This window comes from Lipophrys pholis (assembly GCF_963383615.2).
Source record: "Lipophrys pholis genome assembly, chromosome: 12".
NCBI classification, from domain to species: domain Eukaryota; kingdom Metazoa; phylum Chordata; class Actinopteri; order Blenniiformes; family Blenniidae; genus Lipophrys; species Lipophrys pholis.
Window position 1 is genome coordinate 22,749,096 of NC_137641.1, and position 65,308 is coordinate 22,814,403.

Here is a 65,308-nt window from a genome sequence, read left to right on the forward strand (position 1 = left end):
TTGAAACTGGATGTTATTGTTGTGAAAACCCACAGATTGAAATTACTTCTGTAAATGTTAACGAGCAGATTATCTGACAGTGATTATGAGACATCAGGTAAGAATTTGGTAAATGGTAAATAAATTTTACACATATAGCCTTTTCCTTTTCCCCAAATGCTTTACATCGTTAATCACACACACACACACACACACACACACACACACACACACACACACACACACACACACACACACACACACACACACACACACACACACACACACCAGTGAAGGCGGCTGCCACTTTTTGTATACTTGCGTTCATGGTCAGGAAAACTAATAACTTCCCATCCGTGGCATTTTGCGTTGCATTGGGATATCTCTGCACGTGTATAGGAGTATTCTACGTAAAGGTGGGCGACTGTTTTCAATACAGATTATAAGTTTTGCCTTCAGTCATAGTTGCAGCAGCATATTCCTGTGTGAATGATCTGATGTCTGCACGTAATAAAATGTAACTGCTCTTCTTTATGGAGGTTGAGTGAATCACGTAAAGTATATTCCTAGCAGCAATGTGCAAGAAAGTATTTAATTTAATATATTCATTGCAATTTAGAGAAATTGAGTGGCTGTTGCTCTGCGTGAGTTTCTGAAACACTGAGCTGAAACACTTCTTATTGTGCATCGACCAGAATAGTGTGCAGTGAAGCTGACAGTCACATGTCGAAGATGCAGCAAAACATTGTGGGATAAAAGAACTCCACAAGTTACAAAATAACTCCAACAATGAGTTGGGGACATGAATAACTGGAAGAAGCAGTAGAGAGTAGAAAAAAATAGTGTGAGAGCAACAGAAACACAAAGAAAAAGAGGAAAACTGAAACTGAAAGCCGCCTATAAGCTATATATAGAGCAGATGTGGTGTTGGTGAAGCTCCTGTTAAAAGAGGTGGTGGTTGGTGTTAGGTTACACTTTTTTTTTTTTTCCTGCTCTCTTTCTGGCTACTTTTGGTCCTGGTTTGGAAACACTTTATTGCCCCCCCCCCAATCTCACATTTACAACAAAATTACCCCTGAGCACGTCAGCAGCTCGCTCTCCACTCCGCAGCTGTCAGCGGTGGCGTCCAAAGAGGAGAGGCATGCCTTCTCCAGATCCACCACTTCACGACTGTCAGCGTTTCATTGAAACTGTTTGTGTCCTCACCACAGCGAGGTAAACAACAGGTGTTACACGAGAGACGCCTTGAGGGGGACAATGCAAGGACGGTTTTACTGAAATAGCTTACAGTAGATTGGATGACACCACGAGAAACTTGAGGCAATGTTTGAGATACACCAATGCCTTGCTGGCCCTCTGGCACACGCACGCATGTAGGCTTCTGAATATATTGTCTATTTATTGCTACATGTAGGTGAAACTGGTTCAGTGAGTGACCGATACAGTAGTTTAAGAGTTTTTTTGTTGTTTTTTTCACATCAGGAAATCCTCTACACTGCAGTGACCCCTGCAGATGTTGAAGTTATTTAGTATGTTCAAGCCCTTTGCATGTTTTCCGTTAAAGGGGTTTGTACTTGATGTCATATTTAGATATACGTTTGAAGTAAAGGTTTATTTCCAATAAACCAGAGACTTCCTGTCCCTTATATTTGTAAAGCAGTATAAAAGCTTTGCAATAGAAAATAATCGAGTTGTGCATGGGAAGCTTTGATGGGGCGCCTAAACTTGCATGGAAGGGAATACAAATGTAAATATTTGACTGATTGTGTCTGCCCCGCAAGAAATCAGCATGTGTTATATCGCAGGCCTTATCTAAAAGTTTGCATATATAAAAACAGGCCGAACTTGATTTCGTGCACACACACACACACACACACACACACACACACACACACACACACACACACACACACACACACACACACACACACACACACACACACACACACACACACACACGGAAGCTGATCTACTAACGGGATGCACCGTCGGATGTTTGCCTTTATGGCACAGTTATATCAGACGTGTTTTGTAGATCGCACAAAATACTGGGAAGGGTTAATACCAATAGATTAGTGTATAACATGCAATGGGATTTATATCGTCTGAAAACATCTGCATTGTTTATGACAGTTTGGTTCTAACACGTCTGAAACGGAGGTGCAAATCGGCTCAGCCTTTTGCAGATATGGTGCAGTTGCGGCAGTGAAATGCATTTCCTCATCTGGCTCACCAACACTTTTAGTTGCAGACTCCCTTATAACTTATTTCCTGTGCTGTAATCCTTCCCAGGTGTCATCATCTTTTCTGTTGCTCTTTGTTTGTCTCACAGTAGAAACCACAACGGATGCAAAACCGTCATTTCAAAAAAAATTCCTGTTCGCGTGATTTCACTCGCGTTATTAATCTTAGTTGATCGTCTGCAAAACGCACTCAAGCTGAAAGCGCAATCAATCTGCATGAGCACGTCATTTATACAGAATCCTAGTGAAAGTGCCATAGAGATGCTTTTGTTGTCTGACGTGAGGCAATAGGCACAACTTAAGCTTCTGAAGTTTTGGTGAAAACTTTGTTTGTAAAGGTCCGAATGTATAGACACAGTGAGAGTAATCAGTACACCTCTGGCCTACTTCCAGTTTCTTTGGTCGTCAATCGTGGTACTGTTTATATTGTCTCATTACAACATTGCAACACCAATACTGATCCTGTCTTGATCTATGGACCGGCCTGTTGGCCTCTTTGAGCCGTTGGACACTATTACAGAACTTTACAAGCTCCTCATTGTTCATGCACTTAAAGGTTGAGGCCAAAACTCCTGTGGGTGCATTAAGAGCTTCAAGTATATGTGGTGTTAAAACAGCGTGCGCACCAATAACTGTCAGTCTGAAACTATAGGAAGACACTTACACTGTGTATTGCTCCACTTTGTGGCGGGCGTAAAACAGAACCTGCAGTGTTTTAATGGTGGATAATCGTCACTAACAGTCACCACTGGGCTGTTGTGCATAATAAAAGTTTTCCATGTCTTCACCATACTGACATTCTTAAAACAGCTCACAACACTATCTGGTTAATACTTCCATGTTAATTTTTTCACATAGGCTTTAGGCTTAGGGCTCCTTCAGCTGAACACTTCACCCCGAGGTGGGCATTCCTGTAAAAATAGATGAGCTGATAGCCGAAGACAAAGTTTGTGGTGATAAGTATGACAGCACACTTTTCTTTCTCAAACCACAGCCAACAAAAACTGCCGCTATAAATCTTTGATTGGCTGTAAGGCATTGTAAAAAAAAAAAAAAAAAAGTTCTTCATGAGAAAATAATGTCTTTAGAGTCACTCAGAAGTGCATGTTATCATGCTTTTATCTTCCACAATGTGATTAATTTCCAAGTTAAACAGAATATGTGGGAGTGGCTTCATCACTAGAGATTTATAAAGCTTTTTGTCTCTATCTCTTTTCAACAAAGAAAGTTAACCTTTTAAAAAAGAAATCTGTAAAACACTGCAGTTTGATGCCGAACACCAGTGGAAACACTGTTCGTAGAAATTCCCTTTTTTTTTTTTTTTTTATAGTAGTTGCATTGATGGATTCAACCTGGACTTGGCTGAATGAGCAAAAGTGAAACTTTTCAGCAGGGACATCACATGTGAGGTTTTAACTCAGTCTAGTTACAGAGACATTATAATTATAAATGTCCATCATTTGCTCTTGTGAAGACATTTTTGGAAGGAATCCATCTTTTCTTCTTTGTGGACATTTCTCTTGCATGTGTCTCTTTCTTTGCACACACAGGAAACGAAAGCAGGCTTGAATGCATGCATGCATGGACGCAGGCATGCGACTCACCATGCCAACAAATAATCTGATGGGCCGTGGTGTGCCCACATAGTTGGATTCATATCCCTGCTGTTAGTCGCTGATGTTTAACAGGTGCTACCTGACTTTCATTCACCACTGCTCTGCCTTCATTCCTGCACATATTTTCTCTGGCTAAACTCACGGCGTATCGCGTTCTCTTCCCAGCAGGCCTATTCTAAACTCGCAGTGGTGTCAGCAATTAATTTCTGTAATTATTGTACGGCCAATTGACTTTTAGTGACATGCTGATGTACATTTTTTTTTTTTTTCTTTATGCCAATATTTTAATCAAAAGCCAATCACAGCTTTATGTAAGCTCAGCTCAAAGCCGTAGTCTCCCAGACTGCATTCTGGTGCCTGCAGTTATTATGTTCTGTTAATGAGATCTTCTTTCCACTGTGGTAAAACAAAGTGTTTTGTTCTTACGAGTGTAGACTTGTTAATGTTGATCAAAACACAACTATACAACATTTAACTGGCTTTCTGGGCACAGGACAGGCAAACTGAGGCGTGTGCCTGTTTTACCAAATGGCCCGTGGTGTGATGATTGTCTGCCTGCTCCTCTCAGGAAAACGATTGATTGGGCAAATATTTTTATTGGAACGGAATCTGATTATAAATCAAAGAGCAACTATTTCAGCCACGTACATTTTCCAAGCTGCCTGAGCTCTGTATCAAGATGTGGCCTCATCCAAACCATGCTGATATGTTTCAAAGCTGCTCTTAAAAACAAGTCTCCTCATTTAATTAGTGGTCTTGCGGGAAAGCCGATACTGGGGATTTATTTGGCCGAGCTTTGCAGTTCCGGTTCAGAAAGATGAAACGCACTCCTGCCATCGGTCGTTTCTTTGGAGATGGTCTGTAAAGTTTTTAATTATGTCAGAAATTTATGTTCTGAGAAAGTGGATCATTCAGATTAAACTGGTTTCCCAGGCCTGAGTAAATATTTATGCACAGCTTCTTCTTATTAACACTCACGCATGCAAAGTAGTTTTCTTGATGTGATTTTTTTATTTTTATTTTTTCAGGCATTAAAGTAAATAACGTGGGAATGAACTGCCAACACGCCTCATAAAGTATTCTTGTGACTGTATTTTTCAAATGGTCAAATCGACAATTAAGGGTTTAGGCTTCTTCCTGTTTAATTCATAGTTAGGATTATAACAAGCCCACTTTGGTGTGAAAAAGACGCTAATCCCACCTCAGGGCCTAAAATAGCTCTGGTTCTCTTTACCCTCGCTGAATGGGGAGATGCACAAAGACAAAATGGGGAGGAGGTAACTCAAGCTTTGTGCCTGTGTGGCTGGTGAGCATGTTGACCGTGTGAGAGGCCTGGATTGCATCCTGAGTTTCCCGTGGCTTGTAGGAAAGAGTTGGTTCTTCTTTGGGGGTGTCCAATGTCACTGGATCCACTCACTGCTCAGGTTACCTGTGTAACTTTGGAGGGAGGGATTTTTACATGCGAGCAAAACACTTAGTATCCTGACATAAAAAAACAACAAAGCAACAACACTCGTTTTGTGAGGCATATGTATTTTTGAAGCATTTAGCGATCACCCAACTAATTATCCTGTATTTGTTTAAGGGAACACTGGGATAAGGTGACCAGAGAGGATACTCGCGGATAAAATGACACAAAGCAGCAGGTGTGGGAAGAAATGGCTCCGTCTATTCTGCCCGAGCTCTGACATTTCCCAAGGTAACCATCAGTAGCTTGGATTTCCAACCGTCTAGTTGACCTGAGTGTGCATTGACAGTGAATGTGTGAGAAAAGAAGTGGGGGGTGGAGAGGTAAGGAAAAGTTTGCATAATATGGGCAGGGGGTTTCAAAGCATGCTGAATAGGAACAACACTGGAACTGCCACTGTCTTAATATTTTAGTGTGGAAATCCAGCTCTTTAACAGGCTTCCTTTGGTAACAGGTTTACAAACACGTGCTGTAAAGTTCTTTTGAAGATTTAATGTTGAATATTCCACTGGACATTTTGCATGTAGCCAGCAGAATTCTTGAAAATGGTGATCAAGGACAATGGTGCTGAGCTGGTTATTGGAAAATACACTTTTGGCCCTAATGGGACAAAATGAGATCACTATTGGTATGTACCATCAGCAAGCAGATGGTTAGCATAGCGTAACATTGAGTCTGAAAACAGTAGGAAACAGCCCGCATTGTGCAAGATTCGAGGGATATTTGCCAAATCGCACCTCCGCAGCTCACCACTTCACACACTTTACCTCATTTGTAAAAGATGTATTTAATAAAAGGGCTTATGTACAAGATTATTTCTTGGCTGAAGCCGAAGTCAGGCCTCGGGACTCAAGGCCTGGATCGAGAAGTCCCCAATGCTTCCAATCGTGTTCATCCAGCTAACCAAATCCAGGTTGTTGTTTCACATTCAATAGACAGAACTGAGAGCAATACAAGGGGAAGAAAAATCAAATCAGCAAATCCCCCCATGGCAAAATAAAAGCATTCTTTGCTGTGCTTTCTCACAATTACTCTTTCCTAGTTTTATGAAGAGTGACACATATACGAAGATGCAAATGCAAGATGAACATGCAGAAGCTTGCGTTTGAGTCATTATTTAAGCTTATTTCTGACTTAATATAGGTCTTTTTAGCTGGTGCAGCATATTAGCAGCTTGTGGTTTGAGGATACGTTCCCCAGGCTTTGAAGGACAGAAACCCTTATTTCTCTGATGTGTGTTAAGCTGTTTGGTTCATCTTGTACCCCCTCTGGCCTGTAATTAGCCTGGTAGAAATCTGGTACAGTTCTCAGAACAAAACACTGGGTTGTTCATTCTCCGTGAGAAATGCGCTCTCACTTTTAATGCTGCACCTTTTATCTGTGCAACAACAACAACAACAAAAAAAAAGATCTCCTCCTAAATCACATAGATGACTTGTCATACACCAGATTTAAAGTCAAGCCTTGATGATGGGCTGCCTCATCTTTGGTTTAGCTCAATACATACTGACAGCACTCAAGAGAGAAAGGCAAATATGCTTACTCAGTTTCTCTGGATTCCAACTGAAATTGTTCCTCGGTGTTTTCTGCCAAATGGACAGCATGATTTTGTCATTACTCTTTCTCCTTGTTTTTCCCCTTCTCCTTTTGTTTCTCACAATAAGACAGACTCGAGCCACGGTTGCTGTGATATGCTGCTTTGTTTGCGCATCATCTGATTTTGGTTAAGTGAAAGCATCTCCGCCATGCTTTCAGAGGGAAATCTTTGTTAAATGTCCCAAAAGGTGAATTTTAACAGCAAGCATGGAGTTTAAACGAGGCTAAAACGCACTAGGAGCGTTACAGAGAAACCGAGAGACCCAAACGCATGAGGCGGAGATAGTTTGGAAAAATGCCACAAACATCTGTTTCTTGATGATGCAATCGGATCAGGGTTGTAGCTCGATGCTGCAGAAATCCTCCGGCAAAATATAACATGGACAAGACTTTTCACCTTGCACACGGTCAGGTCATGAATGACCAGAGGTGTCAAACATACGACCCTTGGGCCAAAACGAGTCCACCAGAGGCTCTAATTCAGTCCACTTGATGACCTTGCGAAGTGTGAAAATAACAATTTGACTGGATTTTAGAGGTTTTTTTTTAGTAAGAGCAGTGGACATAAGACAACACTGAGACAAATTTATAAAAACATGCAAGGTTAAGGTTGAAAAATGCTGCAAATGGCAGTACAAATGGCTTTTTACTTTACATTGCATCAGGCGGTTTGGTTTAAATTGGGATAGCATCAAAACTACACCTCTTTTTTATGAAATGTTATTGAATGTCTGCTTTTTTGGGGGGAATATTTTCAGACTTTTCTGCACTAAAACAATAAGAAACATGTGGAATTGTTCACAACATTATTTCATTAAGGCTATTAATGCTACTATTATGCTGGTCCGGCTCACTGGAGATCAGATTGGTCCGTACATGGGCCCCTAAACTTGGGAGATTTCGGCACCGGTGCTGCAGGCAAACCTGAACCGGAAGTCATGCCTTTATAAGTACGCATCAATCACCAACAAGCCTTTATACACCCTTTCCTACGCATCCAGGAAAGCTCTTTGTGTGGACTTATTGATTTAAAACACGCTGCTCTATGCATTTACACGCAGGAAACAAGTGTGACGCCACTGTGACATGGCGTGATGCCCGGTAGTTCCAGATCTGCACTCCTGCCCTGATGCCAAAAAGAAGACTCCCCACGCCTTGATCTGCTCTGAGTCAGCAGTGTGGCGATGGTGCCCTGCAGATTTAGCTCATGTTTGTGTGAGTGGAGCAGGGCAGAGCAGACACGGTGGAGAGGTTGGAGACATAATTTTATACACAAGAAATGCAAGAGCTGAGCTGTATTTTAAGCAACTTTAATGACACAGTCAGCACGACAAAAGGGGGTAAAAAGGCAGTTAAGAGGTAATTACATAATCGTAGAAAAGTACAGGGTTTAGTGCTATTGTACGAGAATACAATAGAAGACACTTTAACGTTCTTCCATATTATTAAGAGTGAAAATAGTCAGGTTTTTCAAGGTTGGCAGAAGCATAAGATTAGTTGTCTCTTAAAGGTAGAAATACTGCTACATCCTCTTACTGAGGTTTGTTTGAAAAAATGGTGGGATTTCAATCGTAACCCAGATTTTAAAGGAGATACATCTGAGAATAAATCTCATTTGAACGTCCTATGTAACAGGACCCGTTCAAATTAAAAAAAATAAATAAATAAAAATGTCCTTGTCCCGGTTGTATGCGTTCCTGCATCTCGCTGTGCTGCTTTCCCCTTCATGGAAGTTGGAAACATTGACACCACCATAATTTTATTACAGTTTTTAACGCCCTCTGCTGAGACGTACATTTTGTGTCGCTGAATTCGTAACTCGTAGCTGGTTACAAACAGCTGCTCGACCTCTCACGGGCAACTCGGGGCTGATGTATTGCACGGGTCGTTTCGAAGTATTGTTTGGAGATATGAAATTTTATATCAGTCGCATTCTGGAATAGCTCATGGAAAATCACTGCTCAGGGCGTGTTACCGGGTTCATTGGCAGTTTATGGACGTCATATGTGCATAACACTTCAGCTGCTTTTTGTTTATTGATAGATAACTGGAAATTGTTGAGGTGATCAGTAAAGATTTGTGTTTTGTGAAAGTAGGATCACGTGAAGTGATCATGAAACGAATAGCAAAAAGATGTTTTTTAATTCATTGAGCAGCTTTGAGGTCCTGTTTGTATTTTATAATGTCTGATTCTGTCAAATAAATTGTTATCTTGTTATTAAAGTATGATTAGCTTTTATAGTTCGTAAAAACATAACAAAACAATGAACTACAGATGTATACCTCTACTAAATATAACAATATTTGCTTAAAAAAAACAAAAAACATTTTAGAATAACACCTTTAACAAGTCATGACAAAATGATCAGCTTCTATATGAAGCTGTAGCAATGAGCTCAGGAGCATAAAGGCTGGAACTGGAGTTCATGTGCAAATTTCTTGACTCTCCATTGTGAGTGCTGAGCTCCTACCTCACATCCTTTTTTTTCACTTGGATGGAGGTTAGAAAACTGCTAACACGTAGGACTATATCTGTTCATTTGAGCCAAAGATGCTACGTACATTGAAAGATTGTCTATGATATGAAATTGACTGACACAACAAATTCATGTCTCACTTTAACCAAAGACTAACATTCAAATATACTTGCCAGAGGTTTAGGATCACCTAAAAGAATCTGTCTTCCATAATCAATGGTACAAAAATAAATTAAATCTCTTTAGAATTAAATCTTAATAGAATTAATCCCTCTTATGTATAGAAACTCCAGATACAATGAGTCTTACAAAGAAAAAATATTCTTAATTACTTCAGTTTTACAATATCCATTTTTTTCTTCTCTCTCTTAGTGTAATAGAAACAAAAACCAGACCCAGAAAGTTATAATATGACCAATATTATTTTGGCAATGCTGCTCTGATGTCTGCTTCCTCTGTTTCTGAACAGGACAAATTACCAAAGTGGTCTGTATTCTGGACGTGGTTGAGAAAACCCAAAACATTTATGTCTTTATGACACAGCTGTAAAAAGAGACAAAATAAACCAGAATCAGTCTGAAGGTGATATATTCTCCTTACAGTTCCCCACATTTAATGGGATTATCTTTGCAGTTCCCACAACTTGCAAGTCATGACATTATTTGCTCTGACGCTGAGCTACTGACAAACTTCCTGGATTTAAAAAAAACAGGTTACTGCAATTAAAATGCTTTGTAATTACATTACTTTGTACCTTCATTGTGACCTTCATGGGGGAAAAAAGCATGAAAAAAAGAAAATCCATTTCACAGTATCAAATATTTGCTCATCAAGTACTACCAAGTAACAGAAAGATTATGTTCAAAGATGAAAAATTCTACAAAATGGTTTACGATTGTACATATTAAACCATATAACAAACAATTCTGCTCACAAGTGCTTAATATTTGGTACTAATGCCATAACATAACCAACATAACAGGCTTCATTACAAAACCGTTCACTTGTTTTCGATATTTGAAGTAATGTGCTTCATGCTGCTAGCGGGTTAAAATGTGGTTTGAGAAACCTTCGTCGCTGACAGCATGACTCAGATGTTTCTCTTATCTGCTATAAAGCAATAATATAAATAACATAGCGGCTGAACTCAAAACTTTTTGCACACTGTTATGAGGAGCACCTGGAGGGGATTGACCTTTAATTCTACCCAAATGTTCGCGAACACAATATGCCAGAGTATCAGAGGTGAAAAGGTGTTTTTTGTCAGATTACAGAACATATGAGGGGGAATAGTTCTTTCAATTATCTGCGAATGTTTGTGATCTACTGGAGCTCTGTCACGTCGCTAACCTGATTTGTCATTTGGCCACATATTTCTTGTTTTATATCATGTTGCTCCTCAGTAACGTATCCAACTGTCTGAGGTCAGAGCTGTTTGTTAGTTATGGAGAAAGAGAAAGAAAGGAGGATTGTGAACAAGAGGAAGGAGAGAAGCAGATGCTCCCTCAGGAGGAGGGTTGGTCTGCCCCCCCCCTACCCCCCACCCCCCCACCACCAATTTAATTCTAAGAGCATATGGACACTGAGAAAAGACCACAGGATGCACTGTGGAGGATCAACAAAGGAAAAGTGAGTGTAAATAAACAGAGAAACAGAAGCGAGAACGACACAAGAAAGGTAGCAGAAGCGGATAAAAAAGAGAAAGTTGGAGGTGTGAGGAGAATGTTTTAAATAAACATGGCTTTTTTTTTTTCTTTTTTTTTTCAGGGATTACAGCTGGAATGGGAATGAATGATGGAAAATAGCGAGCATAGCACGGCGCGTGAGGCAGCAGGCAGCCTGCCTGCTGAGGCAGGGTGCGGTGAGGATATCCTTGACTTAGTTTGCACCCCTTTCTGGCCTGAATCTAATCACTGTCAGAGGCTCGGAGGCTTATTGGTTTCATGAAACCATATGATTGGACACTTACTTTGCAGTGACAGTTTAGCTTCACGGAGGGATTTAGGAGCGCAGATATCTGGACAAGCTTTCCCCACGGTATTTTAAGTCCTTGCTGAAAAGTTAAAGACAAGTCAAAGAAATTGAGAGTGGCGGCCCGACTGAAATTTATGTCCCGTGACATGAAGAAGTGGATTTCACTTCAGATAGATTATCGGCACCGGCGCTTTCTGTCCACCCAACATGTGTTCAGCTGCAGGTTCTGGGATCTGGAAGTTTGGAAACAATATTTGTGTGCATGTAACATACTTATAACGCTTTTATTGATCAACTGCTTTGTACAAACTAAAGATAATTTATTGTTAGCCGTCACGGCGCAGAACAAAAAGTGAACTATTGGTGCTATAAAATGGGAACCGTGTTGCTCTTGGATTATTTGGAAATGTATGTACTTGTGAGTTCTGCTTCACACTTTTGGTAATAACATATATACTGTTATATTTTATCACCTGGGCTTCAACAAAGTTAGTCCAAGTCGACACACCACAGCGCCTCAAAAACTACATAAACACTGTACACATAAACCCTAATGCCAGTCACTGTCTGTAATATTGAAGGTATCCCACTTTTTTCAAACTACTCAATTTATGAGGCAACCATATCGAGAAGTGTAACGAAGTATTTTTATATGACGAAACATGTGGTTTTGTCCTGTTTCACAAACAAGTTCTTAATGAGATACATTTACTTTGAAATTACGAGGAGCCTCAAATATATTATGGCCAACATGAAGTAAACAAAGACGTGAACGGTTTTAAGCTTCAATCCCACCGGCTGCAAAATCTCATCAAAAGAAATGCAAAAAAAGGAACAATTCCTTTCTTTGCACACGTCCAAGATATTTTAATGTCCCACTGTTGCCACATTCTTTTTTTTTTTCTTTTTTCAATAATTGTAACAGATTTACAATTGTTGGTCATATAAATAGAGACTCCTTCCCTTGTCTAATGATCATTGTTGTCATGAGATGGCAAGCAAAACAAGAGCTCATAAGTGAAACGCCAAAGCTGCTGGATGACGACCATGCCGAAGGTTCTTTTCTCGTTTATTGGACTTCACAATTTGCGGAAAAATGATCAATAATTAAGCTTATTTTTCAAATGAGGCCACATCAGTTAAAAGTCAAAACATTAACTGGAGAAACTGAATGGTGCCGGTGATGAGCCAAAATGTACAAAAGGAAGAACGACGCTAAGCCATCTCCTAAATAAACCACCACCCCAGCAGTTACTCCTAAAAAGAAAATAAACATGGAAGAGACAAAAGACAAATCGCTAAATGACCAGTAATCTCCTTCCCAAAACTAACAAAACAAAGTAAAACAACAAGACACCTTCACCTAAATACACATGGAATTAAAACCTGCTTAGGGAAAAAGAAACTGCAAGCCCTCCTCCTGTTTGTGTCCCGCTCTCCGATTGGTAGCGTGAACACAGTTCTACAAGTTTCCTTGGGGGTCATTCCTTGTTTTTTTATCTGTCACACATGAAAGATATTGAAGAGTTGTGGAGCTGCTGTCTCTCCCTCGCCGACCCACCAAGCCAACTGTTACCATTAATGTTAAAATAAGAATAAAATGTGTCGCCACTCGAGAGATCCTCTAATCATTTGTAACTTCAGTGCAACTTTATAAGTGAATCGGTCATTAGGCTGGCCCACTCTGTGCTTGACAGCTCATTATTCCAATTCAGGCCTAATTGAGGGAGACTATTAAAAGTAAAATAAAATATTTTTTTGCAATTAACTAGGTACTTTTTTTTTTTATTAGGGCTGTCAAAACTGCCACGTTAACGCAGATTTAGTCATCATCATGATTAATCTGATAAAAAAAAATTATATTAATCTTAATTAACCCATTTCAATGCAACACATTTCAGAGAGTTTGTTTAAGTAGACTTGCCACCGCGCATGCGCAAATGACCGGTTGATCCGGTAGTGACCGAACCAACTCGATATAGAAGATGCAAAACAACACGTTGGCCTTCCCGGTTGGGAAATTTGAGTGCAAAAAAAAAAAAAAAAAGATCCAAGACGGAACAGTATCACCCAGACTCTGCAGGAAGGAGTTTTGTTTTCATCGAAACTCTTTCATCTTAAAATCCCACATTGACGTGAGGCAAATATTTTAGATAAGAAGCCGGTCGGCTCTCCTCTCGGACACTGTCAGCAAGTTAGTTTGTCTTTGTCGCTGAAAAAGGAGCAACAGGAACACATTCATGTGAATAAATGTTTGTTTTTAATAAAGAGAGATATTTTTTGTTAACATGAACTGTTGAAGAGCATGTACTGTATATTCCCTTCTTTCTTGAGTCTGTGCGTCCATGCATAATATATAGAAAAAACGACACAACCATGTGATTAATCTGATTAAAAATCCGAATGGTTTGACTCCACTACTTTTTAAAATAATTTAACTAGTTTCTGCACGAGGTGCTTTTACACTGCTTGCTTCTAAACCCACCTACATGATTGACTCATAAAATGATGAACTTATAAGTAAACACATCATTTACACCGCTGGAGTCACTTATTTTTCTCTTATAAGTAAAGTTATTGCAGCCTGCTCTTTGCATTGTAGCTTATAATGAATCCAATTACAACCTGAAGGTTTCACTCTGCAGGACCTGCATGAATCTGTTCTGCCCTCGAAAACCATTAAACACTCGTATAAATGTTCATTTTCTAAATATCTCGTCAGAATGCTTAACAAAATCGCCATGGTCATAAAAGAAATATGACATAAAAGTCCAGCGCTGTATTCTGTTGGATGAGTTCTCATTCCTGGTGGATACTACAGCGCATTACCCCTAATGACACCTTCAGTTTGGTCTCAAACTCTGCAGGAAGTATGGAGTCATAAAATGCAGCTCAAGGTTTATTTCATTGTATCACAATAATTAATTAGGCCTTTATGACATGGCGGGGGAATAAAAGAGAACGCATATTATTTTATCACCAGGATGTAATGAAAAGCATATTACAAATTAAAGTCCAATGCCATGTTTGTTTTCTTCTCTTCATTGCACACGAGAAAAATAAAACAGGATGCTACATTATTGACTCTTTTTTTTTTTTGTGTTTCTCTCAAACAGATGCCCTGACCACTTTTGCCTTGGTTTTTTAAATTTGTTTTAGGCAAGACAAGCTCTTTGTTCTCTAATGCGTCTTGAAAACATTCTATTTTTTAATTGGGATATAAATGCAATTCAATTAAAAAGAAATGAAATGACTTGAGTATACAGTACATTCTCTAAAATGTTTGCAGGATACTGGTTGATCACTCTTATTGAAACATCCCATTGTTAAATTACAAGCTGGAAAAGTACACCCGACTTTAGTTATACTTGGAAACTTATGAAGATATGATTTGATGGTGAGTAACTGTCGTGATTATCCGAGTCAGCGCCAGAGGTTTCCATTCCAACCGGAGAGATGACCCTGCAGTGTGAAATTGACAAAGAAAACGTCAAGTAGTTTTTCATAAAATTAATTGCTGTTTACAATCTAACTGGCGGAGACCACACTCTCCATGGTTATAGAAATAAAGTCAACATTGAGACAGTAAAAACAAGCAAACTTATTCTCTGCAAAGCCAGGTTGAATTTGTAAAAACATGCACGCCGCAGACTTTCACCAGCATTAGCCTGAAGGGATACAGGCAGATATAGTCTCAGGTCTTATTGTGGAATCAGAAAACCAAGAAAGTGTCACCTTTTTAGTTGCATTTTCGTAACATTGTTAAAATGGCACCTATTTTTAATTAAAAAAAAAAAAAATCTATGTGCGTTCAGGACGTAATTGAACCTCTTGGAACTTGGCATTAAAAGTTGTTAGTTAAAAGATATTGTGTTTTCATTTTACAAGCCTAAACCACTCAATATCAAATTGGGCTGAATGTGGCTCCAGACTGAAAATCACCTCGGATTACGTTTTACCAATGTTGGTAAATTTGGCTACCAAGGACCCTCGTTGGTTTGTATAAGATGCTGCTTTATGAAGGGAAAGGCATCATCATCATCATCATCATGATCAGCACCTTAAAAGCCCCGACAGAACAGATGTTCTACTTAAGATGTTCTTCTCCTGTAAAGTAACATCTCAATGTATTTCTAATTCAAAATGTTAACTGTTGCCATTGAATATCATGGAGAAATACTTTGATCCAACTCTTAATTTCCTGGAGCTTTAAGCCATGACTGTAACTTAGGTGACAGGGCTTTTCTGGCTTCTTCTTGCTTCTCAATCAGAGCTTTTCGCAGTTGCTCATTACACCCCAGATGTTGCCTCATGTGGTACTGATGAGCTCATTTCACTGGCCAAATGACAAATCAAGCCGGCTTTCACTCACAACAAAACACTGTCTCAAGTGATTGCCTCGGGTCGGCGGAAGTCTTATTGGTCAGACGAGAGTTTTTAACCTTTGACCTTTGGCGGGGATATTATACGGGCAGCACACGTTCATTTCTCGAGAGGTAGCGATGCCTCAAGGTGACGCGCGGAGCCAAGTATGTGCTGATTTCCAATGTGGCGAATGGCAACCATGATGGCTGTCAAACCGTCTCTGTGTTGTTCTTAAAACGGTTCCACGTTTCACTCGGCGGGTCGAGAAAGACTCCATCTTTTTGGTAAAAAAGATGAAATGAAATCGATCAAAAGTAACAATGGATAATTAGCTGATCTGCGAACTGATTTGAGTGTTTGTGTGGAGTCCTGATCAACACTTGGATCAAGCAGCAGTGGCCGATCAGAGTGATTGATTTCTCCGATGGCTGCCTGGAACTTTCAATCAGTGTAAGGAGGGAGATGCCAGAATTTCACACTGCAAGCCATTCTCCGTTCAAATGCAGCTTCTCGTTTCACATGCCAGTGTTTACACAACTCTTGAGAGAAAGGTAGTGTATGCAACACAACAAAATCCGCACAACTTAATTGTGGTCGGGAGCAGCTGGAGCCGATCCCAGCTTACGTCGTACGAGAGGCAGAGTTCAACCTCGCTACAAACCCCAGATCGGACTTTACATTGGCTTACAGTGATATTTGTGCTGTCTGACGTTTGGTGTTTCACCAGGATTAATAGCAGAGTTTCACCAAATTCTTGTGGCTGAAGCCCTCAGAGAAAAATCATTGTTTGCAAATACTAATTTATTCAGTCAGAGACGTTTTGTCTAGTGTACTGCGGCCTTTTCAGATGGAGCGCCATGCTCTGAAATTACTGCAGTTTATTACGAATTAGGAATGTTTTCCTTGAAATGCAATAAATCATTTTCACAATCCTATTGGACAACTTATTATATAAAAGTCATAATGAATCTTTGTTGTATCAACATTGTTGCAGAGTTTCAAAGGATTCCTTTGGGAACAGTCTGACTGGCCACCATCAATCTTTCTGTGTCAAGGGGGGAAAAAAATTGGAGGCAGTTATAACATTATGTCATTATAGTAATCATACCTTTACTTAGGCAGCGTGTTTGTGGGTTACTCGCTGATCCTATGAAAGTGTGAATAAAAAGTCCTGAATACAATAGGAGACGCAGTGTTGCTTAAGAGATGATTTTTTTGACAAAGCAACTAATATCTGGTTTTGCGCCGTATGTATGTGTACCTTATATCGTACTACACATGCGTATGATTTAATTGTGCAACTATAATCTGAATCCATTTTTTTTTTTTTTAAATATTACTAACTTGTTATTGACATAGATGGGTGCATTGTTGTAGTGACAAGTACGTAAGTTCAGCTGTCAGTCGAAGGCGTAGGTGGGTACTGCTGGTATTGTTGCTTTACTGCATTGCATGTTTCTAGATATTGTTCTGCTATGACTCACCGTGCTGCTAAAGGTGGACCTGCAGAGCTTCATAATGACACTTTCTTAAAATCTGGGTGTGTTGGAGCAGGTAGACATTGAAAACACGCAGGACTGTGGTCCTCCAGGACCAGACGTGCCCTCCAAAGGTCCAATGACTCGTTCACTCGTTCATTTCTGTTGAAGTTACACCAGTAACTGAAGTTAAATGCTTTTTGGATGTTTTTGAGTTAATCAGTCATCATTAGGGTCAGGTTGCCGTCACAGCAGGGTCTCCTGTGGCGGGTCACAGTTAGGCTGTCGTGCAGACCTCGGCACAACACCTGTTTTTAAAGACGTGTCAACAAAACGGCTGAGATAAACGAAGGTAAGCTGATGTTTCTAATGCAAATACATAATATCAGTACTGTGGAAAGACGCGTGATAATATTCAAAGTCGGACATCTTTCATGTTGCCGTCATGAGTAATGAGGCGCTTCTTCAGTAAACAGGAGGTTTGAAGAGAGAGAGAGAGAGAGAGAGAGAGAGAGAGAGAGAGAGAGAGAGAGAGAGAGAGAGAGAGAGAGATCAAAAGTAATGATTTTTTCAACCAGCTGATAAAACGCTGATGCACTTATAAAGGTATTTCCCTTAATCTATCTTCTCTTCCTCTTTATCCAACTTGAATGTGAAGGCCGGGTTCACTGTGGGCAAGACTGGTCACCGGTCCATCTCAAGGCAAACAGAGTGACAAACATCCAGATTCACTCCGCGGAGGCAATTTAGAAAATTTGCCTCAAAAGGAATGTTTTGTGGACTCTGGCAGGAAAACAGAGGATCCAGATCCAATCCACGCACGCCTAGAGAAAACATGCAAACTCTGCACGGAAACTACTCCGAGTCTGGAATCGAACCGGTGAGTTCTTTCTGTGAGGCAAGACTGTTAACCCGTTTGGGCGTGCCCAAAAAACAAGGAGATATGAATCATAATATTAAGAATTAAATGGAAAATGTTATGAACCAATGACATCAGATGTCAGAATTGAGACATTTATTTATTTGAAAATCTTACCCAGTGTTAAGTCGTAACACATTTTCAAAAAGTTGGAAGGACATCATCGGTTCACTTTTTAAATGTTTGTTTGGCTCACGGAATAAAGAAAATCTCTCACCGATCAACAAATTGAAAGTTTCTTTTTGAATTTCATATTTATTTTTTTAGAGAGACGTTTACAAACCATTAGTCCAAATGAAGACGAAAAGCAACATTTTGCATTTATTTACTTGTGACTATTTGCAAAACTTTACCGTTTCCAGTGTGTATTTCTGCAGATCAAACAGCAATTTATTGGACACTGGTTTCTAAATATTGGTTTCACATAAATAGCTTCACATGCCGTTCAGCTCAAAAGGCAAAAGGAAAACAAAACGGCATCGCTCCAAACATTATGGAGTTAAAAACAACTTGGAGAGAACATTTTGAACTGTCAGCTCCACTCCAGCTAGCGGATATTACAGTACTAATGATGTCCACATGATACACTCAGAAGTTCTTATGATTGCGTGTTGATGTAAATCATGTAAAATATCTTCCCTGCGGTAAATATCTCGGCTCAAGGGTTAAAAGAGGGGATTTCTAGTTAGACAAATGAAACAATTGGGTTTGGATTATATTTGTGGTTGGGCCACTCTATCCCTGAGAAAAAAAAAAACTGAGGTTAAGATAATGGATAAACGAATAAATAAGTTTACAAAAAGCTCAAACGTCCCTCACAACAGAAAGACTTCGTGGCATGAGTTAAACCCAGGTCGGCAGCATTTTGGGACATTTCCAGCCATTCGCCAGCCCGACCACGGCACCCTCGCTTTCCACCACGTCGCTTCGACGTGAAAAACGACTGGCTCGCTTCCTTCTCATGATCCCGGAGTGGTGGGAAATGTACAGCTGTCACTTCTCATGAACACGAGCGTAATTGCGCGGCAGCGCTTTTCCTGCTCGCGTCACGGGCATTTGAGGAGAGCGCTGACGAACACGAGAGGGTTCGTCTGAGAGCGCAATCGAAGAGACAAGTGAAAAGTTTTACTTAACAATGAGAAAGGCGCTGCACATCTCGGATTGCAGTATTTCCCCGCTTACCCACACACACACCCCCCTCCCCCGTTATCCTCCTCCCCTCCAAACGTTTCCCTGTGCCTCACTGTTCGCAACAGTACTGACTCCTAATTAGAGCCAGATATGAGCTGCCAAATTCTTCTCGATGGTTTACTGAGCGCTGATGTCAGAGATGCAGCGGAGGTGAAAGTTGAAGCCAATGATTCAGTTCGTCTGATGGATTGTGAAGAAGTTAATAGGAAGTACGGCTTTAAGTCATGTTCCGTATTTGCTTTTTTAAGGCTGCTACACTTTGAACAGAGTTTAAAAAGTCACTGTACGTCTACACAGCTTTTCTCTCGTTTGGATTTATTGTTTTGATCCGGAAAAAAAAGAAAAACCTAATAAAGAAACAATTGACTTATTGCCTTTTGGTGTTTAAACACTTTTAGAGCGACTGGAATCAATCGGCTTGAAAAAACAACAACAAAAAAACTACCTTTTCTCACTGGATTTACATTGTGGTCCCAATGAGTTGAAACATATTGGCTTTTACAATGTGTTTCTTCCACTTAAATGCAGTATTTTCACACTGCCATTTTTATCAGCACAGTAAATATGGTTTCATGGCTTATTTATGATAAAACCTCACACTTATTAGAGAAACTTATGAAAAAATAAGCCTGACAGCCAAAGCTTTTTATACTGTTTTAACTGATTAGACTGGCATGGAGACTAATAACGGCAGTTTTATTAGTGTTTTCTTTTGGCCACAAGTGGTTTGGATTTTGACAAAGGTCAAGGTCACCGTACGTCTTAATCTGCTAATGATAAGTATCAGCATGAACCACAACACCTCTACCATTATGGCCTCGACTCGGGTTTGAACCTCACTGAAAGAGTGTATCTCTTACATTTTGAATCCCAAACTCATCCCTTAAACAGCTCTTTATTTCATGCATAAAAGTTTTATGCATGAAGCTGAAGAAATATAGAAAGAGACACATTTTCTGCTGAAGCAGCACTCTGATGTGACAGCTTGTCTTAAACAGTGGGACACAATTGCACAAGATAAATTACAGAGACCAAATGGGGGCATAAGCGTGAAATGAAGTTGCAGAACATTCAAATACATCTGGCGGAGTAATTCTTTTATTTAAATTTTTGGGGGGTGAAGATAACAAAGCAACAGAGCCAGTTTTTTTTTTAGCGTGCCATATACATTCAGAGAAAATGGAGTTTAAAGAAACAGTATAGTGCATTAATGATAAGTGAATTATATCTGTATAAGACAGAAAGCACAGAGCAAACATGACACCGTCAGGAGACACAAGCCGGACGGACCCCCCAGACATCTGTGTGTTCAGCAAATGTGATTAAGGGTCAATTAGGAGAGGAACATTTTGACACATGTCTTATATTTGGAGTGAGAAGAATCAGATATCAGCTGTGGAGGAAGGTTGTGACTGTATGGATGATATTCAATACATTGCTGATGTTAAATCCATAAAGTTTGTGGTAAGCTTAACCTGAGCGTCCACGTAAAGTACATCTCCATGTCAACTGTATTATCTTTATAAATGGCACACGTGCTCTTGCGGGAGTTAAAGTGCCTTAAAGCAAGTTTCCAGTCGCCAGCATTTCACACTCTTATTGTTTGGAGCCGAGCTATCTTAAAAGAAAAAGGAAAAAAAAAAAATATCTGTGGTTTTGATACATTGCAGGACCAGGCTTGAATTTTCTTTGGGAAAGCGTCCACAGCATAACACACTCTGGTGAGAAAGTACACTTACAAGGCTGCTATGACCTCACATTTCTGCATACGTACATAAAGTCAGTAATATGTCCAGGTTTCCTACGTCACTGGATAGCTCTGTGAAACCGCTAAAGCGGAGCTGTAAGTCTTGTTTTGGTAAACACTCCTCTAGAAACCACCCCGATCAGAATGTGGCTCAGCGGCTGCTGCCAGAATTAATATGCGGTTAATGACATGGTTTGGCTGCCTGCCCTGCTCTATTGATCCAATGTGGGTTCTTCCAGCACACTTTATTGCTCTAATGTAAAACATTCATCGCTGGTGATTCCGGCCGTCCACATTGGCTGAGTGCTGTACAGTACATGCAGAATTTTCCTTCTGGCACTAATGTGGTTCTCAGGCAGAAAGTGAATATTTCAGATCATCAGATTTGCATCAGATTTACATGCTTTAGTCCTCTACACCCTTAAGTGGGTTAAAGGCTGTTGGCCAAGGTCCTCGTGCGGAGAACCCTACCTCAGTTATTCAGAAAGATGTGCACCATCTTCTTAAAACCACTTTTTTTTTGGGGGGGGGGGGGGGGGGGGGGGGGTAAATTTCTACAGGGTGAGGTAAACTTTTAAAAAGGCACTAAAAGAAATAAAGTAAAATTCAGATGATCTCTCACACTATATGCCTGGCAAAATGGTATATTGCTTCAATTCATGGGAGTCATACATGACAACATCTGGAGGTAATCTGTAAGGAATAGCAGCATGATGTTTGCACTAATACCTGACAGCAGGACATAGAGAATGTCAAACACAGAAAGAAAGTAGGGGGGTGCGGTCATAGACCTCCAGGTTACAGGCTCATCCATTTGTCTTTCTGTGTGTCTGCCCGTCCGTCTCTCCCTGGGCTGGGCTCCAGGTGTGTTGTAACGTTGCGGTTGTTTCCAGGGAATACACTCCGTGCTCAGGCACCAGAGTGTTGTGGTTCCTCATGGTCGGTTTTTATGAACAGTTGGTTTTGAATGAGCTGCAGCCAATTCCCATCATGCGAACTCACAGCATAACTCTCTTAGCAATACTGCCTTTTAATGGCATAACACAATGATGACCAACATCGAAAACCTGTGCATTCGCAGTACTCGCAGCCATCGGTGGCGACAACCTCTCACGTCTCACTTCAGCCTGATGAAGAGAACAATGAAACTTATTGTGTTCCTAAAATTCCCCAAGTGCCCCTTATCCAAAGAGCCTAGAGGTTGCTCATTTTGGCCTCAGACTTGTTACTGTCTGAATTCGGGGATGTTTTCTCAGGTGAAAATTTAAGAAAACAGCCACGGGCTTAACCCTTTAGTGGACACTCACTGAAATATATGGAAATTGGAAATTTAACCCTGTAAGGTGTTATTTAAGGATTTACCAAGAGTTGTGATTTTTAGTTTTTTTATTTTTACTTTCTCTTTTGTCGGGGCTCAAATGTACGGCATAATGTCTCATTTGTACATAACAAAACCTAGTGGAAAGTGTAAAACTGTTCAAAATCAAACCTAAATCATGATGGAAAAGCTAAAACACTCTGAATGTGATGGATTGACAGCTTGTAAAATGGTGTAAACTCACTTTGTCCATCATTAGCTGGAATTGACTGTGGCGCTCTGTGACCTTCACTTGGATGAAATGGTGACGGAAATGGATGAATGAATCCTGTTCTTGTTGCAGTGCGTCTCGTAAAAGGTTTATATAATCCTGTTGTCACAGCTTGCAATCTCTGGGCGAAGATTACAAAATTAAATCAATAAATGCTACAGGCACATTGACTTCTCAGGCTTACTTCAGCTTTTACTTACAAACAAAGTTGTAGGAAGAACTAACTAGTATCCATTTTCAAATAGGATCTATTCCCTGTGGACATTAAGAAAAATGTTTGATTTTAAAACTTTACAAATAATTTCAAGTTAAATGCATCAAGGTGCATTCGTACACTGACTGGTAATAACATATACTGAGTTAAATCAAGGTTGAAAAGACAGTGATTCAGTGCAAATATGAGGTGCAAAGCAGTGATGTCATGCGTTCTCATATATGTGTAAAGATTGTACGCAAACAACATGCATGTTTGATGCTTAGCACAACTCTTTCATCATAGGTTCTGTGATTGACGTGAACTTTCCATTGCATTGTTTGTTTGGGAGAATTGTGAAGAAATGCAGATGTTACCAGATGTATTTACTTGCATGATAAAAGGTTAAAGAGGTGGTAGTACGCCGACATTAATGAAGTCATATGGAAATTAAGAACAGAAGAAAGTGAGAGTCTTCAGTCCAGCTGTGTAGAGGAACAGGTAAACAAAGTCAATCATCTTTCCACAAATAAATGACTGCTACATAATTTGAGCAGGCAAATCCTGTCAGTTGGACAAAAGTAGGAACTTTTAAGGCGATCACCGGACTCTTGTGAGTTAACTGATGTGCGAGTTCATGTGTAATTAAGTCCGGCTCTCTGTCATAATAAGACATCTCGGCCTTTGCTGCTTCAAAGAGTGCACATGTGCTTTGTAGTGCGGTGCACAATGGGGCTTTCCTGAAGTGTTTCAAGTTTCCAAACTACAACTTCTCTCAAAATATGAGATTAAATCGACAAATTAGCAAAATGAGAATCAAATAGTTGAAAATATAGTGAAGCTGTAAGTAATAAGTAAGTAAATGTGCCATTTTGACCTATTCTGTCGTATTGGGATGAGGGTGTGTATTTCATCACGTCACACGCTCTTATGTTACTCCTGCAGCTGCACCAAAGAAATGAAATAAAAGAAAGTAAAACAAAGGTCCCCAAACCCACCCACCAATCCTCACCTCTCTCTCTCTCTCTGTCTCTCTGTCTCTCTCTCTCTTTCTTTTCTTTTTTTTTAACACATCCACACCTTTACTGAATCAGTTATCAAAATTTCCCTTTTCAGTCACTTTTTCAGGCCTGTCATCATTTCTTGGCCACATTTCCTGTCTCAACTCCACCCTGTTGCTGACAACTTGTCACACTGTCCCGTCCTGTTATATGCCATGTTTTGCATTTCCCCGCCATCCCACCCCTTCCTGTCCAGTCCAGTCCCATCCCGTCCACACCAACATATTTCTCTCCTCACACTCCTGCAAGTCCCTATCTCTTGGCCAGCTACACATTCCACCCCTCCTTTCCTCTCCAATAAGCAGTGTGACTGTAACATTTACCTAGCAGCTGAAATATTGACAAACATGAAGCGAATCTGCCCAGAGAGAACTTTATAAACAGGATAGTGTGGCCAGAGAAAGTCAAGCTCCGTCTGGCTCAGATTGTTTGAATTAGAGCAATTGCGTCTTTTAGCCTCCCCCTGCTCCCCCAACACAAACACACACACACACACACACATTCTCACACACACACACACACGCACTCAGACACACACACACGCACACACTTACACACACACAAGCATGAGCAAAGAGTGAAGGAATTGTTACAATCCAGCTGCCTCCCATTCGAGGCTTGTCCACTACTGCCAAAGGATGATGATGATGATGCTGATGATGAAGTTGCACTGGACAGCGTGCCAGCGTTGGTCCCATGATGACATCACAGGCTGATGTCAAGCAGATGGGTGTGGTGATTAGACAGGCAGCTGAGAGGGGTATGTTGTGTGTGTGTGTGCATGTGTGTGCATGTGTGTGTGTGTGTGTGTATGTGTGTGTGAGTGTGTGTGTGTGTGTGTCAGGGCTGGGTGAAAATATGCGGCGTCCTCTGGGGTTTTCTGCAGTCAGTCAGGGCTTTTGGATGGACACTTGCTATTACGTTTACACTGGAGGAGGATCGGATTGAGGAAGAGGAGGAGGAGAAGGAAGTGGATGGGGAAGAGGAAAAAAGAAGAGGTGAGCAGGAAGGAAAAGGATGGACATTAGTAATTTGGATGTGGAGAAGATAAAAGAAGGTTCGCAGTATTAAAAACTAAAGACTATAAGCTCATTGTCAATCACAGTGCGAGACCCCTGAACCAGAGAGACTTTTGTTTTCATGTTTTGCTTTGGTGATATATATATATATTTTTATTTTTTTTATTTTTTTATTTTTTTCCCCCAAGGAATTTATAGAGATCTTGCAACAGGCAGCATTTCTCCCAAGATTGGTGGTTTTACCTACAAGCTCAGAAAGCTTTAATCAGTTTCAGCAGTATTTATATTGAATTATTTTTCAATTTCCTAGCAGGAATCGACTTGTGAATTCTACAACAATTTTTATTATGCATGGGGTTAGGATGATTTGAATAAACCTGTCCATTATACTCCCAATCCAAAGAGAAGATGTGCCTCTATGCTCCATCTGCATTCATTCTCTATATGCACATAGAGGAATGTGAGATTGCATGAGGTTTCAAGATGTTTCATCTGAAAAGGCAAAAAAAAAAAAAACTCCTCTGGAATATATTCCACATCACGGAGTTGTCATTATATCGACTCAAGGATATGTGATGCTTAAGAATCATCTGGTTGATTTTGGACAATTTGGGCCTTTTTTTTTTTTTTTTTTTTTTTTTTTGAGGAAAACCACATTTTTGAAATGACAACAATGTGCTGTGCTCCTCTTCTCCACCCATAGTTCCACAAACGTGTATCAGGCAGAGTTTGACTACAGTGCGCATGTGCTGTTTTAGGAGAATAGGCTTTAAAGAAAGATCTGATGGGATCATCTAGGATTTGTTCAGGTTAATTCTTTTAAAACCTATCTGACTCTTGTAGTGTTTCCCAGAGCTACCTGCTCCAGCAATAATTATGATGGATTCATGCAGCTGGGTGCGGGGATAAGTTACCAGTTGGGAAGGTCCCATTTCCCAGTTTACCATACCAAGTGAGCAACATGGCCGCCTCCTGTAGAGTCGCTGTCCGGGTCAAGGAAAGAGTATATGTGATGATAAACTCTACATAAGAATTTATTTTCACTCAAACTTTATGCACATTTGATGTACATACATTACTTTTTTGGGGCTTATAATTTTGTCTTCTAATTTATGCCAACATTTGTGTGAAGAGCGAGAATGTTTTCTAACTCAGATTAAAACGTTGAGTGACTTCAGATCTCTGGGACCTCTAGGAAACCTCACATGTTCCCAGTTTGAACACATTCAGATGCATTCCCACTCGGAGGTGGGACCTTTCAAACTTCTCAGTTACTCATCACACGATTACTGTTGATATATGGTTTTAATAGCTAAAATGCTACAAGGTGTGTAAATTAGGCTGATGAAATAATCACTAATTCTTTTTTCTTTTTTTGTTAAAAAGTACAATGTTGATGTCTGATAGAATTCCTACATGATGAATACAGTAGGACATTAAGGTGACACCAACATTTCAACGGAACAATCTTGTGATAGAACCCGATTTTCATAATGATGTGTGATTCAACCTGACAGTGGATCCCTACTGTCGTAGAAAAGCATTACAAGGAAGGACAACATACTGAAAGTATTCCGTTTCCCTTCATTTGAATATGAGAATAATGATTCTCATGCCGTGTGTTACTCGTGTAAGGTATGCAGGTCACTGGGTACCCGTGGAACTGGCTGTAAAGAGTGATTCAACTCAAAGGAAATGCAGAACACCACATGTGATGGCACGTTTAATCTAATCTCTGCTCGTGAATCCCCAGGGCAGTGGGTATTTTTCTTTAAGCATTCTACTCTCTTACTTGTGCTCTCATTGAGGTGAACCCAGAGTTATTGCTTGGACTTTGAATGGGCTCCATGTTGCAGTAAATTGCACGACAAACCTCCCACGCAGTCCACAAGCGATAAGCCTATCAGCATAATTTAATGTTGTGACAACAGTGGAGAAAATACAAAGTTAGCAATGGCAGCATATGACATAAAACATGTTATTTTATGAATTGTTCAGATATATGAGAAACAAACCAGGTGGAGTTTCTTGAAATGAATGAAAATACAATGAGCCTTTATCAGACACCAGGCCAGTGATGAGTCATGTGTGGGTGAAAGTAGGCCAGTGGAGGTATGACAAACAAAGGTATTAAGGAGTGGGCTGTTACCACAGAGTTTAGTTGACTTTAGTTGCCTCACCTGTATATCAGTGTGTGTGCGTATGATGTCTCACATCTGTTCTTTTGAGAGTTGACAGATGTTTGAAGTATTGGATGGATTCAATCATTTCCGAGTTCTTTCGACAAGGAGCAGAAAACAGATGTCGATGGAGTATATCTAAGATAAGAGCCAGAGGTGACTTCATCTTGTCTTCAGGATGTTTATCAAGTGATCAGCTTGTGCCTGGTGCACCAACACGACTCTACTTACTTTGACGGGCAGAGCCTAAAATAGACTACAAGGAAGCTGATGGAGTAAATTCTTGTACACCCATTTACCTAAATAACTTTCGGCCATTGCTCCGTTTGCAAAAGTATTTTTGACCTTGGCAGGACTGAAAATATGATGAATATGTCATTAAGAGGCAGAACAGTGGTAAATACCAGCTCGTTGACATTTTTCCTTTTATAACATCTTGGTTTGTGGATGTCTCCTAACTGACTGCTTATTACACAATTTAAAGTAAAGCCCCCAAAAACCCAGGGGTTTAGTTCAAAGACCCCTTTTCTTAGCCTGGCTTCAGAATTTAAGAGTCATTAACTTCAATAGTTTTCTGTTGATATATTTTACATATTATAGATAGTTAACAATCAATATACAGTGTACTGTAACAGTGCAGCCTTCAAGTTTTTGGACAATGGAAAGACTTCCATTGTTTTGGCTGTAACCCAGCAGTTGTGATAGGAAATAAACAATGACTGTGAAGCTGAAGTGTTGACTTTCAGCTTCAAGAGTGTTTTGGGTGTTCACATCCACGTTGAATGAACAATGTCGAAATATTTATATGCTGTAAGTTGGGTCTGTGAGTTAAGTTGAAGATTTTTTGTTCTTACATGAATAGTTTTTAGGCTGCACAGGAAAGCTGTTTTAGACTTGTTGTTTTCTGCTGTTTCCACTCTTCACATGACTTCTTACACCCTGGCTGCACATTGAGATGGGATTTAGTCTGCTTGGCAAGTAAGCCTGTATGCGAAATTCACAATTTGTGCTTTCCTTCAAAGAAGGTTTTAATATATTACCTGCTCTTACTGTGGAGGGCAGGAGCTCCGACTGTCAAAGCAGCAGCGGAGGCAGACAGGTAGTGAAGTCTGCAGTGCTTGATATCCGGCCAGGAGGGCGTGGGTCCACATCCTCTGCCAGCGTTGTGACAACTCTTTGGCACGGGGCTCCGTGTCCTCTAGTGGGTGGAGGGATTTGTGTGTGTTGTCTGGTGATGAAGTGCCCTGTCATGGCAGAAAAATGAGGGAGGGGATGAGAGACTAGGCGCGTGCATGAACCTTGTCTTGTGGTGCGTTTGTAGGCATGGGTGGGTGTCGATATCTTTCCAGCTTGTGTGCAGGTGCTTGTGTGAAGGCAGGCACATGGGTGTGTGCACATTCCTCGATCGTGGCCGGGCCCTCCTTGTGTGTATCCCTCCAGCTGACAGGAGCTTCCTGTTGTAGTAATTGTCTTTTTATAGCTAGACAGAGGCGCCCCTTGGCCTACAGCAGACAAGCAGACACGCACTCCGAAATCATCTGTGAGTCGGTGAAGAAGAAACGGAGTGAATGACAGCACAAGAAAGTGAAAGCGAACAGACAAGACTAAATGCCTCGGGGTGAATGTAGGGGTGTTGAAGTGTCACAGGGCCCCTAGCCCCATCAAGCTCGGGGCTTCAATCAGCCACTTCAATCAGCCCGAAGTGGCAGCAGCCCTTCCAGGCGTTGCATAACTTTCCTCTTCATTTTGTTTTTCTTGAACTGAACTTATCTGAATTGTGGCCCCCGTGAAAGGATCCCTGCATTGTTACTGAACAGAATAGTAACAAGATTAGACCTGGCCTGGCTTTGTGTGTGTAATAACTCCACCTCTGTGGCATTCATAGCACCGGCCCGGGTCACAGTGAAATGAGAGAGAGAGGATAAAATAAAGCAGCGGCAGCACTCTTATCCCGCGCTCCCCTCCCTTCTCCTTTCCTTCCTGCGAAATCAGATCTGAGCGCTCGCCCGTCTCTCCGCCGGCCCCCCGAGAGGCTGTGGGGGGATCTGTCTGTCCTCGACGCTTCCTCCCCGGGCTAGCCACCATGGGTGGCGCTGGGGTCGTTGCATAACTACGGGTTGATAGCACAATGTTATGAGGTCATCGTCCTTTGACCGACATTATGCCTGCTCACCATCTCCAGCCAGGCTCGAGCGCCATCGCCTTGCTTCCCTTTCCAGAGTTTTTCGTGTGATGTAGTGAAAGTAGGTCTGAGTCTAAGGTTATATCAGGCTTTTTGCATTATGTCATCGACACCACCAAAAGCATTATAACACCGACACAACCTCAATATACACTATAATTAGGATTTGCCCTGCACAGTGGTTTAGTGGTTAGCACCCTCGGCTCATAGGTCAAGGTCCTTGGTTCAAGTCCAGGTTGGATTACGTAGCCTCTCTGTGTGGAGTTTGCATGTTTGCCCTGTGTGTGCCTGAATAGGTTTTCTCTGTACTTTCTGTACTCACTTTTCCGACCACAGTCTAAAATAAATACCTTGTGGTGGACTGCCGACCTCTCCAACACGAACCACGCCTTCACTCAAAGCCAGCTTGTATGGGCTTCAGCCCCCCTGTGCCATGCGACCCTGTGTTGGATACGATGTATGGATATAATGGAAGTTAAGATTTACCACATTTCTTCAACATTCGGTGACCACACCGCATGATCGCCTACACACAAATGACTTACTGGGTGTGCTTAGGGATATTTCCACATGAGCTCAACTTAACCTGTGATAAATGTGTGAATCTTTTTCTTCTTCTCACCCCACATGGGTAGAGTTCAGCTCACTTTGTGTTGTCTTTGCTACAGCTGATTTCTATTGGGCCCAGATACACTACATCTGGGCAAAAGTTCACCTTTTACAAACTGATTTGGACACAGAACTTTGTGTGTGTCATATCAATTGTACTAGACTTTGAGAACTTGCTATTGAACAGTATATGTCTATGAGTATTCACATTGTTTGATTCGGATGAGTTTTTAAACAGCTCTGACAACCTTCTATGACCATTCTAAGAACAATACCAATGGCTTTGTCAAACGCTGGGGTTTTCTGTGTTACCACTTGGGATTGTGCATAAACTCCAATGCTACATCAAAACATTTATTATATTTACTTTGGCTTTGAGCGCACTACGGGTTCATACAGGCAATTAAGCCAGCATGTCAAGCGAGATCTCATGTTTGAAACAATCAAACAATCCAACGCTCAGTGGTCACCGTCTTGGTTCTAAAAAAGGATGTGAAGGCTGCAGCTGTGGAGCCAAACAACTTCCAATATGAATTAAAAACAGGTCCTCAAGCATGTTTTCCCACATTTCATGAAAAATAAAAGTGACAAAACGAGGCCCGTGGTAGCTGATATTTTGAAATTTTAAATGGTGTGGTCATTCTTTCTGGTAACTACTCAGCAGCATCTAAGTAATTCCACTGCATAGAAGAAAGAACCAAAGGACATATCCAAGTGTACTTTTATAGCTGCTTGGGCGTAAAGTTGGGAAAACTGGATCCTTAACTGCCCACTTCAGGCCACATAAAAAAACTTTTATTTCTTGGAATATTTCGGACCTCATTTAGCTGTGATCCAAATAAGCTGAGAAAGACAAATATTACACTATAACACCTTTCAAAAGCTCAATTTTTTTTATCATAAAACTTCTCCGCTTTTAGACGGTGGCCTGTAATCTGTGACATATAAAACAGTGTCTTTGTGCTTATCAATTGAAGCATCAGTGAACTGAAACAGGAAATGTCTTTTTAATGGCCATGCTGCCCTTGTACCGTAACGCTATGCCAGCCAATTAGTTACCAATAATTACGAGCTTGTGTGTGTTTTAGAAATGGACCTTGGCTCTGGGCTCTTTTATTAGTTTTGTTTAGACAGCAAAGGGGACGCGGTCACAAAAGGTCCCTTTGAGGAGCTCCTCAGGTGCGTTTTGTCACTGCGATCTGGAATCTTATCTGATTAAACTGCAAGATGAGACCGGCGTTCTGTGGTCCCACTTTAACATTTCTCCACTGCAAAAAAAATGATTACATTATGTGCTGTAGCTGGTCACGACAGAGAGCGGAGACTAAGTGGCGCAGTGAAATTGTGATAAACATCAAATTACTCCAGTCGGTGACAAAAACTGTCTCTGTTTCTCACATCTTGTGGCTCCGGCCGTCGTCCTTAGGAAAAGGACGGCTTTGAGACCGAGCTTAATAACATACCTTATGGAGGAGTTAACAGAAATAACTGCTTTTAGTTCAGAAACAAGTCGTCAGGTTCATTAGTGTTTCTCTTGATATGCAACTTTATTTCTTGAGTGGAGGATTTTTGCAACATTTGTTTGGCTTCTTTTCCTTGTGCCGTGTTTCCAGCTCCCATAAGAGCTTTTTTTTTTTTTTTTAACCAGGATCCTTAAATAGAGTACCAAAGGAACAAGAAAATTATTAAATGACTTAGACTTGAGGTTCAGAGGGTTGTCCAAGGATACTTGTACACATGGAAAGGACAGCGTGGGGATCAAACTGCCAGCTCACTGAGCCACTTCAATACTCCAGCAAAATTAAACGAGTAAAGAAAAACAAACGTACTATTCTCCTAGTATTTTTTTAAGATATGGGCTCAGAATTGGGGTTTCAGATATTTAGTCTATGAATAACTTGTTAGTCAAAATTTAATAATACAGGGGAAGCATGTTGTGTTATGCACCACAGTGTCGTTAATCCCTACTGTTTTCCATACTGCACATGCTTGGTCAGCATTTTCTCACTGCTCTGCGCTGGGTTTTTTTTTTTTTCTGTGCTGTCACTGTAACTGAGCTTGTGTGTATAGTTTAAGATAAAAGGCTGCTCCTATCTGTGGGCAGAGGGTGTGTACACCAGATCAGCACGCACATTATCGTCAAGTTTACCCTTGGCCTGATGCCCTAGCTTCTCTCTCACGATGGCATCTGACGTGGTTTCTGTGCCTCCGAGCCCATTGAACATGTCCTGGCAGTAGACGGTGCCACATTTCTTTGATCCACACTGAAGCTGAATTTACACATTCTTGTTGATTTTTTTTCTTTTCTTCTTCTCATTTTTAGACCTTTAGCACAACTATGTTTCATATTGATAAAAAGATAAATTGACAGCTCTGATACTTCATGTAGCCAAGTGTAATAGTGTTGCTGGCAATGTCCAGTTTGACTTTATAATTTTGGTAACACCCTCATTATGGCTTAATGGAGCCGTGAGAATGACGTAATCCTACTGAGACCCCAGACTCAACGGAAAACCCCCTCAACAATGATCCGTCTTTGACCCAAGTTGTGTCACTGTGTCCTCAACACCTGCCGCTCGCCTGCACATGCTTTCTCCTCACTTATATCATTCTTTTTTTCCCTCTTAACCTCAGCCCCCTCTTCTCGTCACATCCTTCGTCTGGCTTTTTTCACCACTGGACTACAGCTTCACACTTAATTCTCACGCTCAGCAGCATACTCCTAGAAAGAAAGACTAAGAAACTAAATACATGAATGTTTCAGTGGAAATCCTTCATCTATATTATGATCTAATTTGGCTGTCACAGTGACTTGTTCTGTTTTTCAACATGGCGAGCTTGGCACAGAAAGCTGGCACTGCAACAGCAGCTATGATGACGATGTTGATTATGACGATGAAGACAATAATAATGGTAGGAGTAATGGAATACTACTCTTGGGTCTGTAGTGGCTGCTTACGCACGTATCAGAATGAGTCACGGGGAGTGGAGGGTCGTTCTTCGCCCTGCAGCTCCGTGGTGAGGTATTTTAAATAGTGCAGAGAGAAAAAACTAAACTGGTTTGACAGACAGTTGCACAATCTGGATTCTTCTGTTAATGAATGTGGGGAAAGTGGTAGTTGATGCGTTGGTGAGAGCCACGCATGCACGTGAAAGTGAGGAAAGGCTAAATAGAAGTGGTGCAAAGAAAGTTGAAGGTAGAAATCGTGAAGGGAAAGTCAGTGTGCCATTTGGAAGATCATTTTGTAGGGGATTGCAGGGCACGTTACAACACAGAAACCAAGCCCTAATGTGTAAATGACATTATTAACAAAACAAGAGCGTAATATTTGTTCAGTTTTTCTGTATGATGATCTGTCATCATATTGCAAAGTCAGTGTTTTCACAGCTAAATAATTTTCTGTTTTTTGTACTGTAAGTGTGTTAGATCGACTAAACCAGAATATTGACTCATGAGTTTTGTCAAATAATTCCAATGAATGCACCTTTACACATTTTAGCCCTACTAATAGCATTGCACAGTTTATCTGCATGATTGGAGCAAGTACGCGTACAAGCATTTCCTTCATTTGAGTACTATGCGTCCAGCCATCACAATCACACACACTCACATTCATGTTTACAGCCATTTTTAGAGTCATCGATTGGCCTCAAATGGATGTTTTTTGGAGTGTTGAAGGAAACCAGATTACCTTGAGAAAAACCACAAAGACAAACACAGAATGGCCGAAAGCCCGGAGAAGGAACATTTCAAACAGTGAATCTCATTTAACTGTATGTATAAAATCTTTGGGGTGGGGGGGATGCGTGACGATTCTGCATTAAAGCATTGATCAAAAATACATTGTTCAAGTCAGAGGTGAGCTGTTCCAAAAATAGCTTTATGTCTTCCCTGTGGTGGTTCCCAGGTCGGGGACAGCGTGAAAGTGACACTGTATACTTCTCGGCAGTACAATAAACAGATCTTCTATTGGTATGGCTCTTACACACACACACACACACACACACACACACACACACACACACACACACACACACACACACACACACACACACACACACACACACACACACACACACACACACACACACGCACAGACAACCACATGCAGAATGAGGATAGTCATAGCTCCTGGGTATGTGTGAGCACACAAACACAAACCCTTCAGTCCCAACGTCAACTCGGTCACAACAGGTACACAAACTGCTGATTGTTCCTCTGTTCACGTCATCCTGCAGCCTGCCGAGCCAGCTCACGTACTCGCTGGTTCTGTGCAGGAAGTAGCCCCTTATAGTACCTATTCAACAAGAAAATACACAAGCTTTAAATAGAAAAAAAATGACTTTTTTTCTTTTTGTATGGGACCGTGGTTACACTTTCATTGAAGCCTCCAAGACAAACAAAAAAGTTGTATTTTTCCTCCAGGGCACAGACTGTACGTGTGTACAAGTGTGTGTGTATGTGCATAAGCTTACGTGGGGGTTGCATGCCCACGCCTCACAGGCTTTTTGTGTTCCATAGTAAGTCGACGTCACATTTTCCCTAGTACAGATGTAACTAGCTCATGTCTGCCATGCATGTGAGCAGGCATACATGCTGTATCTTGGCATCACGGTGTCGGTGGAATAAGTCCCTTCACACACTCTCACACCATCAACAAGCTGGAGACCATCCACTCTCGACTGTAAAGTCCATAAACCAATGCAGGGCAACGAGGTCACATAGTTTAGGAGAACCACTGAGTGAGTCACACAGTTCTCTTAAAACGTCTGGTGGCTTGAGGTATTGTTGGAAAAGCACACAAGGCACAAAAGTACTGAAAACCGTGAGATACATCTCAAGAAACGTATCGACAACGCATGCAAATTTATAATTGTACCGTCACCATCATTTAGTTGTTTTGTTTTGTATGCAAGTTTTTTTGACAAAAGTGAAAAGGTGGAAAGAATTACGCTAATCACACAAAAGGCGAAGATACACTACAATGTTGGGTCGTTCCAGAAGGAAGATTCAAACCTTTCCAGCTCTTCTGGAGACCCTAAATCACTCCCAGATCAACTGTAAGACAAAGGGTAGTTTCACAGCGGCTGGTTTTAAGCCGACCTAGTTGATCTGTGTATCCTGTTTGTCCTTTTGTGTGTGCCCGAGAAAATAGGGAAGCAATTGCCAACCCATCGATCTATAGCCAAATACTGCTTTTTCTAATTCTGGGTAACTGGGCACTGGAACCAATCGGAAAGCAGGACACCCAAGGACAAGTCGTCAGTCTATCAGAAGGCAAAGCCACTTTAATTCATAGCTGCAGCATGTTTAGAGAGATATACTAACGTCAAATACATGTTGTTTTTTTTTTACGGACTGTGGCAGGATCCCAGAGTTCCAAACATACACACAGGGACAACATGCAATCGCAACACTGAAAGGCCCCGAGTCTGGACTCAAATTAGGATTGAAACCGCATCACTGTGTGACTCTGCTAACCCAGAGGGAAATTGTCCTATTTTTCAGTTTATGAATGTTATCAAATTATTAACCAGATAATGAAACTTGACAAATGAAAACAAAAAATTTCTCTGTCTCTGTCTCTGTCTCTGTCTCTGTCTCTGTCTCTGTCTCTCTCTGCTTACATGTCCAACACATATTTGGAGGTACATCATTTTACTTTTCAGTTTGCTACAATTCCAATGCTTTCGTCCTGATTAGTTTATAAATACTGAGGTTGAAAGTCTTTTTTTCCTCTTCCAGTCTATCTTCTTCACTAAAGATCAATAAAATCTGCGTGCAACAATTACAGTGAAAGTGCTAAAACATAGCCAAAATGTAATGACTACCATGCTTTTGTCATGTTTATGAAAATGACTGCCAAGGAAACCCTAATTTGATTCATGAAACCTTCGTGTGTTGTTGTTTTTTTTCTTTTTTCTCAGAGCTTGTTGTCGAGGGTGCTCCGTTCTGTGTCATGAATGTCGTTAGCAGATGGAGAATTTACTCATTCGCCTTCAAAGTCTACTATTGACTGGAGTTGTTACGACACCAGAAAGTCTCTGATGTCTTTTCAAAAATATCTGCACATGAAGCGTGCTTTGCTGATGTGGCAGATTTCCCATTCTGGTTCTAAAGAAGTCCATGTGAACCCACTAATTTAGTTCACTTCTAACAGCCAGTTTGCTTCTCAAACTCATTAAATCCATGTGTCTAATGAACAGCCTGTGTTGTAGCTCTCGTTCAGTGTAATGGTAGTGCTCTGTACCTTACTGTGGGACTAAGTATGCACTTTAGCATTTTGTGTGTATGTTTTTATTTTCCACTTCCTCTAAAGTCTGGGGCTGGTTTAAAGTCTAAGTAAGCAATTTGATTATGAGAAAGAAAAAGTGGTTCGCCTAACATTTGTAAAGGGAACAAAACCACCTCTAAATAAAAGGTTTAATTTATTTAAATGTACTACCTGGTTTGACCCAGATAGAACGCCAATCGAGACTTTTTGCCGATGAGACAAGGAAAGTGAACTTGAGCCATATGTAAACATACACGGGCAAAATCCAACTACATTTTTATAATAGATCCACCCATGCATCAATCTTCTAGCACCTCATCCAACATAGGGGTCATGGGACGTTGGAGCGGATGCAAACTGACTGCATGAATACGGGGCAACAGTCCATCACAGTGCAAACAGAAATGGATAATAACAATAAAATTTACCTCACACGCATGATGTTTTTGCGCTGTGGGAGGAAATCTCAGTATCTAGGGGAAGAAAAAAAAACTCCTAGAGAGAACATGCAAACTGCACAGAAAGGACTCTGAAGCAACAGACTTGAACTGGAGATAGTCTTGATGTGGGGTGAGAGGGTGAGCTCTAGATCACTGTGCAGACCAGGTACACGTATGAATGTTATCACTGTTTCCATCTACGTCTTGACAAGAGAGCAAATCAGTATAGTTCCTAAAATGTGAAACTATTTCCTTGAGCACTTTCATTAAGTTCTAAATCTGATGTAAAATCCATGAAGTTCGACATGTAAAGATGATACTTTCACCACTTTCTTTCCCGTGCCAGCTTTACGTCTCTTTATGATTAATGGGATGCTATCAAATTCCAACAATCAATGGAAATAGGTCATTTTATTTCATAGTTAAGCATTTCATTGAGCCAAAAATATTTCTGTAAGTGTAAGAGAGAGACAGAGTGAGAGTGAGAGACAGCGAGTGAGAGTGGTGGTGGTGGTGGGGGGGTTGTTAGCTCACGAGCTGGTGGCCCATCTGGTTTGAGTTACCGAAACCCCCCTCCTCAATTAGACCCAGCATGATGTCAATAAAACGTCAGACTGGAGAAGCCATCACTTAAATTGAGCCTGTCAAGTATTGTTCTTTCCTCGGCATTCCAGCCGGGTTGATCAGTCTGAAGTGATTTGTAGTTTGATTAAGGTTACCACAATGTGCCATTTCTCATTTGATTTGGGTATGTGCCTTGAAAACAGTGCCACAAACGGTTCTTTATTTCTGAGGTTGCACAGAATATACAACATAAAAAAACTGAGACAGATATCTTCCCTACTCAAAATGCTTTTGAGCGAGAAGCAAGTAATCAACCTCGACTTTGAAGTTCTATTTTCCCAACTACAAGTTTCCATGTCTCCACCATTCGTCCTTAACAACAGTCTTCTTTTTTTTCTTTCTATGCTATGAGTTTTGCCATCCAACTCTCAGATTTATGCGTGATTATTAAAGCGCATACCATAGGGAGGTTTGGGGAAACAGTGGAGACATTTATGTTTCTCGTTTTCTTATTGCACTGCCAATTTTTTTATTTTTTTTTTTGGTTTAGTTTTTGTGACGGGAGTTTCCCAACAAGGCTGTTTCCTCCCTCCTATAAACCATGGATCATCTTGCAGCACCAGCTTGCTGATACTCCGGGATTATTATTGTCATTTGCACATCTCTGAATGGTTTTACCAATCCCAGGCATATTTCCAGTGAGTCAATCCAGGGTCTGAAAAACAGCCATCCATGGAAAAGGTCACACATTCCCAACCGCTCCCAGTGGGAAAACAGGAGAGTCCACACCTTCGCAGGAACGCAGAGGCCTGCTACCCAGAAATCTGACAGCAATTACCACATGAATTTCAGCATATTATTGTGCCAAACACTTTATCTGCAGGCCTCTACTCAGTGGCGTTCACTCAATCTGGAGATCATCAGCGGAGGACGTGTTGGCAGTTTGGCGGTTTTAACTATAAAAGCTATGCATCTAAGTATTTAAGCTTCAACCAAACTCGCATTATTAATGCTCACAATTCTGGCGCGAGGATCTGTGAATCACAAACTCGGACCTACTTGTCTGTGTCGCCGCAACACTGAGTTTCGATCACGTCTCGTATCGGATTTCAATACGCTTCACAAGCATGAAGATTTAATCAGGGATAGTGAGAATGTGACAGCCACGGTTTAACAACAGTACATCGAGAGGATCGATGACCCGTTAGTGACCTTTGAATCAATGTCAGCAATCTTTTAGTTTTCAAGAATGTGGGTGATTGCCATATTTTCTGTGCAGCCGATGATGCTAATGGAGACTCGTACAGTTGAAGAAAAAAAGCCCTGAATGTCCATATGTTTCTATAGGAACCTCTCTAATCATGTAAAGATGTTACAGTGGTACACTCAGCATTAATGGCACAAGCTTGACTGAAATGCATGCATATCAATTTCATTGTTCTGAATAGCTTAACTTCCGATTTGAATTCAGCGACAGACGGGTGGGTAGAGTCAATGGTACTGTATTTTATAGAACAAGATATTATGTACTGTCAATGTTTATTGATACGTTAACAGAATGTCTCAAAATGTTTCACTTCCATCCCAACTCTATTTTCTCGACTTGAATATTATTTACTTCTGTCTCTCACAGCTGAAATTACTTCCATTCATGCTTGCATTGTGTCGTCTACACCCTAAAGAGTCCTGCAGAAAGGTTGTCCCGAAGTCTAAAAATAAGTTAGCCTTTTAACATAAATCTGAATTTAAATGTTCTGAGTATAGAATATTGCAGCGTTAGCCCCCAAGCAAAATGACTAAAGTTTAAAAACAGAAGTGAAAGTGCAGTTTGAATCAATTATTAATGAGCAAATAAGTTAAAATACAATGATAAAGTAACAAAACACAGCAATATGCCAGCTGGAGGAACAGATTGACAAAAATAAATATCCAGAGAACCACGATACTAAATGTGAGAAAATGTGAGCTATAAAGTTCCATTTTAATTGTCAACAAGCTCTGCGGCCCTCGGGTCTCCATACAGGCCACAGACGTGGACCATAACTATGGGTAAGTGTTTGTCGCGTAGTAAATGATCTCTAAATCCCTCTTGTTAACGTCACCATTAGAAAGCAAACTCAATTAGAAGAACTAGACCTCTTGATGGACGTGTAAGTACGTATCTAGGATGTAAACTATGGCTTCTTGCTTTTGTAGTGGATCTTTTGATTCACAGTAAACAGGAAATACCAACACATAGCTTTTCAGTGGACGCCTCAGACCTTGACATGTGTGTCATCGACATTTATATCAGACTTCCACCGTGAAAAAGGTTTAATGGTCTTGCTTCAAAAATAAGAAGCTACAACAGTTTCTTGTTTATTGTTAGACGATATTGAACATTTGCTTCCCGTGGACTCAAAGATTGAATTATCAATCATGACCAAATGTTGGATGACTGAAAATGGACTCAGTTTAGGTACAGATTGTACTTTGGCTGTCAGTGGAGCAACAACCCTAAAACCATTTCTGGATTTGATTTGCCTTGAAAACATTGCCATAAATGTTGATTCTTTTATTACAGAGGATGTAGAGCACACGCAGATGCACAGAAACACAAGATCATGGGCTTTATTTTTTGGGATTCAGAAAGCCAAAGTTTTTTCCTTGAAAATTTTAGGAACGTTATTATTGAATAGAATGTATGAAAATTCTGTGACAGCGGGAAAACTAGTTCTGATCAAAATTAGTGGGGGGAAAATTTGCTAATCTATTAGATTCTGATGTATTTGCTGTGAATGAGAAGCAAATCAAGTCGTGATGTGAAGTTGGCACCGATCTCAGGTCTTAGATTGAGGCATGAAGCAGTCCAAGTTCTCTGTATGTCAACAAGGTGAGCTCATGGTAAGTCCCTGATTCTCCCATGTCGGGCAGACAGAGAAACACATTCTCTCCAGCTCTGGCAGCCCAGTCCCAGGCCTTTTCTTTTTAGAGGCTTCTAATCCTGGTGGGTCCCTGGCCTGACGTCACAGGGCCCTCCCCCCCAGCCCTCCGTCTGCCGATGTGCTGTACCCACACTCTAATTTCCTCCGCTGCTCACGAACACCAATCACTGCTCCGGACCGCTCCGGCTTCTGACGTCTGAGCATCTGATTAAAACAGACTGCCTCATCTGACGCCTCATCTGGCCAGCTGAGCGAGTTAAACTTTGGAGAGAGGAGGTGCTGAGTGAATGTGTGGGCTGGTGTGAGTTGTGGAGCAGCCAACCGAGCTGCCTCTCCTCCCCTCATTCGCTCTTCCCCAACTCCCCCGTCATATTCGGCCGACTGGGCTGCATCATGTGACCAGGAAGTGTGGCTCCCCTCCATTTCCCCTCCTGTCAGAAAGGAAATATTGTAACAGAGGGGGCCGGCGCTGGGCTCTGTTACGTCGCCGGTTAAAAATAACTGGCATATTTAAGGCTGCTGAGGAATCCCAGGGCAGGCAAAGGCTGGACAGCTTGCCGCCCGGCAGGAGCTCTCTCTCCTCCCTCTCAGTCTGATTCTCGCTGACTTTACCCCTCTCTACCTCCCCTTCTGAACCCGTTTCACTTCACACCAGCCCTGCAACATGACCACGACCACCACCGTGTACCTCAACCACATTTTCCTACTCCGGCAAAAGCCCACCACTAAACTTTACGACGTGATGAAAGCTCGGTGTGTGTTGGTTGCATCCCAGCCTCGCCGCAGCTTCGTCGGGCTATCGTAGGTTGGCTGACAGTCCAAGCACAAAGCCCCGACGCCCCAAACATCCTTCACACGCATACCATCACACGGCAGAAGAGCCAACCAAACCCTTCAAGCTGTACGGTCACCCTATGGAAAACTAAACCCAAACTATTCAATCTTAAAAAGTACCGTAGCTGCCTTCTGCCTCTGTGATCAGTCATACTGACGGTGCTGCTCGGTGGTAAATATCTGGATCGCCATAACAGGTGTGCCGCTCTGGGGACTGAAAATGGTACGCCTCGTATACATTTTATGAGATCAGTAGTCCTAATCCTAATCATATCGACTGTAAATCCATGTCACATTTTCATGAATCAAAATCAATGAACAAAATAAATAAATCTGTTTTTAATGACATGCTTCAATAGAAATAAATACATGAAACCATTTTTTCTTCTCTATAGAGTACAATACTGTGATGTTTTTAATATCATTGTCTCTCTACTTTGAAGCAGATTAATTCTTCGGTCTCATTTTGAGGAAGAAAAGAAGAACATTGACTTTCACTGACTTTCTCTGATGTCACTTGCATGTCTTTGGGATTTGGGCCGTTCCTCAGACTGAAAAACGCAATTTGCAGACTTCACCTTAGGCCTTGAAGGATTGTCATCATTCCTGCTACATTCCCAGAGAGCTGTTTATGATCTTTGAACAGATGTTTTCATATACACAAATCAGCCATAACATTACGACCACCCGCCTAATACTGTGTTTGTCCGCTTGTTGCAGCTGCACGCTGAACAAACTGCAGTTCTTCTGTGTACCTGACACCTTTCGGTCGAAAACACCATCAATTATGGTCCCCCATGTCTGTTCTTTTCTTTTCTTTAATTGTACCACTTTTGATAGATACTGAGCAGCTGAAGCTTTGGAGATGCTCTCAAATGCTCATACTTACCCATTTCTCCTGCTTCAAACTCATCAACTTTGAGGACAAAATGGTGCCTAATACTTCCCACCCGCCAGCATATTGTAACGTGTTTAACACTGGTCATATTGTTATGGTTAATCTATGTATTAAATCAAAAGCCCAATGCTATACGTGCACTTTGGATTAGATTACATTTTCATTACAGATTGTATTTCAAATATACATGTTCTCTGGTGCAGTAAAGTCTTCCAATCCTTTCTAAGATGAGGTATTAACTGTATAAGATTAAAAAAACAGCTGTTCAGGTGCCACAAACTGCAACAATGGTCGACGTAAATCTGGGCCTTTGTTGCTGGTGCTGCTTGAGGTAAGTCCCCAAAAAAACTGAATTGTGGTTCTGTTTCAGCTTTACGCCGAGGGACAAAACAGACAGAAAGTCCCTATGTATATAATTGTATTAAGGCGAAAGTGAGATGAAGTGGAGGGAGTGAGAGCTCTGAGAATCAGCATAGCTTGACTCAGCTTTCAAGAATTAAAGAAAGAATGAAAGCTATTTTTTAATTACCGAACAGCATCTGGAAGAGAGAAGTGAAAACCTCAATATCTGGAGTTATGATCCGCTGATACTCATATTCACTTGGATGCGTTCCAGGAAGGGGGACTTGACTGGGGGAGGACGAACACGTGCGAAGTTGTTTGTCATTCGTACGACTTATTTATGCTCACTTCTCCGTGACTGGGCTATAAAGCATTCTACCTCTATTTAAAGAGATTAAGCACAGGTTAAGTCAGCTGCGCCACCATTAGTTAGAAAATAGTACATGTTTGAGAAGTGAAACTGGAATAACGGCCAAAGTCAACACGTGAGCTCACCTTTAAAACAATGAGTGTTTTGAATGTGCGTCCTCAGGTAGGCGTCAAGATGTCCACACTTTATCCAAGATGAGAAGCACTGGAGACAAGTTGGAATGCTAGTGGATGTCAATGACAGGAAAATATTATACCTCTCGAACGCTGGGGTACAACACTTCAACAGCCATTCTTTCTGATAGAATAACATTACCTCAGTCTGATTCTCACTGATGTCTTTTAATCACAAACTGTGTCGGAGTAGAAATGATTCAGTGTATTTAAGGTATTGCATCTTGCCTTTCTGTTTACCCATTACTGCATTCGGTCTGCACCGAAGGTCTTGCATCAAGATATTGCATACAAGTGTTTTGGTGTGAGTTACTAAACGGCCATGACTTCATTGTGTTAGGAAAAGAGCACACTATACAGTGGTGTCATCTTCTCTTCCTTTATCTCTTTTCTCTCTCTCCCTCCTCTGCCTGTCAAAGTCGAAGTCGGCCTTTTGTTTTCAGGATCACTTTCAAAACCATTATCTCTCGTCATAAAGAATAAGGCTATAGTGACATGGCTTCTATTGTCTTCCTACCTGCTGGAGGAAGCAGGTCTTCAAGAACAAGAGATGTAGTGCAAACACGGTTGGTTTAAAGCCATTTCTCGTCCGCACGCGGAAGAAAGTTGAAGACGGTGCATTACGGTTTGAAATCCTAATAAGTGTGGTTTCTGTGGTTAAAATATCAAATAATATGTGCGTATGTTGCCCAACAGGATATGCTTCCTAGTCACAAAGTTCCCATGTCGTTGTAATCTACATTTTTCCCACCAGCTTTGTTTGCCAACCAAAGCTCTCTGCGTTCATGCAATTTTAAATTTGAACGAGGATACAAACAGACATTTACAGTGCATGCGTCCTGTTGAAATGATGGCGTGTTTGTTGACATGCCTAACAGACAAGATCCTGATGCAGCAGGATCAGCAGTGAGCGCTTTGTTTGCTCTCGCACTGAACTCTTGAGTCAATGTGTCTAATTATGTTGGATAGAGAGGTTTGTGTTAGCTCGCTAGCTCTGTGCAAACAGTGCCTGAACCCAGTTCAAACTCACCACTGAGCTGTATGTTTTAATGCTTGCAGGTAAGGCAGCTCTCTCTCTCTCTCTCTCTCTCTCTCCATCCTACAGACTTCTCATTACAGTAATCCTTCGGGATATTGTATCTTTCAAACAAGAGAGTGACAGCAAAAAAAAAAAACCTGGGTGAAGCTTAATTTGGTTTGCTTACAGTACAGCTAATGTACTATCTCCATAAACAAAGGTGTCAGTGATGTCATCGCTAGAATGCTATTTTGACATTTTAATTTGATGATATAGTTACACACTAAAAAAACCCAAAAACTGCTTCGTATGTTGCAACCCAGTGCTTTAACATGGATTAACCTGTCTTCCAAAGCTTTACTTAACCATCTATCTGGGAAAAATATAAAGTCTCACAATTCACCTCCTAACAAACTCATATTTAAATTCAGACACGTGTTGCAGTAACTGGTGGAAATCACATGTCACTGTTGAGAGCCTTTAAAGAGAAACCTTTTTTTGGGGGGGAATCCATCAAAAGAGGCTGCCAGAAAGTAGATTTTTGTGTCTATGAATGCATCATGCTGTGTACACATGGGTAACATTTTTTTAATGATTATATACTTAAACATGACCTATTTTCCTCAAATGAATTAATCCATTAATCTATCTTTCTAAGGAAAGTGGGGTTCCACACGCACTACTTGCGCTTCATTGGCTTGAAGTTTAAAGCAAATCTGCAAATCCAACATGCCTCTGTTTGATTTAGTTATTTAAAGAATCAGCAACTAAGTGTTATATAGATTTTCTTTTTTGTTTTTGATTGTGTAAAGGAGTGAGAATGAATATAAGAGGCCTTCCCTCTGTCAAAGGTGTGGGACCTTTAATGTGTCCATTGGACAACACAGGGGGACTCTAATCAGAAACGTGTACACACAATAAATTGTGGACAAAATGCAGTACGTTTGAATGTAGACTATGAAATATAAATTTATTCGGTTGATAATTACCTTTCTGCTATTTCACAAATTGTACGACTATAATTTGAATGAAATCCCAACTCTTCGGTCTGCATACACGTATGAAAGAAGTATATTCTTTTAATAGAAAAAAAAGTTTTTTTACAGTATTTGCTACAGAAAGCCTACTTGGTTATTTATGTAGATTTGTGCTTCAAATATAGATATTATTTGCAGGTTGAATTTGATACTTGTCATTGACATTGCACCATTGTTTAAAAAGTAAATCATACCATGAGCACTTTGTACTTTCACTTGAGTGTTTCTCTTCAACAGTAGACCTTATACTTGTAATTGAATGTGCAAGTTGTGATCAGGGGTGGAACTTCCAAGGTGGCACGAGGAATCAGCCCCCCTGCGAGTTCTAAATACTCAAACATAAAAGTCATTCATCAGGAAGTCACTATAGATCTTTGATGTTCAGGGTTTTTCCTGTGTGCTTTTCATGGTTAAAACTGAAACAAATATCACACAATGTGTGTTAACTGACACTATAGTGTTCATGATTTGGACTTTTTAAACATTGCCTACTAACCCCTGAGAGGCAGATCTTACAGAAAAGTCTAACCCATTCAATGTTGACAGTGGAATAAATAACAGCAACCAAACTTTACAATCAGTTGTCCAAAAAATATTAACAAGATTAACCTAAATCAAATAATGATTATTTATGTGATTAGAAAGACGCACGTCATACTTATAATGCAGTAATATATCCGTGGGAGTGTATTGAAGCAGACTAAGGTGAGCCTTTGCACTTAAAGGAGGTGCGCATGCCCGGAGGTGGCCCCTCAGACGCTCAGTGTTTTTTCTTTTTTCTTTTTTTTTTTTTTTTAAGTCTTTGGTACTCTTGTGTCAGTCGGTGCACTGCGTCTGGAAAGATACGTTTCTTCACCCGCTTCTCGCAGAAATAATAGCAGTAAGGATAGGTGCTGTTGCTATGAATACAAACAAACCTCTCTCTGCCTCTCTCTCTCTCTCTCTCTCTCTCTCTCTCTCTCTCTCTCTCTCTCTCTCTCTCTCTCTCTTTCTCTCTCTCTCGCGCAAATTGTTTTTGCTCTCTCGTTGCTGCGCAACGTAGGCGGTTCCCTACGATTTAAGGATACCTCTCACGCGGTTTTCTCAGTTCAGACTGCCGGTCCCTGCATGGCTACAGGCGGGAGGGATTCCCCCTGTACGTCGCCTCTCTGTCTTCCCCTCTTTTAACATTGCTTTGGCTTTAAAAAAAAAAAAAAGAACACAAAAACAATCTGTATTGACTGCTTTCACCGGCGCGCCCATCAGCGGCGGCATGTCCTGGAGTGTTACGCGCGACGCGGAGCAGAAACTTTAAATCCCGGGAATATATTTTATTTGAAGAAAACAGAAAGTGCAGTCAGAGCGACGAGCGACCAACCGGACATCCACAGACAGATTCTTACTGATGAGGTGTGGATCTTGTGAAACTTTCATTGACAGCTTTTTGACTGATCTGCCCGTGTCGGACTGTAACAGGCTGCGCTCGCTCCTCCGGGATCGCTCCTCAAGGATTTACGCTCTTTTTCTTTTTTTTGCTCTTTATTTGCAGGCAGCCTCCAAATGACGTCGAGATGGCACTAAGTGGGACACTTTTGCCGTCCATTTCCACGTTCGCCAGCGGCCCCACTGTCAAGAGCAAATCCATAGGAAGTGCCAATTTAGTGAGTAGCCCGCGGTGGCTTTCTTATGTATTACGCGCGCATGCCAAATAGCCATGGGTATCAAAAGAGTCTGTTTGGGGAAGAATGTAGTCTATGCAGTTTGTTTACAATGTGTTTGTTTTCCCAATGTGTCGCTCCCATGTTATTGTACCACAGTCAGGGCATGACACCACGCTCTGCTGGGGCGTGCACCAGTTTACACAGGCTACTTCAGAGGGTTTTCAGCCAGCATGGAGACGTGAGAGCGCACATGGGGCACTGCACTCCTCCAGAGAAGGCATGCTGATGCTCAGTCTGAATGTTGTTGTTTTGTAATACCGCTGCAGGAATAACCAGATCATTTTTCCCATGAGTCTGTTTTTTTTTTTTTTTTTATATACATATCCCAGAAAAATGTGCCCTTCCTTTGCTACTTCTTGTGTTTTCCAATGCAATTTCATGGCTTGTGATAGATATCAGTATTCGAGGAAGTGCTTTGTGCCAAGGACAATTTCTGCTCCTGACTTAGCTCTGTAACTAAGCTGTCATAATAATCACTCTCCATTGCAGAAGAAGGAGTTGTTCTTCTTAAAGTCATTATCACAGTACACTCTGGCCTCTTATTCATGTGTGTGTTCAAACACAACCACCAATTTCTAAGTAGGACAGGTCAAACCCAAGTGTGATTTTCTTGGCCGTGTGTCTTATAAACAGTAACATGACTCAAACAAGCAGACCGCACAGTCACTAATGTTTCTGTAACTTTCCCCTCTAGAGATGGAAGGAAGAGCTGGCCCATCTTAAGAGGATCAGTGTTCCAGCCGGAAGTAGCTGCCCGAACCCGGACCATCCCACTGCCACCAGCACAACGAGCCCCAGCATGTCCAAGAAAGACGCAGAGCCAGACCTTGATTTAGACTATGACTTTATTTTATCAAACTCCATTCTACAGCAACAGCAACAACAGCAGCAGCAGCAGGAGCAACAGCAGCAGGAGGACACTATGGCGACCCTGTCCCCGTCCCCTGGTTCTTTCTCCTCATCTTATCCTCTTCCGTCCCCTCAAAGCACTGCCAGTGACCTACTCTACACTATCCCAGACATCAGCGATGTCTCGCCCTCTGGGGGCTTTGTGGCAGAACTCATGAGACCTGAGTTGGACCCGGCATACCTCCACCCCACCAGCCTCCACGGCAAGTTTGTGGTAAAGACGACAATGGACATGGGAGAATACGGCCAAACCATGAACGTGAGCAAAGCCTGTGTTAACGCTGTGTCAGACCCGGTGACTCCTCGTGCGTCGCCCTCCTTCACCTGCCACAGGATAAAGCAGGAGAACCCCAGTAATTGCACCATCTCGCAGCCCATGGACCTACACCTGGTTGGGGTACCCTCCCATGGCAGAGGGGGCCCACAGCAGCGCCCCAGCCACTTGGATCTACATGGGTTCCCCGGCGCAGGGCGGTCCATGACGAGCAGCAGGCTATCCTCATCCTCCTCCCTCTCCCCGGACCATCCTCTCAGCCGGGAACACCAGGTGTTGGGCCATCCCCACTCTCAGCTTCCTCTACCTCCACAGGGTTACCACCACAGCTCCCCGCAGGGCTACACCTCCTACGCTCCGGCATCGTCCCTGCAGTATCAAGGTCAGAAACCATTTCACGCTTCCTGATTGAGACGTGTTGCATCTTTTCCATTCAGTTTTTGGCAGCTAATGAGTAGTTTTTTCTTTGACGTGCATTTTGTTTACACCGAAAACATGCATTCAGAATATATTAAAAGCCCCTCAATATGATAAATACATCTTGTGTGAATGTAAAATGTAACAATCTATCCATTGTAAACTTGAGATATGACCATCAATGTTATGAGTTATTCAACAAAAAACTGAAGTTATTACTTTTAGGTAGGGGTCTTTAACTTCTCATCTGATGAGCTTTATTCCTTAAAGTTTCAAAATACAACATGGCGGTTCATAAAAGCTAAATATTCGACTCCGTGATCAAGCAGTTCGAGCCTGTGTGTACTTAAGCGACCCATGTAGTGTTCAAATAGAGTGATGATGATGATGATGTTTTGACTGCGCAGAGCCCCTGATGATCTCCAGCGGGGACTGCCTGCCAGAGGAGACCAAGCCTAAACGTGGTAGGCGCTCTTGGCCGAGGAAGAGAGTGGCAACACACACGTGCGACTACGTGGGCTGTGGGAAGACGTACACAAAGAGCTCCCACCTTAAAGCACATCACCGGACACACACAGGTAGGCTGCTGCACGTTAAGATAGAAGTAGATGTATGTGAAATGTTTCTGGTGATTTTATTTATTTATTTTTTAACATCTGGCTTCACTTTGGTAACAAGTAGATTACAGACTTGCTTCGTTCTCTATTTGAAGCTTTTTTTAACGCCGTGTTTTTATTGTTGAAACGACCAAAACAGCCACATCAGTCGCACATTATATGAACAAACACTTGACTTTTTTTTATTGAGTTGCGGATAGTTGTTAGATGGGTGGGGGATGGCATAGCGGAGCAGTTGAGCAGGTGCGGTGGAACAGGTTAGTGCCGATCCCTGCTCAAATACAATCCCCGGGCTGATTGCTTTGGTCTGAACACACAGGCTGCAGGACAGGACGGACCTCTTTCCTCGCGCAGGTCCGGTGGCCAGGGCCATTTTAACCTCACGGGCCGGTACTAACTGCTGCGTCTGTGTGTGTGTATTGTGTTTTCCTTCAAAGGGGAGAAGCCTTACCACTGTGACTGGGAGGGCTGCGGTTGGAAGTTTGCACGTTCGGATGAGCTCACTCGCCACTACAGGAAACACACAGGCCACCGACCATTTCAGTGTCAGAAGTGCGACCGGGCGTTTTCAAGGTCAGACCACCTAGCGCTCCATATGAAGAGACACTTATGAGGCCTCGGTCGGAGGACAAGACAAGATGGCAATGGATGAAGGCTCCAGAGTGAAATATATATGTTAGCAGAACCCTGAACAAACTTGTGACCTACACTTTCTAAAGCCATAATTTGCCTTCAAGCCGACGTCAAGCAACAAGACAAGCTGTGGTGTTCATGGCTAAAAAGAACATTTCTCCTTTACGAGCCTAGAATTTCTCTCAAGACTGATCCTGACATCGTGCAGGTGACTCGACAAGACCTCTCAACCAGGGTTGTAAACTTTTATGAAAGGGACCAAACTGGAATTTGTCATATTTAACCGACAAAACTTGGAGGACCAGGTGCCAACAGCTTTTAACTGGAAATGTATTTTTTTCTGTCAGGGAATCCAGGAGCAACAGATAAACATCTCCAGAGGCCTTCTTACCAGCATCACGCCATCATTAGTTCAACTACACACTGTTCAAAATACTGTATTAATAAATACACTATATTTATACACACATTTCACCTGCGTTGCCATCGATTTCAGGTACAATGTTAATTTATACAGAATGGTGCTCAGTAACTTTGAAGAAGGTTTTTTTTTTTTAATAAAAGGTACCAAAGATAAAGACAAATATTCAAAAGGGTGAAATGACAAAGTGCCATGCAGTTGATTGTGTGTTTCGCGGAAACGTCGCAATACGACTCAAATCAGGTGAACACTTTTTAAACGGTGATGGCAATCTACAATGCACTGCAGCTGCAAAGTGCAATAATTTATATGAGACATTCATATTTTTGTATTGAATGAGTAACTCTGAACAAAGATTTTTTTTTTTGTTTATAGCCAAAAAAATATGTAATATAATCTTGAATTTTGTACATTTGTAAATAAAAATGCTTTGTTATGGTTTTGTATTTTACATTATAATAAAATCAAAGTGTATTTGAAATAAGAAAACCACCATGACCTTAATACTACTTCATCATAGCCACACTAAAACATCTTGATATATTAATGTATATTAAAAGAACAAAATACCTTGCTTGTCAAGTCCTCGGACATTATTAGTTACAGTAATAGTATATTTACCTGGTAGTGTAATGGAGACGCTCATTTAAATGGCAGTAATAGCTCACAGTCAGCTCAAACACAATGCCCTCGCTGATAATACTGAGATGACCTGAGGCAAACTAACACAATGTTGCTGTTAAAAAGAGTTTCAAAAGAAGATTCGCTCTTACAATGCCCCTTTTCCGTGGGGTTCTCTTTCCACCTGTCATGGGGAAGAATAGCGAGTACAGCCAAGTTACTACTTGACATTCAAAGGTGACACCAAATCTGATTTCCACATTGTGCCAGAGCTCTCAGGTGCACTGCAAGAATAATAATGATAATAAAAAAAAACAAAAAAGAAAATCCCACAAAGATGCTGGAATGAGATATTGTCTTCATTGGTTTCTGCAACACGATTTCTGTCATTTTGTATCACTGTATGCAAATTGAGTGATAGTGGTGTAGTTTTTGGGGAAAAACTATAAAACAAACTGCCACATTTCTTCTTAAAACTTGAGTCACATTCAGTCCCAACATCTGTAATTAAACTATAAAAACTTAGATTGCTTTAACTTTGCAGTATGCGGGAAAAGTAAAGTAAAGCCATTCAGTTGACAAACTTAATTTTAATTTAATCAATATACATCAGCAAATTCCAAAAATTAAAGAATATGATATTAGAGACGATAAGGCAGCATTTGAGCAATACTGAGGGACCTTGGCATGAAGTTTGCATGTTCTCCCCTGTCTGTGTTTGCTCCAGTTCAAGTTTCCTCCCATAGTCCAAAAACGTCCTCAATGTCCACTCTAAATTTCCCTTCGGTGTGGATTTGAGTGTGTGTTGCTGCCTGTATCTCTGTTTGCAGTGGGATTGACTGCACCGCAATATCAAAACATCCTGCTGCCATTTTTTTGAAGTTCTTAAAGATTAGTACTAAATTATATGTTTGTCCATCTTTGGGGTAAAGAAAAATAAAGAATGGACTCCGAGGTACTTTTTTGGGGAGTAAAATTTAGATGCTGACACATTTGACTTATTTTCAAGCTGCCTGTTGGTTCTGAAACCATGGTCTGTGATGCCCCCTATAGGATAAATCGGCATCAGCAGCCTGAGATCTGAGTCAAGGCCTTCTCTGTCCCAAAATGCTCCACAGGGGTATGGCTGCGCTTTTGTTTTTTTAAGAGTTAGGGTTATAATTACCGTTTACAACTTACTTACAAGGCTGATGTAAGGCCATGAAGTGCATTTGATGACACCAATTAAGCACACATGAAAATAAATTACACCCTGTATCCTCTTAATGGGTAACTTAATAGCAACGGCTATGTTTCTGTATGAGCAAATTACACATGTAGTCATTATCAGCTGTCTCGGGTTATCATTTGTTGTGTTTTAATGCATCATAAACCTGGTCTGAAACTCTGTGGTTTTGCGTATCAGAGTCAGGTGTTTTTTTTTTTTATTACATTTTTTTCATGGATCGTTTCTGAAGTTATACAATGTGAACATTGTGGGACTTTTCTCTGTGGAGTTTGCAAGCACGCACTTGAGGCTGATTGGTGACTTTAAGATAGGTGTGAACGTGTGTTTATCCAGCGTGTAACTTTCCAATCACCTGCTGTCTGCTGAGATTACACCCCCACCACGAGTCCCGCAATGAACTCAATGAAGCAGTACAGAAAATGAATGCCTGGTTTTTGAACTTTGTAAAGAATAGCAAGCGGTGGCAGCAAGAAATGGACGGTTATAAAAGGAAAGTCAAGAGGTTGATACTGAGACTGTTTTAGAGACCGGAGTCTGAACTGGAGGTGGCAGGTTGTTTTTTTCTGAATGCGACCAGGGTGACCACGATTACATGGCAACAGGGTGTCAAGCATAAATCCTGCAGACCAGATCCAGCTCAGGATCAGTTTTAGGATTGCAGTACCTGCAATTCTCCATCTGTCCACAGAGATTAGCAGCCTGCCCACAGTACTGAACAGCAGATGGCAGCAATACCTGCTTGCTACAGAACCCTATGCTGCTCTGGCCCCATCGGGAGCTAGAACCAGGCTGTATATCGCACCCCTGCATTAGTGGAACAGCCCATGTTGGGCCAATTTGGTGGTAAAGTATAGAGAACTAACAACAGAGGGGATAAAGTGTTTTGAAATAACCCAAAGAAACCAGAAAAAAAAAAAAAAAAAGCCAATTCAATTGAGACAATTCCAGTATTAGTGACTGTTCTCGATATACCAAAGGTGTTGTCTTCAAAAATTGCACAAAACCAACAGCCACTGACGCATCTTTCTGCAAAACTTTTATTTCCTTTTTAAAAATGACAAGTCATTGCAACCAAGTCTTCTGACGCCTATGTAAACTTTATACATGGTAAAACACCTTCATACATGCAAAGCTGTTCAGGTTTCTTCACACGGCTCCTGTTGATAATTCCGGCAACTTCACATGCAAATAGTGGATGTTTGATAGAAAAGTGTCGTACGTGTTGCTTGTTCTGCAGTTTTTTTGTTTTTTTTATTTCTTTTTCAAATTTCCATCTCCACTAACTTGGAAATTCAAATAAGAGGATGAATACGGTCATCTGGTTTCAGATCGACACCAAGAACCATGTTGAGATCAAACTGGTTTTGAATAAAGAATTTTAAGAAATCAATAGAAGACAGGTAATTTATGATGCAAAGTATTGGACTTTAATTTTTTTTTAATCCATTTTAAACCTGATCACAAACAACAGCCTGTACTTGTACGTCAGCCAAAAGCTGATAATGATCCAGTGTTATCAGAGAGTTGAACGTGAAAGAGGTGAGTGAGCTATCTTTGTGGGAAATTAAAAGGCTTGTTGTACACATATTGAATATGAGCAATCGAAAAGTACAGGAACGAAGTATGCAAACAAAAACAAAGAAAATGGAGAAGGCCGTTTCAATCGTCGTCAAAGTTCTGTTGTAAAAGGAAGTTGGCAGCCAGGTTCTCATTCTTCTCACAGGCAAAGTAGGCTTGTATAACAAGTCCCTCTGGAAATCCTAAGGCTTTTAGCTGGAATAAAGAAAAGTCACACAGAAGTACCGCAAATTAGTCAAACAATACTTTATAAGCAAATGGCAACTTCTGCTATATTGTTTACTGCTCTCTGCAGCGCTTTGTGGCGAATAAGAATTACGCCGAGGCTTTTGGCAAGATCATCAAAGAAATGGATTTACATAATATTCCAGCACTTCTGTTAAAGCAGCTCGAGGTGTATGGGGGGGGGGGTACATACCCTCTCTATGGCCTCTTTCTCCTGGGGCGTGACCTGAATATAGTTCATGTTACTTCCACCAGGTGTGTCTGCTCCTATCCCTCCAGCTCCCCCTGCTCCCCCCGTGCCTCCGCCCCCGCCACCGCCACCTCCTACGGGCACGGCGTCTGGGTTGGGCTCATTCAGCATCTGGATGAACTCCTCTTGGTGGCTGCTGATCTCCTGCGATGGCAAATGAAAGACTTCTAAAGCATGGACTCCTCACAACGCTCCTTGGTCAAAACAAATGAAGCGACATGACTGATATTAAGGACCGCCCACTCCACCTGCAGCAGCTCGGGGTTTTCTCTGCCGATCTCCTGCAGCAGAGCAGGAAGCAGGGCGGCGTTTTGCTGGATCAGCTGTCGCATCACATGGAACTGGGGCTGATTTCTCAGGAAGCTCAAGGGATTGCCTAGAAGAAGGCAGAACAGGTTGGAGCAATAAGCGAGACAAACGTTCTCTTGTTGTAGTTGCACTGCTGTGGTGAACTGTACAGGTTGTTTACCTCCGCCAGCGCTGGGCGAGGAGCCCGTGTTGGCGGGGACACTCAGGCCAGCTGCAGACGCTGCTGGAGCGCCACCGGCTGGGGGCGGCACCGTCTCAGATACTGACGCAGGGGTCTGATCTCTGCCTGGGAAACCCTGAGAGAAGAGAAAATGCTAATGAGTAATTCGGGTTCACTCTAGGGCTGCGTGATTTGACCTGAAAATTATAAAAAAAAAAAAAATTAATTAATGAAAGAAAGAAAAATTATATATATATATATATATATAGAGAGAGAGAGAGATTATTATTTTTTTTTTTAAATCTCAGATTTTTTTTAAAGAAAAATTTGAGTTTCGATTTTTTTCCCTCAATGTACTTAAAAATGGCTGCAGACATCAGATATAGTCAAAACTGCAACTTTATTGCTTTGATTGTCCTCGGCGCTAAAATGCATATAAACAATTCCAGAATAAAAAGTAAATGAGGCTCAGTCATTCAACAAATTCAAGCGTTAACCCCAGTTTAAGCAAAAGTGCTACAGCAACTACGGAAACCCACAAGAAATGGTAGAACGGAATGCGAGAAATGCTGAAAAAAACTCAAATTGGCAAAATAAAAATCTTTTTTTGGCTACAAGTTTGATCAATTTAATTGATTTCTTTGCCCAGCCCTTGTTCACTCTAAGTTCAGGATCATAACATCCAAGATGATTTACAGAGACAATCTTATCCCCCTTAAATAAGTTGTATGGTTTGAATAACTTGGATAAAACTCAGTTTCTAATATGTATATTGTACGAGCAGATATGTGTCAAGCTGTGTGCTAATCCGTCACTGGGCGGTTCTTACTGTGAGCAGGTACTCCACAGCTCTGTCTGGGTTGTTGAAGCTCGCCCTCAGTGCTGCCACCACCTGCTCCCTCTCGTAGCCCATGAGCATCATCTCATTCACCATGGCGTCATAGGACGGGCCTGTTACTGAAGCACAAGAGACAAAAAGTTCATTTCTGTTAGACTGGGAAGTCAGAATTGACTATTGTCAAGCACACATACCTTTGTATGCTGCGGTTTGAAGAAACTTATATAATAATCTGAATAACACATCAGGTATGTTTAACTTTATAGCCGATTTAAAAGTGAGACTGATTGAAATCAATTCCTCCACTGGCTCCCATGAAAATAAACAACCTGCATAAAATGCCAAAGATTCACTCATCGGCTGTATGAGTCATAATAATTAAGACCTACAGGATTTGCTCTGTGCAAAGCAATTTTAGCAAAGTTCAGAGCAAGTGGCTCGTGGGAACTGTGGGATTAGGTTCTGGCTGAGCCGCGCGATCAGCCTGCTTATTGATCAGCCTGAGTCGATGTCAGCATGCGGCGATATCCAACAGAAATAATGTGGGCCAGACGTAAACAGCCCCTCAGACTGCAGGCGATTCAAGAGCAAAGATTTGTAAAACTCCCGTAGTTGATGCATGACAAAACATAACAGCCTTACCGAGATTTGACACGGCCTCACTGATGAAGTTTGCAGGGGCCGAACCTTCAGCGCTTCTGCGGGAGAAACGAAGCTTTACTGAGACACAATCAAGGCTTTATTTCTTAATGCAAGACGCACCAACACCAAACTCTTTGTTCAAAGACAATCATCTACCCATCTTTACCCGACAGGGGTGGAGGGTGGCTCAGCCGGGGAAGACTGTTTCTCCTCGGGTTTGTCCTCTGTTGGAGAAGACTCTGCTGGTTTGTCCGAGGAGGCGGAGGAGGCCGGGGGAGCTGCTGGAGCCGAGGTGCTGGGAGCTGAAGCTGAAGCTGCTGCAGAAGCTGACGGGGCAGCGGAGGCTGCTTTAGTCTGTAAAACAAGGTTCAATGATATTGGAGCCTTTTCATTATTACAAAGTCATTTCACCAACAGTTGGTGGATTAATAATTAAAATTTAAATAATACCGTAGTCAGGGTTAGTAAAATACAAAAAAAGTTATTATCTGTTTACTTTTTAACAATGTCCATTGTGTGTAAAACAAAGTTGTACAATGGATTTAAGGAAATAGCTTATCTTGTTAAATTAGTTTTTGTTCCAACGTAATACTACTTTCACATTAAAATGTATAAGGTGATTTTATAATCTGGTTCCTGAGCTGCTCAGCAGGATTAAAAATCATTTCTTCACCTTTAAAATTTGAAGGAATACATAACCACTTACCTATAAATTCACAAATTAACTTTCATTAAGTAGAACACAATATCCTTTGAAATGTTTTGTGGCACAATTTAACAAGCAGGTAATCAACCAACAACTTCAGTACGTTTTGAGGCAAAAAATAGTGAGATATATATATATATATGAATAATAATAAAACAGGAGCACACAACCCCCACTTTAAGCCAAAGCAGTGAACTACTTGTTCCTGTAGAATAGAAGAGGCTTTTCAACAGGACAAACGCAGACATAAGTGGCAAACAGTGAAAAGAGGTTATAGAACGTAATCATAGTTCAATATTATCGTACACTCACAACATTCAAGGACAAAATGTTACTACAAAAAAAAAGAAAGAGGAAAAACTTGTTTAATCCATCAATTTACTGAAAACAATCAAATTCCCAAACCTTTGTCACCATGACGACCACAAAGTTCTTCTCGTCGATTTTGTATTCTTTGAGCGGCACGTCATCGTTGAGGATTTTACCTGTGAAAACACAAAACATCAAGTCACGGCTCACTGGCTTTACCTGCTGTGACCCAAGATAGTATCATACTGTATCACTGAATAGAGCCGATAAACATCTGCTTCTGTCACTCCATGTGGTTCCTCTTGTTACATTGTGAAACGCTGCCTTTGTCTGGCAGTGTTTGTGTGTCTGGGAAACTTTTAGTAGGTCAAACTAAATACTATACACTGTGGTGATGTACGCCATCTTTAAAGTGTATGGAGCGTCCATTGGACCATTTTCAAACTAAATGAACACAAAGTTGTAATTACTGCAAAGCTTCTCTCCATATAGTCTGAGCTTTATTTTAAGGCAACATTTTTAAAGATAGAATGTTGATCAAACGGAAGCATGCGTGTCAGGAAACACTCACACATCTCTGTCAACTACAATAATACAATCAAGACAAAAATAAGTTTTAGTCTGCAGAGTACTCTCAAAGATACTGCGATTGAACATAAAGACCATTACTTTCCATAGCCTTATTAAAACCTGTTTGAATTTTCCTTTTGGTACAAAAGCCTAGAACTCATCATATTCTTCTTCATGATCATAATGTTTGTGATTTTAAGAAGTTCTGTCTATCAGCGCCAAACACATCCAGGAGCTCTTGACACACCTCCACCTGCCTTCTCCATCTGCCGACTGCCAACTGCTCGGGAACCCACTCAGGTAACAGATCTTGTTATCTCCCGTCAGAAATTACTCCTTGTACTAAACCCACGACACACTTCACATCAGTAATGTCCTGACAAGTCATGAGGCTGGGAGCAAAGCTGAGAGATTTTTTCCAAACTGGATTTCATAGTTGCCACGATGACGGTGCAAATGAACAAAACATACACAGCCTGAACTGTAGAGTTGTCCAGATGAGTGATGTCCAAGCTGTGATCTTTGACCAAAGTTGTCACGTTAGATCGACATGCATCAAATAAACCATAAAAAGACACTTTCTTGGAAGTAGCACAGACTGTACATGGGGAAACTGCCCATAACTACTTCTTTGGTGAGTCCTATGTTGGTGAGTCAAAGTTTGGCTTCACCATAAAGTTTTGAATAATTACGAGACCGTGAAGGTGATTCACAAGCTTTCTTGAAGGAAATCTGGGGGGTTCCTGCGAAAAAAAAACCATGAGGAACCTTTGACATGTGAAGCTAAAACCTGAGTGACTTTTGCTTAAATCACTCAGTGTTAAACCTTGTGTCCCAACAAGATTGTCCTCAAATCATCTTGCATTAACTGGCCCGACATGAAACCTGAATCCAAATCTGGCCCTCTGAAAAACTTAATGCTATGATGCTATGTCGTAAGACAGAAAACATTTTTGGAAAGCACAAATTATTACAGTCTGGAGAAAATTCTTATTTGCTAAAAGACCACATCACAAAGTTATTTTGAAGCACGAGCATAAATATTTTTTTAAGTCGCTTTCCATTTAACTAGGACTCATGTTTTAATGCTAATTTAAACAATTGCAGTTATTTATGAGACTTTGTGCCTATGATAATAAGTCGTGCTCATTGGCCAAAACAAATAAAACTACTATTGCTCCTTTGTTCCAGCACAGTCAGTATCTTTCTGTTGCAAGAGCAAAATGAAAGGAGACAGGATTACGATGGCGTTTCTGCAACCCATGTTGCAATTGGGAACCCATGCAGATGATGAATAATCACAATCAAAGGCTATATAATCTTAGCAGTGTCGTCATATGGATTTACTTTACCCTGCCAACACAATTTGAGCAATTAAGGAAATAAAGAAATATGTTGACAAACTTCTTCTGTCAAGTCAAGTCAAGTCAACTCCTACACCACTGACAGGCTTGGACCAAACCAAAGAACAGCACCATGTTATGACTCTTAAATAATATGAGACAGCAATAAACTGTTGTATAATTGTATATCGCATTTTCCTGATCCTGATCAAACCTCTATATCAGATTTACTGATGTATACAGTCACAGGAGCACACGAGTAACTCGTAAAACATAAACTTTTGAAGAGAAAGTTGACATTGTTTTGATCAACTGAATCTTTTTCCTATCAACATTCCTCATATGATTTGACGTCATGACTCAAGACAATAACTTCATGTGTCGTTCTTCTGGAGACTGTGCTTTCAACTCTTTCTTAACCTTGATCTCTGGCTGTTGAGCTGGAAGGTGGTGATTGTGGCCATACCCCCTCCCGCCAAATTTGAAGCATCTGCGTTAGATTGCTGCTGGTGTCAACTTTTTTTTATTTTATTGATCTCTGCTCACCCTTTTCCACTTTATTAGCCCCAACTGGTTCAACCATAAAACCATTTTGCTGGAGGTTTCTTCCTGATGTAAATTAGTTTTTCTTTCCCAAGTATCTCCCCGATGCTTCCCCAGGTGGAGTTGTTCTTCCTTTATGTTCTATTGGAATGTAATGTACCTTGAGATGGCTACACTGAAATATAAATAAAAATGAAAGGAAAACTTCGAGAGCTGCAGGATACACTGAGTGTATCAATGTGTGTCACACATTCAATTGAACAGTACACAACAACATACAAACAAATCAAGAAAATAATCTGAAGAAAGATTTAAATCTATTAACTCAACATACCTGCATAAATCAGTTTCTGCCCAGCAACTGAAAAATGCTCCTTTCCCTTCTCCTGTTCGATCATTTCCTTTAGTGTCTTCACCTGTGGGAAATTACCTTTATGAATAAACATAAATTCATATGGAGCACCAAAAAATATAGAAATCACAAAACCGGTGAGTACTTTGTTATACTTTCATTCAACCCATAAAGAAAGCAAACCATCCACTAGTTTGAACATTACAATATACTCCTGCTTGTCTTTACTTTGTCTTACAAAGTAGGTTAAACACCACAAATGAACAAGTTTTACTTTAGACCTCATGATTGTGAACAGAAAAAAAAAAAATAATCTCAAGCCTTCTTTTGTGAAAAAAACAAACAAACAACGTATCTCATAAGAAATGAAAGGTCTTGTGACAGGAAGGCCTGAAGAGTTGGAGCTAACATTAGCTAACAGATCTTATTTACCACCAAACATAACCTCACGACGACTCTGCTTTATTCAAGTTTAGTAACAGTAACTTTAGACTCCTGGAACTGCAGACGTGGTTTTTCACTACTACGACCGAAAAGGCGACAACGGTCGTTTACGTCGGAGAAAACAAAATGAAAAACCGCCAGAAAGAGAGAAAGTTGGACTGCATGCTAACCTGTCAACTCTCCCCCATATCTGGAGCCTGATACGGGCTCCGACTAAATGCTGAACACAAACTAGATTTGTGATAAATGACACTAATCTAATTCAAATTAAGATCCAACTACAAGCCTCGGCGCCAGCTCATTCCGAAACCAATCTGTTTCTCTTCATTGGCATCTCTCTTTAAACTGTCTAAATATAAACATTCCACACTGCATTGGTTTCCAGGATGTACCCAGCTCCTATTCCTCCCCCTTCATGAAGGCATGGTTATTTTTTTAAAAACTCTCACCGTCTCCTCCTCATCGATTTCGACTTTGAACGTCTGTTGCTGTAAGGTCTTCAAAGTTATCTGCATTTTGCCGGCAGAGTTTGTATCCCCAATCCTCGCTTAAACCTTAAATATCCAACTTGGAAGTGACTTTACTATTTTCGTTGGCTCATCACAAACTGTCAGCCGCCATGACTTTCCACTCTTCTTCTTCTGTGTTCTGAAGTGAGACTGCAGCGCCTCCAGCGGCTCACCGGCACATTGCTGCTACCGCCATCTAATTATACTGGATTACCCCAGGAATGTTTTTTTAAAACTGATTGATAACAAAATTGTGAAAAAATTAAATATATATATATATATATATAAAGAAAGAAAATCAATTTACTGTATCACTTGGTATATCAAAGTAGAACCGGTTTCAGGACTTCAAACATGCATCTTCAACACCACTTTATTGAAGTCAGGGTTAAACAGGCTGGAGATCAGCCCAGACGACCATGAATGCAAAGGGAGAACATGCAAATTCCACACAAAAGGCCGAGATAGGACTTAAACCAACAACATTTTCCTTGTGTGACGAGAGCACGACACTACTACAATTTAAGTGAACACACTCTACTGTTTCAAAACATCAGTTGATTGTGAAAAATAGAACAACTTATTCCCCCCAAAATAGTAAGGCATTTGAAAGTTGTCAGGATTGTCACGTGATCATCATCATCAGAAGAATTCTGTATTTGTCACATATACAATGAATGTACAACAACATTTGTTTTCTGTATTTAACCTATTAGTGGGGATACTTTGCAGTGTACGGGGAGCAGTTGGGGATCGAGGGTCTTGCTCAGGGAGTCACAGTGAGAAAATCCATGCCAACACTGGTAGAAGATGCAAACCACACAGAGAGGCCCCAGAGCCCAACAACATTCTCACAATGAAATGAGAGACACTTGGCCTTTCCTTGTAAATATTCCAATTTCCCATGCTACATGACAGCAGAATTATTTTCCATAAGAAAAATTAAGAACATACAATAATCTATATGACAATAACTGATCGCTAAAATATCAAATATTGTGTGTTCATTGTGACGTGTAAAAATGAAGTAGATTCTTGGCCTCATATTGGGTCATTGAAAGAAAAATATTTCTTCTTGTGATTGTTGATCTTACTTTTAACAAGACTGTGTCTGTCCTTATCCTCACAACATATATTTTTTTACCTTGTGCAGCACAGCAAGGTGAGGAAGGAAATAAATGTTTATGACAAATCAAAATGAGTTCTGAAGGTCTGAGATTTTTCAAACACACACACACACACACACACACACACACACACACACACACACACACACACACACACACACACACACACACACACACACACACACACACACACACACACACACACACACACACACACACACACACACACACACACACACACACACAAACACACACAATAATGAACCATAAACTCTTTTTCTATAAACTCTTTTTATAGCGAGCATTTTGACTTGTCACAGTCAGAAAAGCAAAGGTGACATGAAGGAAAGCTCAGTGAGCCATGAGAAGTAAACATTCACGAAAGGGGCACTCACTAAAATACATTTTCAAAGAGTATTTCAAGGGTCAGGTGTAGTCACTGGAAGTATGAGGGGATTTTTTGAAAGGAATGTTGGAATAACACATTTTTGTTATATTATTATTCCAGCACAAGTACCAGCATTTTCAAGATGTCAAAGCTTTTATTTTTCATGTCTGTCTCATCATTGTCAGTTTGGATAAAAACAGGAAGAAATGAGGAAAATACAAACTTTTTTTTACTGTGCCAGGTTAAGACATTAGTATTGGAAATAATCTACAAGTCTGGTTGTTTACTCCACTTGGCTGACATTGCAAATACAGCCTGATGTTTACATGCTTACCAACTTCTTCAAGACTGCTCCTCCGTTGCTTTTAACCAAACACCAAAACGACCGGATCCGCCAGAAGACACGTTCCTCAACACCCAATCATAATGTAGCTTGTACCTGAGCTCGGAAACATTAACTGAAAGTTTTGTTGCTTCTTGTCGTGAGACAAGGAAAGAAAAACTTGTTGCACCGACTCAACTTGAGACTGCAGATTGAACTCTTATCTGAAGTTTCAACAATTCCCGGTGCTTCGAGCAACGCGTGGAGGAATTTCAATATCACCGATGCAGCACTCAGTATTCAAAGGTTTTATTGACTTCTATCTTCAATGCAGCCAAGTTGCCCAACTCTGACTTTAAGAGGCCTGTTAAGTGAGGGAGATAATATGCTGTGTGCTCAATGGGGTCTCTTCCCTGGGCCACTTTGCCCTTATTCTCACATCACTCCCTCTTAAATTCAATAGCTGTATGTATGAGCCTGGCTCTCTTTATGTCCCACTCCTCTCAACTGCCTCTGTCCTTCTGCCACAGTTTGCCCTTCTTACTCTTCTTGCATCCTGACCCCCCCCCCCCCCCCCCCCCCCCCTCACATCATCCTGTTATTACAACAGTTGTGCCTTCGCCTGCCTCGGCCTGAGCGCTCACTCATCAGGCATTCCTTATGTTGCTCCCTTCAGCAGCAGCGGCGGCGGCAGCAGCAGTGTCCTCTTTTCCCCTCTACCCACCATGGCTGTGCCTCTTGCTCCCGTCTCCAGGGGTCGTCAGTCTGCCACCGGCCCCCTTTCTGAAGTGGTGAGCCACTGAGATTACCACCCCCCCCCCCCCCCCCCCTCCCCCCCAGTGACTTGGAGATATTTTTAAGAGATGATGTTAGAGATGTGAAATAAAGACTCAGCCCCTTCTAAAATAGGCAGCAGAGAAAATGTAGAGGACATATCTGAAATTACAACATTCAGCAGGAGGAAAATCGGAAAAGTGGCCTTTTAGAGAAGGAAGAGCCGGGGACACGAAGCTCGACATACTTGCTGGCATCAATGGCTTGTGGTATTTAAGGTGCAGGAGCAGCAACATTTCATGCACACAAGTGCACACACAGCTGGCACCAGCAGAGGCTGTGGTTTTGGTCTCCGGAGCACCTCCAGGGTGTGGAGTGGAGAAAGAGAAACAGAGGGGTGGAAGGGTCCAACAGAGAGCACAGGCAATTGAGATGCCTTCTAAGCCTGAAGCTATTTCCTGTGAACATGGTGCAGGGACTATTATTGCTCATTCAAGGAGCTGCTGTGGACAAGTTACAAAGAAAAGCTGTGAATCCTGTTACAGCAAAAGATGCAAGTGACTACGGACAAAGGATAATCAACATGTATTAGAAGTATTTCAACTTTATAATATAGAAGAGGCATGATATATTCCAGCTTAAACTAAAGAGGATTTTTTTCATGCAGCTTTTCCTTAATAAATCTTCTTTTACATATTAATATCATAACATTAACTAATTATTGTCAAATATGTGCAGCTAAGGTTAATGTTTTCAAATATTCATTAAAGAAATTTGCAATATAGAAAAAACATTTTTGACCAAATAGTTTACTTGAATAAGGAGCAGCTGTATTTGTTGGCGTTATCTTCAAATATTTGTTCATTATGTGATTTTAAAAAGTGAATATTACACAAGATTAATGATTTAGTTGTAAACATGCTTAAAGGAAATCGAAATATATGTACACAGTTTTATAAAACACTGTTCAACAAGTAATCAAACATGTAAGAATCAACAGGTTTCTGCAGTGCCATACTCTAATGATCAGAACGCACTCCGCGCTAAATCTCAGTGTTGTGTTTCGGACGTAAAAGAGAACAACACCATTATTTGTTATCTGATAACTTTATTATCAAGTTAAAAAAAGACAATGAATTACAATATTTACAGAATATCCAGAGATAAATGGAATAAAATTGTAAACAATCATTCTAGGCAACATCACAACCCACCATCAGGTAATCAGATTTATATGGGAGAAAGGCAAGAAGGAGAGATTCTAGTGTCAAACAATGGAGACAACAGTCTGAGAAGAGAAATGCATCGGAAACAAACTAAACATATATACAAGTATCCAGTGTGTTGTCAGCAAGAGGGTTAACTTTGGGTAAAGTGGGAATATTACAGTCTTAACGACTGCACACAGTGAGGGATTCATAGTAATTTTCTATTAAAATGATCACAGAACAACAAACAATTTGGGGTTTTGACAGCTTCGTTACCCAGGCTGTCCCGATTCATCGTGTGGTTCAAACCGGGCTCTTGAGCTGGGCGACAGGCTGCCTAACAAAGCTTATTTCTACAACAACTAGTTTCAAACAGTTCTCACTTCCAAAGATACACGCTGGTCCTGTAAAAAGAGTAAAAGGGGCTTTGAGATTCAGCACCAACTCAACCGTTCTAAGGACCGACGAGCGGAGTCGGACAGCTACATTCCTACCTACTGTTGAGCGCGTCAACTATGGGTAGGCACACTTGAAGCGAGCGAGTTGATGCCCGTCGTGGTCGCGGATCGAAGGATAACGGAGTGTCCTGTCTTTATTTGGACCCGAATGAACAAGATCCAAAAGAGTGTACGGGCTGTCGAGGAACCCAGCTGGTGGCCAAGCTCCGGAAAAGGACCAATCAGGAAGGTGAGACGCTCCCAGAAGGAGGTCACTTGTCTCGACGTGTTTTCCTTTCTCCACATAAAAGCCCTCCCCATTAATTAGTAGAGAACTGCATATTTGTTCTTCATGTTTCATATCGTACAACCACACTGTGCTTCCTATCTGTTCGTTCCCATGACAGTATAAAAAGGGGATATTTTTCATCGTAACCAGACATTGTACAACAGCATAATAATGTTGGATCGGGTACTTAAAAGCCCCAAAAGGGTTAGCTATCATTTGTAGATTTCTTTTATTTTTTTTTCTTCTTCTTCTTCTTCCATTTTTTTATTTTATTTTTTTCAAAAATGAGAACACCTAAAGGAAATAAGGGTTAAATTATCCTTTCTGAAACACCACAGTTCAAACACTTAACGAGTAGTTTTGTTTTCTATACATGGCTGCAAACATGTAGTCCAGCAGGGTTT

The 65,308-nt window shown here is 41.0% G+C and overlaps 2 protein-coding genes across 4 annotated transcripts; one reads left to right on the forward strand and one right to left on the reverse strand.

Moving 5' to 3' along the window:
* The first annotated feature begins 45,845 nt into the window (after positions 1 to 45,845).
* klf4 (Kruppel like factor 4) lies at positions 45,846 to 50,656 on the forward strand. The gene is made up of 5 exons (XM_080477507.1): positions 45,846 to 46,150; positions 46,290 to 46,401; positions 47,156 to 48,026; positions 48,469 to 48,639; positions 49,116 to 50,656. Exons 1-5 carry the CDS (start codon positions 46,146 to 46,148, stop codon positions 49,289 to 49,291), a joined length of 1,335 nt encoding a protein of 444 aa, XP_080333633.1. The 5' UTR covers positions 45,846 to 46,145; the 3' UTR covers positions 49,292 to 50,656.
* Positions 50,657 to 52,587: 1,931 nt separating this feature from the next.
* Positions 52,588 to 60,513, reverse strand: rad23b (RAD23 homolog B, nucleotide excision repair protein). 3 transcript variants are annotated; one of them, XM_080477509.1, is made up of 10 exons: positions 60,300 to 60,513; positions 59,389 to 59,470; positions 56,695 to 56,774; positions 55,750 to 55,937; positions 55,584 to 55,639; positions 54,933 to 55,060; positions 54,104 to 54,239; positions 53,883 to 54,010; positions 53,578 to 53,778; positions 52,588 to 53,354 (listed from the first exon to the last, which is right to left on the reverse strand). In XM_080477509.1, exons 1-10 carry the CDS (start codon positions 60,363 to 60,365, stop codon positions 53,241 to 53,243), a joined length of 1,179 nt encoding a protein of 392 aa, XP_080333635.1. In that variant the 5' UTR covers positions 60,366 to 60,513; the 3' UTR covers positions 52,588 to 53,240. The 3 variants fall into 3 exon arrangements, with proteins under 3 accessions (XP_080333635.1, XP_080333636.1, XP_080333637.1); XM_080477510.1 differs by having other exon boundaries at positions 52,591 to 53,354; positions 55,584 to 55,636; positions 60,300 to 60,497; XM_080477511.1 differs by having other exon boundaries at positions 52,591 to 53,354; positions 54,933 to 55,054; positions 60,300 to 60,497.
* Between the last annotated feature and the right edge of the window lie 4,795 nt (positions 60,514 to 65,308).

Excerpts from the sequence above, each read along its gene's own strand:
- klf4 (XM_080477507.1), top strand. Across the intron at positions 46,402-47,155 it reads CCATAGGAAGTGCCAATTTA|AGATGGAAGGAAGAGCTGGC; the intron begins GTGAGTAGCCCG and ends TTTCCCCTCTAG. Across the intron at positions 48,027-48,468 it reads ATCGTCCCTGCAGTATCAAG|AGCCCCTGATGATCTCCAGC; the intron begins GTCAGAAACCAT and ends TTGACTGCGCAG.
- rad23b (XM_080477509.1), bottom strand. The coding sequence starts at position 60,365 with ATGCAGATAACTTTGAAGACCTTACAGCAACAGACGTTCAAAGTCGAA. Across the intron at positions 59,471-60,299 it reads AAATCGATGAGGAGGAGACG|GTGAAGACACTAAAGGAAAT; the intron begins GTGAGAGTTTTT and ends AATTTCCCACAG. Across the intron at positions 55,938-56,694 it reads TGGTCGTCATGGTGACAAAG|ACTAAAGCAGCCTCCGCTGC; the intron begins GTTTGGGAATTT and ends CTTGTTTTACAG.